The sequence below is a fragment of the Rousettus aegyptiacus genome, unplaced genomic scaffold (assembly GCF_014176215.1).
Source record: "Rousettus aegyptiacus isolate mRouAeg1 unplaced genomic scaffold, mRouAeg1.p scaffold_m13_p_7, whole genome shotgun sequence".
Taxonomy (NCBI): Eukaryota; Metazoa; Chordata; class Mammalia; order Chiroptera; family Pteropodidae; genus Rousettus; species Rousettus aegyptiacus.
The window spans coordinates 89,467,515-89,524,565 of NW_023416310.1; the positions used below are offsets into that span (position 1 = coordinate 89,467,515).

The following is a 57,051-nucleotide window of genomic DNA, read 5'->3' on the forward strand; positions in this document are numbered from 1 at the left end:
TGAATGAGACTCAGCGCAGAAGAAAGGAGTAAGCTCTTCCTTCCCTGTGGAGAATCCATAGAGACTAAGTGGAAACAGATGAGATAGAATGGGAGGCAGGCAGATGTGGGCTGGGAATCTGGCGATTTCCTCAGGGTTGTGGGCACTGGAATCCCCCACCTTAGGCAAAGGAGGAAATAGAGACCCTTGGGAGAAGCTGGGGGTGGGGCAGGGTGGGCAGGCCAGGTTGCCTCTGCCCCTGTGCCAATTCCCAGACCAGCTACAGGATCAGCGGGCTTCCAGTTCTTCCCCAGAGCCTTTCTCTTTCCCTGGAATTCACAGCAAGCGACATCCAGTCTGGGAAGTGACAGGTGGGGACTGACAAAGAAGGGCCCTGTGTTCTGCCAGGGGGCGGGAAGGGGCCTCAGCTGGGCCTTGTGTGGCTGCCTAGCTCCTCCATCTCGGGGAATTCCCCTCCTGCCTAAAAGTCAGCCCAGCCCAGCCTCCTTCCTGCAGAAGGACAGTGAGCTGAGGAGCCTTCACAGGGCCGCCAGCCCCTGCCACACACACCGTCCGTCTTCTGCCCTTCCCCAGGTGAGTGACCCAGCCTGGGGGTGGTGAGCCAGGACAAGAGAAAGGGCTTGGGTGCTGGGGCCACCAGACCCTCCCAACTCTGGGCCAAAAGCCACCTGGCCTGAGCTTCCCTGCCGGCTGGGGTTGGCTGCTCCCGGCCCAGCTCCCTCTTCCCATCTCAGGGCTTGGGCTCTGGGCCTCTCGACCTCCTCGCCTGGCCTCGTTCTCCTCTTGCTTCTCTCTCTCCATTTATTTCCTCTTCCTGCCCCACTCTTCTTGCCCTGCCTCCTCAACCAGTCTTTTCTCTCTAGTCGCTACTGGTTTTTCCAAAGGGAAGGAAAAGAAAGGTCTGTTATTGCCTTATCCTTTCTCCAAGAAAAGGGAGTAGATTCATAAGTATGAACACAGATGTTTGTGTGTGTGTGTGAGACCGTGTACCTATGTTTGTCAGTGTGTGTCAGATCTACTGAGGGGTATGTGTGTATGTTCGTGTGAACGAAAGTGTGTGAGCATGTTTCTATGTTTGTGTGTGTGTCCGGGTCTGGGTCATTACGTGAGCGTGTGTGTATTGTGTGTATTGATGTGTGAGGGAGAGTATGAGTGTGTCTGTCAGTGTCTGGGTCATCGTATGAGTGAGTGTATGTGTGAGGGGGAGTGTGTGCGTATGTGTTGGGCACCTTAGCAATCGAAACCTAGACAGGAAGCGACCAGATGGGAGTCCCTCACCACCTTCCTTGGGGACGGAAGGCTGGGACCCTCCTTAACACTAGAGCAGGTGGATCTCTGGAGTGTTCCCCACCTGTTTACTTCTGAGGCAGCTGGACCTTTCTGTGGTTGAACCTTTAACAGGGAGCCCGAGGCACTAGGAGTGGGTGAAAGGCTGACAGACAGTGGTGATGCGGCCTCCTCTTTGATCACAAACAGTCCAGGTTTTCCAAAGCAGGTCAGAGGCCCAGCCCAGGGAAGTCCCTGGCAAGCAGCGGCAAGGAGCGAAGGCCAAGTCACGGTCACAGTGGCGCCTGGGCTAGAGAAGAATGGAGGGAGAAGCAGGAGGGGTCCTGGAAGAGGAAGCAGAAGACCTGGGGCGAGGCTAGAGGAAGATTGCTCTCAGGCCCTGTGAGGGCTTTCCAGGGTTAGGAGACATTCTGGTTCCCGTGGGCCTGCCTCCCTCAGGGCCTGGGCTGGACTGGGCTGGGCCCAGCTGACCTCTTCCTACTTCCAGGAGGATGACAAGGGGCAAGCTTGGACCCAAACCCAGATGGGGCTTGATACCCTGACCTGGAGACAAGAAGCCAGAGGGAGAGGAGCTGGAGGAGCGGAGGCCTGGGGCTCCTAGGAACTGTGGGAGGGGCCTGGTTAGGCCACGTAGGCTACAAGGCCGGGAATTTCCCCCAGTGTCACTTTGTCCTTCTCTCTCCTCCAGTGATGCCCTAGAAACCCTCGAGTAACAGGTCCAGCGATGCAAGGGAAACAGTTGGGATGGAGAAAGAGGAAAACAGGACAGACCCTGGAGAAAAAAATCAGGAGAAATGCCTTCTAGGCCTGGCACTTCTGAGAACACACCTTGTGAGGTCTAGGGCAAGTTTCTCCACGGCTCTAGGCCCTGGAGTCCTCACTGGAAAAAGGAGAGACATCCCTGCCCACCCTCTAGGGCTGATGGTCATAATTATCCTTGCTGCCTTTCACTGATGGTACTTCATTCACTTCACCCGTGCATTGGGCACTGTTCTAACCTCATGGATAAGGGGACAGGCAGAAAGCAATCACGAGGGGTAAGTGGCAGGGCTGTGATCAGCCCAGCTCTGCCTGACTTCAGAGTCCACACCCTAACCCTTGCAGGTTTTGTCACTTGGAGGAGAGGCAATGGTAGATATGATATGGTTTAGTTCACCTTAGGGTACTGAACGAATGCAAGGTTAGGGCTATCTTACCGGGGGTCCTATCTATGTCCTCAGGCAGAGAATTAAAAATGCCTTCTAGGGCTGAGGGTGGGAAGCAGGGATTCACTTATTTATGTCTTACCAAAAAAAAAAAAAAAAAAAAAAAAATGCAATTCCCCAGCACAACTTTAGTCAATATCATGTGCTTGACATGCATTTCTCATTTAACTATCACTGAAATCTCTCTCATATACACACACACCCAGTACCAAAAAGCACCTAGAATCCACAGCGGGGCTTTACGGTCCCGAGACCGCCTCGGGCTATGAAGACAGAGACTGGGACCCAGATCCAGAATTGCTCTCTTCCTTGTTCATCAGCTGCTCCCCCTGTTTCACTGACACCTCCCCAGCCAAGGGCCCAACTCACTAATTCATATACTGGAGTGACACATGTACTTGTTTGCTTTAGAAGCTCGTCTTTCTGTTGGTGGGACAGGTGGGGCTAGCACTGCTCTGGAAGCAGGAGACTCGGGTTGTAGTCCCAAGTGCTAACGGTAACCTCTCTGTAAGACCTCCAGGGTACCCCTGTCCCTCTCTGGCCCTCCCTTCCTATAGGAAAATGGCTGCATTTGATCCTTAACAACCCTTGCTAGCTGGCAAGACTACATAGTACGATGTTTAAGAGCATTGAGAGTTTAGGAGCCTGGATCTTCCTGCTCCTGTTACCTGTTGTTGTATAAGACCTTTGCAAGTTAGAGAACACCTCCAAGCCCTAGTTTCATCTGTGAAATGGGGATGATAATGGTCTTGACCTCAGAGGGTGGTTGGGAGATATATTATGTAAAAATGTAGGCCTAGCACACAGCTAATACTCCACAAATGTTACCTTTTAATAGTTTTTAATATGCAGCCTCCACTTCTCTTTAGGCTCTTGATTTAGAGCTCAGTTTTAGGTGGGTTTGGGGGTATGTTTTTTATTTCCCTAAAATATGGATTTAGGTCTGACTTCGGAGAGAATGGCAGAAAGGAGAGTGGGAAGCTGCATGCGCTCAAACAAAACAGTAAAACAAAACACAGGCCTTTTGATTCTCCTCCCAGGTGGGGCTTTGTGCAGGTGGTTGTTGTCACTCTGGAAGAACAAGAGGTTCCCAGCTGCCTGAGTCACTCACCTCCCAGCATCGGGCCCAGTTTCCTGGCTTGGAAATCACCTTCCATATCTGGGGGGAATAGGGGGCGACAGGCTACAGGGCCTGTTGTTTCCCCACCCTGCCAGGCCCCCAGAGTCTAGGGTCCCATAGTGGATATGGATGGTGGTATGGAACCTGGGAGACTATTCCTGGGTTTAACCGTGAAGTTCTACCCAATGCATTGTTTCTCAAATGCCTTCTGTGTGCCAAGCTTTGGGCTTTATTCGCATTATCTCATTTGTCCTCATGATCACCTCAGGGGTAGGTACAATTACTATCTCCATTTTTCAGGGAAGTGCTGAGGCTTAGAGAGGCCACCCAGGTAGGAAGTGGTTGAGAAGGGGTTAGAACCCCATTAGTTAGATCCATAGCTTGTGCTCATAATGAGTACTGCTAAATTTCTGTAAGAAAGTAAGAAAAAGGGGGTGGCTCCATAGTGTGGTTAGCACATCTTCTTTACGTGCAGACGATCCTGGGTTTGCACCCCAGGTAAAGCCACAGACCATCCCCTAGGTGCGCCAGGCCCCCCAAGTGCAGCCCCAAGAGCATGTGGGAGGAGACACCCTGCCTTCAGAAATCCAGTTCTTGAGGGGAAACAGCAACATCTATAGTTCAGGGGTGGAATGGGGGTGGGGGGGGGGAGGGAGGCGAGGATTAAAGAGAGGGAAAAAAAAGAAAGCAAGAAAAATCGTGACGTTGTAAAAGACAATCCGGTGCAGTGGAAAGAGCACACAGGTCTGGGAGCCGAGGTCCTGGGTTCCACCCCTGGTTGCCTCACTCAATGTGTGTGGCCTTGAACAAGTCTTCTACAACACCGAAGCCTCAGTTTACCTACCTGTCAAATAACGGAGTGTTATCAATGGTCTCTAACATGGTGGATGTTCTGAAGTCAAATTAAGACTTAAAAGGATGAGAGGGGTGGATGTGGTTATAACTTTGAAGAGATGAATTGTAATTCTTAAGAAAAATTACCCAAAAAAAGAATATCAGGCAAAAAAATGACTGTGACCTTTTTAGGTCAAACTAGAGCACTGTCCAAAAAGCCCACACGGTTCATCTGGGAATGAAACTATTTGCGTAAGTCTCTGAGATTAGACATTTTATAAAAACAGCTGAAATAGACTGGAAACAAAATGCAAATAGTTGAGGACCCTTCTTTTTTTTTTTTTAAAGTAAATGTCAGTGTTCACGAGAAGATTTGAGTTGGGATTAGGAATAAAGCAATCCAGGAAGAGGCAATCTGGGAGGTACCAAGAGCAGGAAGAAAACCGGTTTGGGGAGCAGAGGCAGTAGATAGCAGTGATGCTTGGGATTGCTGACACAAAGATTCTTATCCCCCTGTACCCTCATCTGTTGGCGACACTCAATGGAGTTTTGGTGTTCACATCCCTCGCTCCTTCTCTCTCTTCAAAATCAGGGTACATATATACTTATTTTCATAATTAAAATGAACTAGAATTAATATTGCTTTGAGAATTTGGAAACACCTTTGAAGCACCTGAAAGCATCCCAGGATGTCACGAAGCCTGAAAGAATTCTTGTATTAAGCATATACTCGGGTAGGGTATGTGTGCGTGTACGTGCCTGTGCTTGTGTGTTCATACACAGTTGATTGACAGATCTTTTTGTAAAATGAGGGCCTGTGTGAAATAGCTCCCTAAATCCTTTGAGAATGAAGACTTGTCAATGACTGTTTTCAACAGTGTCAGTGAAATGAGTTTTTTTGTGATAGGTTTTTCACAAAGACATATTTACCCGACTTAAAGAGCTGTCCTTTTTTCCAAGATTAGGCCCTTATACTTTTTGAAATTAAAACTTACCCTCTTGTAAATAAAACGATCTTAAAAATAAGTGTTCCCAGCTTAAACTAAATTACTGTTCCATATGGATCTGGGAAATCCCACAGCCTATTTGAATGATCTGACCCACATACGGTATACTAGGTAGGCAGGGCAGGAGGCCGGCTCTGGATTTGCCCACCTGGCTTTGAATCTTGGTTAGTCGCTTACTGAATTATCTAACCTCTCTGGGCTTCATATATTTATTTACGGTAAAAAAAAAAAAAAAAAAGCGGGGGATAAAACCCATCTCAGGAGGGTGGCTGTGTAAATTAAAGCATGCAAAGTGTTTACAGTGTCTGGAGCAGTAAATGTTAGCGATAACAATAAGATTCCTGAGGGGTCCATGCAGCTCGCAATTTCTACGAGCTCTGCTAAGAAGTCCGGGAGGGCCCGGACCGAACTCTGGGGCCCTGAGCTCTATCTAGCTCTGCGTTAGCTCCAAAGGCCTACGTGCCTTCTGGCAAGTTCCTTCCCTGCTCTGGCCTGGGTTCCCCTCCGCACCAAGAAGGAGTGGGCTCTGTGGCTTGTCTTCGCCCTGAAGTTCCGGTTTTCACGGTGGCCGCAGCCTCATTCCGGTACCCGGGGCTTCCGGGGCATGGAGTGCCGCGAGGAGCGGCTTAGACCCAGGACGGGATACCCGCGTCCACTAGGCCAGCTCTCCAGCTGTTTACCTCGTTCGTCCCACCCCGGCGGCCACGGGCACGCCCAGAGAACGCGGCGCGATTGAACCAGCGGCCTGTCAATCGTCCGGGACTTTCCCAGGGGTTGGGCGGCCCGGCCCCCAGCACTTCCTCGTCCCGACCCAGTGCCGGGAGCCGGTGGAGTGCTGCGGAGCCAGAGCCTGGCCTGGGCCGCTAGCTAGCTCGTCCCCGGACCCAAGGCTGGACGCAGAGAGTGGGGAACCGTGCCCCCAGGGCCTCACCCTCGGGTAAGCCGGCCAGGCTGAAGCGAGGATGGAGCGGGAGGAAGGGAATCCTGGACCGGGCCGTTCAGAGCTTCGGCAGTGACTGGGCGTGGGGTGGGAGGTCAGGACCGGCCAGGTGGCCTGGGCTCCAGGGCTCTTGGGCTCCCGCGTGCGAGGTCGCAGGGCGCGGGGCGCCTGCCGGGGCGGCTGGGGTCGGACTGCGTGGGGAATCCCTGCCGGGAGCGGAGGGTGGGTGCGCGTGCGCATTGCGCGGGTGAGAGCGTCTGGAACCCGTGCTGGCGGCTGGGTGCGGGGCGTGTGGGCGGTGTGTACCAGCCAGGTGGGGGAGTGTGCGGGCGTGTGGGTCTGTTTACAGTGTGGGAGACCAGTTTTGGAAGCAGTGTGCACTTGTAATGAAGAGTTAAGTAATTTATTGGGAGCTTTCCAAGCGCCGATCTTAACCCCCTCTACATATGTTAAACTCATTTAATATGTCACATCCATCCTCGAAATGAGTAGCATTATCTTTCTCATTTTGCAGTTTAGGAAACTGAGGCTGGGGTCACACAGTTAACGAATTGCAAAGTCAGGATTCGAAAGCTGGCATTTGGCTTCAGAGTTCTTGTTCCATTCTTTCTGTTGAATATATATATATATGCAGTGTTGGAGACATTTGTGTGCATATGCAGGGTAGCTGTAGTGAATTTCTGGGAGTGATTTTGGGTGTAGAGATTTTACGTATGGATGACTTTTCCACGGTAGAACATTTGTGTACGTGTGTGTGTGATGTGTATGGAAGCAATGGCATTATACACCCATTAATTGTGTGTATGGGAGTGGGTGAGAATTTTGAGCTACATACAGGGTGAGAGATTGCGTTTTGGTTGAGGGGCGGGACTTTCGTGGATGATGCAGAAGAATCAAAAACATCCATCTCCACCTCCTTGCAGAATGACAGTGCAGCGAAATCTGTGGATTCCTAATGCATCATTTTTATTTCACAGTATAGTCAAAATGGAATTTAAGCAGCACTTACTCACTTTCTAAACAGTGGGGTATTGTAGAGGGGAATTCGGCATCTGATGAGAGGTCAGGAAAGGGGACTCTCAAAATTTTTTTATTCCTGGTAATGGATATTGCATTAGGAGCCTGGAATATTTTTTAGTACAAACTCGTGGCAATCCATGATATTGTATTAATATCTCTATTTTATAGTAGAGAACAGAGAGCAGTGAAAAAACCAGTGATGGTAATAATAACAGCTTATATTTACAAGCACCCACTATGTGCCAGGCACAGTGCTTTACATTCAGTATCTCATTTAATCTTTTCAACAACCCAAGGAGATTGTCACTGTTAGTAGTCTTAATATTCAGTGAGGAAGCTGAGGCCCCAAAAGGTTAAGACTTACCCAAGACTAGTAATTCCTTTTTTTTTTCTTTTTTTTTTTTAGGTGAGGCAACCCTTGGTTGACCTCACAGATCGCAAGGACCTTGTCACCTTGTAATCCCTTATTTTTAAATTTCTTTTTTACACTTACAGCACCTGGTCTTCCATCCAAGTACTAACCAGGTCCGACCCCCCTTAGCTTCCAAGATCAGATGGGATCGGGCTTGTTGAGGGGTGGCATGGCCGTAGACAAGACTAGTAATTCTTGAACTCTAAGTCGTGTTCCCTTTTCACTGACCAAGGCTTCTGTCCTGGCTGTGCCCTGGGAAAATAATGTGATCAAGGACTGGCACTTCATGGAAGTACTTGATCATGTCCCTCTGGAAGCTGTAGTCGTGAGTGTCCTGTGTTCTACATACTTTTGTGACCCTGTTTTCCCCCACCCATAGCTGTCCCATGGATATCGCGTGGCATTCATGCTGAGGGTTGGTGCCTGCCCCTATGCCCACACCAGGTCCTTTGGGGCCCCAGGAAGCTGTGGGGTCTGACTCATACCCTTACCCCCAGTGCTCCTTGTGAGTTGGGCCCGGATGTCCTGGGTTGGGTCGGGCCAACCTGATTTGAGCACCTCAGAATTGTAAGAGGTCTTCTGTCTGCCTCCTTCTCTGGGTACTACTGGGTCCTACCTTACCCCATACACTCACTGCAGTTTAGCCATGGCAGCTACTTTTTTCCCCTCTGACATGCCAAGCTTGTGCTTACCTTGCGGCCTTTGTATGTGCCATTCCTTCTACCTAGAACACCTTTCCCCATCTCTTACCATGGCTGGTTCTTCCTTCTCTGTCAAGTCTCAGCTCAAATGTCACCCCCTTGGAGGGGCCTTCCCTGACCTTTCTATGCAAAGTAGCCCCTTTTTTCACTTTCTATCATAATACTGTTACATTTTTTTCATATGTTTATCAAGCTCTGAAATCTTATTTGTGAATGAGAAAGTATATGTGTAGAACTTAGTGTCTGGCATATGGTAATTTCAGTGTTTACTATGTTGTCTTTCTCCTTTCCTAGAATAGAAGGATGAGAGCAGGGACTTCCTTAGTTTCACGTGTGCATCCCTGACCCCTAGATCAGAGTGTCTGGGGTAAGGCTCTCTGGGCTTTGTTCATGGATGAATAGAATCGAAGAAACTAGAAAAATGATGCATTTCACAGATGAGGAAACTGAGGCACTTGCCCCAGAGTGGCACTGGCAGAATCATGATGAGAACCAGAACTTGCTCCCCTAGGCATTTTTTTTCCCCTTTCTGATAGTATGTAAACATTTCTTATGCTCCCTGGGTGCAGAGTGGCTTGATGCTCTGGGGCATAAGGAAGTGGCTCTACAGTCTAGGAACTTGTAGTGGGATGGGGAGAAGTTTGCTGTGAGCGCTGTCTGGAAGGCATCGTGTGCCAGCAAGTGCCGGCAGTAAATCTCACTGGAGTGCGGGGCAGTTTGGGGGTGCTAGGTGGGCAGGGAGCTTCTGGAGGGAGACGACTTTAATGCCAAGCCCTAGAAAGATGACGAGGTGCAGAGCAGGGCCTAGGTCCCTTCTGGAACTTAGTAGACTGGTTAGACTGGGCAGCGGATTTGGGGTAAGGCTCTGCTGGGTTGGAGGAGCTGACCAGCTGGGCTAGGAAAAACCCTAAGATCTTGACTACTAGGTAGAGAAGTGTCAGTTTTTCCACACTGGCAGCATTAGGAAGTGGTTAGAGTAGTTGGTTGGCAAACTTAGCATGCATCAGAATCACCTGGGTGGCTTACTAGAGCTCTGGACCATGCCCCCAGAGTCTGATCCAGTAGGTGCTGGTGATGTTGCTGCAGCTGGTCCAGGCCACTCTCTGAGAACCCCTGGTGCGGGTTGCACCTGCGCGGGTACTGCCTCTGCTTCCTCATCTGTAAGATTCTGCATGTCAGTGCTACCTTCTAGACAGGTGCCAACTAATGAGGCAGTGCGTGTTAAGCACTCAGTGCAGGGCTAATGCCAAGTAAAGCCAATGCTAAATGCCCGCTGCTGACCTTGTTAACCGTGATAACCATGAGGATGGACCTTTTTTTCCATGCTTAGGGAAAACTTGCCTTTGACTCTCTGACACCTATGAACCATGCTGTGTCCTCTCTGGCTAAGTCATCCTTGCTTTGTTTCAGAAGTCTTTTCATCCATTTGAAATAGTGGAAGCTTTGTGCAAGAGGCACAGAGGACATCCGGCCCAAATTCCCTCAGTTGCATTCAGCACCCCAGCAGGTGATCATCCAACCTCAGCTTGACCCCCACGCCCAGAGTGAGGGAGCCTCTGCAGCCCCTCCCAGTGTTGTTACAGATGCTTGCTTTTGCATGCTCCCCTCCGTGCTCACCTGCCCACTTGGAAGGAGGGAGGAAAGAAGAGAGGGAGGGCAGTAGCATGGTGTAAAGAGGGCACAGCTGGCCACAAGACCAACGTTCTGCTTTCCTGTGTCACTATTCTCCCATGCAGCCTCGGGGCAGGTCTCTTCCCCTTGCTGGCTTTGGTGTCCCGGCTGCATAATGAAGGGATTACACTGGCTGGTGTCTTAGCCTATCCTCTTCCAGCTCTAAAAACTCCGTAGCCCAGAGATTGGGTCACCCTCTGGCTTCCTTGGTTTCTGAGCTCTTCCTTCTGGGCCAGGCCTTGCTGTGCCTGCTTCTCGCTGCTGCCGCCCGTGTGCCTGCCCCTCCATTCTCTGTTCCTCTAAGAAGGGAAGGTATGTGGGGCTGTCTGCAGGGAAGCAGGGAGAAGCTCCCCAGCTCCTAGAGACAGACCTGGGCAGCCACCACGTTCAGTTGCAGGAAGTTCTTGATGTTTTTCCCCATGACTGGCCCAGGACAGTCACTCGTCCTATAGGAACTCATGACTGGCCTGAGGAGCAGCCGGTTCTTTGTCTGAGGCCTCTCCTCCTCCTTGGAAAGAGAAGAGTTTCCTTCTCTTCCCAAAGACTTCACCCCGAGGCTGTTCCCTGTGTCCTTCAGCACCTATGGCGTGGACAAACTGGGTGGCCCAGGCAGATGTGTGTGTGTGTAGGGGGGGGGGAAATGTAGGGGGAGGAGTGCTGTGGGAGTCGTGTCATCAAGGAGTCATACTCAGAGGCCAGAGCTGGTATTTTTAGGTTGGATGTTGGGGGTGTCCCATGAGTCAGGGGTTTGGTCTCCACCCACACTAGAGAGCACTCGCTCCACTCTGCTAGCCAGCAGACTGTTGTCCTTTGCCTTCGTCATGGCCAGTTTCATCAGAGATCTGCGGAACTGTGGTCCCTCCACGGCCTCACTTCTGCCTCTACAAATGCTGCCACCCCCCACACATGCCAGCCCCTGACTTTTAGAAAGTACAGAGGAATCATTCAGACATAGAGGGTAGCATGCAGATACCTGGGACCCACCCATCTGGCTTAAGAAAGACTATAACACATATTCTGTGCACCTGAAATGTCTCCCTGATCATCCTCTTCCCCTCCCCTCGAGAAGTTACAAGGCTTCTGAATTTAGAGTTTATTCTCTTGCATTTCTCTATAATTTTATTATAAATATATGTCTCCCCAAACAGTATCTAGTATTGTTTTGTGTGTTTTTAAATGTTACCTAAATGCTGTCAGACTTGACTCTTGCAAACTGCTTGTTTTGCTTAATATATTTGTGAGATTCATACATGTTTATATGTCTAGCTCTGGGTCACTAAAGTTTCATTCATTTTTTCATGGCTGTGTAGTATTCCCTGGTAGGAAACTACCCCAGTATATTTACTCATTTTCTTCATTAGGTAATTTCCAGCTTTTGCTGTTAAAACAAGACACTTTGGCTTTTAGCTGAGTAATATTAGCCCCGTATAACTGTCCCTTTCCTAGCCATTATGGCCATTATGGCACTTTAAAATCTACAGAGAGCTCTATGGTTTCTAGTTGGTCCTCACATCATTTCATAGGGAGAGACAAGGCAAGTGAGGTCTGCTCAGGGTTACCCTGTAAGGGAGCAGAACCTGTTGAACCCTCTTTCCATCATATTTAATATGAGAGAATTCTCAAAAGTTGTCGTCTTCCCTCTTGAAGGGGGAGTTACAGGCCTGGAGAATCACCGTTGTGGGATAAACCAGCTTTGGACATATTGGGGCCTGGGAGGCAGAGGACAGTCAAGTCCCCCATCTCTTTTGTCCCAAGGTTGGGCCTAGTTCCCTTTGTCCCTGTAGCTAATAGTTGTGCTCCTCCTGGGCTAGGCAAGGTCCCCGCTTGCCAGGAGGGAAGCCGGGCTTCTAGTCATGGAGTGTGCGCACCGTGGATCCCATGGATCCCGGGAGCTGAGAGGAGGCGTGGCTGGCAGGAGAAGGAAAGGGGCTGGAGCGCTCGGGCTGCCTTCCCAGCCCTCCTTACATGGCTGTTGGCCTGGGGAGTGCAGGGCGGGGACCAGGGCTGTGATGATCGGGTGTAGGTTCTGCTTTGTCCCTTGGGAACTGTGTGGCCCTGAGCCGAGCTCTGCACCTGTCTGGACCCGGCTTCCTCTCTAGCAGAGCAGGTGCGAGGCCCGGTGTGAGGACCCACGGTCATGGGGGGAGCTTCTTCGCTCTTGTTCCCAGCCGAGCAGAGTTATTGAAAGTCTGGTGCTTCTCTTAGCACCATTGTCACCTCAGGGCCAGCCCTGACCTTCCAGAAGCCAGATCCTTCCTGGCAGGTTCCACGTGGAGACTGCCTGTAGTTGCCAGCTCTCCATCCACCAAATTCCTTGACTAGAAAATTTGTCCGTGGACTTTCGCTCCTTATCTGTGATCGCATCACTATAGCCTTGTCTGTCCACGTGAAGCAGGTACACAGTGAGGAGGCTCGCACCCCTGCCAACAGCCCTCCAGCCTCATTTGGAGCCAGAACAATAGGCCTTTCTTATTGTTCTCACCTTGTCAAGCCCCTTAAATTAAAAAAAAAAAAAATTATTAAAAAATCTCCCTTTAAAATGTTACAAAATGACATGTGCTCACTGGAGGGGGAAAAAAAAAAACTCCAAAACTCAAGCAACAAACACAAAAGGTATAAAGTGAAGGTAAAAAAAGTGAAGGCTTTCTCCTCCTTCCTCTCCTCTGCTCGTCTCTGCCATAATTTAAAATTAAAGCTTTAAAAATAGACCAAGCCCATATTTCCCTTGTAAAGAGCTAGAAAATTATACCGAAGTTTTTTTTGTTCTGCCACTAACCTCATGCACATTTGAGATTTATGCGCGCGTGCGCGCGCACGCACACACACACACACACAGAGTTGTGTTTTTTTAAAAAATAGTTTCCTGTTATAGATATAAATCCATATTTTGTTTTTTCTCTTAATAATATTTTATGGGCATCTTTCCATGTCTTTGCAAAGCAATCTGCCCCATTCTTTTTGATGGCTGCATTGTATTCCATTGAATGAGTAATTAAAGCAGTGCCCTCTTGATGGACATTCAGAACATTTTTGCTATTACAAAGCATGTAGCAGTGCACATCTTTGTCCAGCTCCTGTGTACAGTAATACAAATATTTCTAGATTCTTAGGAGATTACTCAATCAGTTACCTCTGGCCCGTTAGGTAATTGAAACCTCCTCAAGCATACTTTTCTACAAGAGAACTTTGTTCTCAGCCTGTCAGACATATAAGCAGGTTGCTGACATCACTGAAAAAGGGCATGCTTTACTGTGGGTGACCCAGCTATAAGAAAAACAAATGTACCTAAGGCGACATCAGTAGAAACATAATATGTAAAAGGGCGGAGGTGAAAGTTTCTGTTTGGTCAGGCAAACCACACCTGGAGTGCTGTGTTCAGTTTCAGGACCAGCTCCGGATAGGGTAGAGGTGGAGGGTTAAGGAGGGTGGCTGGGGAGGGGTGCGGAAGCCAATCCCTGTGAGGAGCAGTGGAGGGAACCAGGGCCGGTCAGCTTCAGCAGAACGCTGCAAGGTCCAGTTCTCTTCAGGGCTGAAATGGAGAAGAGGGGCATCTTGTTCCTTATTCCAGGGGACCTCAGGGGCAGAGCAAGGGCCGGTGGAAGCAGAACTGGGAGTAGCGTAACTCCAGCCAGTGCTGGCTGCCTGGGGCGGGGCTCTTTGGGGAAGTCTGGACACTGCAGGTGATCAACCACAGTGCTTCGGCTCCCCTGGGGACTGGATAAGCAAGGACCGGATTTCTTCTGAGCTTCCTTCCAATCTGAGAGTCTAAGCCCTGGTGACTCTAGGTGATCTAGGTGACTGCATACAAAGTTAGAGACACGTAGAGACAGGGGCTGGGAACTTGGGGGCACATTCCAGAAGGCCAACAGCAGGACTTGTTTCCTCCACCTGAATCTCGGCTTACTACCTCTCAGGTATTGCAATCCAGTGCAAAGGGCACCACTGTTGGAGTCTGACAGGTTGAGGCTGGAGTCTTTGTTCTGCCACTAACCAACTATGTGCCCCAAGGCAAGTGGTTTAACCTCTCTGAGTCTGCTTCTGTGGCGAGAGGAAAATGAGGCAGTGTGCATCATGACACAGCCCATGACACAGCCCATGGCATATGATAGCACTTAACCACTCTCAGGCCATCTCCTGGCTTTAGTTAGATGCTCTTGGTCTTCTTTTAAAGTGGTTCCAGCTGGCCGATGGCCCTGGTTCCCCCTCCAGGCTGGTGCTATGGAGCTTGGGTCTTGGAGGCTGAGTGGAGGCAGTGGGGCCTCCTCCGAGGGTGAGCCAGAGTAGAGGAGCAGAGGGAGGAGGACACAGGGGAGACGGCTGTCGTGTTTGAGGGACACAGTCCTCAGGCTTGGCTGGAGCAGGGAGGAGAGGACAACCAGTGAAGGGCTGCAGACACCGTCCAGGAGTTTCTGCATGGTTTGTTGGAGGAGACATCACCCCTCATAACGTTTGTGGGAGGACCGATGGGTCAGGAAGACCCACTTGGGATTTAGGAGGGTTTGGAGCTGGGGAGAGTAGCCTTCTCAAGATCAGAAGGTTGTAGAAAGGGGTGATAATAAATTGCAAGCTCTGGAATGTTAGAACTAGAAGGAGCCTAAAAGATTTTCTAGTCTCCCTACTATGTTATATTATTGCTATTTTTGCAAACCCCTCCTTTTAGGAAACGGAGGCCCAATGAGGGGAAGGTGTTTGCCCTGGTGTGCCTGGGCTAGATCCCACGATTTCTGAACCCCAGTTCTTCATATTCTACCAGTGGCCTGCAACCTCTTTATTATTGAGTTGGTTGCGGAGACTTGTTAAGTCCTTGGCTCCTCATTGGTGAGGATGCTATAGTGGACTCCCTGAGAACACAGTGTCCAAAGTAGTTGCTGTGTCTTTACTGATAGTCACCAAAAGGGCACAGCTTGCTCTTTGATGGATGGACCTAGGGCCACAGTTGCCCTCAACCATGAAATGCGTGGGGACAGATTTTTGCTTTAGTTTGCAAAACTGTCCTTTCATGATGCCTCACTTCCTCTCATCCCTGGGGGAGGGAGGAATTGCAGGATATTACCAATTCTGATTGAGGAAAATGAGGCTCAGGTGATTCCCAGTCTTGCATGAGTTTGGTACAGTAGTCTACGGGCTTCTTGTAACTACATATTCACTGGCTACGGTGTTGTACCAGTGTCCTTGCTTAAAGGTTATTTCCACTTACCAGAAATTAAGTAGATACCATGACCTAGCTTACTGAGCCAGTGGAGGAGCCTAAAACTTGTTAAAAGGAGGAGTATATGGAGCAGGAAGATTGGGAGACTTGGCTTACATCAGCTGGGTACAGTTATGGGACTGCCTCCGCCTTTTACCAAGGACCTGCTGTGTACCAGGTACTTAGCTGGGTACTCTACACACATTATTACTATTTTGGAAATTTTATGATAAAATGAATATGTTCCTTGTTAAATAATAAATGATCAGGAAGTATAAAGTGAGAACTCCCTTCCAACTGCACACATATCGTTTCATTTAATTGCTTTAATCTGGTACAGGTAGATTCTATTGTTCCTATTTTGCAGATGAAGCAACTGAGGCCCAGAAAAGGTGAGCGACTGGTCCAGTATCATACAGCCCACAGGGGTGGACAGAGCTGGGACTAGAGTAAGGCAAGCACAGGTGAGGCCCCAGGTGCGACACGTGAGGAGGGCTCTTGCTCAGGGTTGTGTGCTTGCACTCGAGCACCCCCTTTCCATGTTGCACCCCGCGTGCCTTACCTGCTGCATTCTAAGATCCTGCCGTTTGAACCTTTTTTCCTGACTCTCCGGTGTGGTAGGTCCCCTCTCTTTCCTAGACTTGCTTTCACGGCTTGGGTCCCTGTCGCTCCTTAGGGCAGCGCTAAGACACCCCCTGGTGTCACTCCAGTGCAGGCTCCTCCCCGCGCACATGAGGCAATGGAGGTGCCTGAGCGGATGGGCTCGCTCGTGGCCATGAGAACAGCAGCAGAGTAGACGCCAGGATCCTCTGACTTTCTGTCCTCTGCGTCCTTTCCTAGAGACCCCTTCCCTTTACCCCTCTGTCACCCCCACCCACCAGTGTCCCTGGCAGTGCTTGCCTTCTGCCTAGGGAGGTCATTGTTGGCCCCTGTGACCTCCCGATTCACAATACCGGAAATCTGCTTGGACTTTTCCCTCTGGAGCAGGGAGAACGGAACTTCCGGCCGGGGTATAGGTGGTCCCAGGGTGCAGCCCGTGCCTGGCAGCATTGATTGAGCTGATTAAGTTCCCAAGTGGGCCTCAGTTTCCCTGTCTGTCAAGCAGACATCAGTCATGCCTTTCTCCCAAGGCTGTTGTAACAATCACATGGAAAAACAGTGCCTGGGAAACTACTAGGTATTTTGCAAATGTTACTGGCTATGCAAATTCATATCATTTGGGGGGCCAGGGAGCCCCGCTCCTGGAGTCAGCACATGACTAATCACAAGAGAGCCTCAGATAGGCTGAAGCATTTTAGTGCAGAAGCTAGGATGTAAGTCTAATTCCAGATCTTGCCTTTTTCAACCCTTTCCTTTTGGGTGGAGGCTTTGATCTGGGCCCACGCTCCCACCCCCTCACACTCCCTTTAGCTGCTGCCTGTCACCCTGTCACACTGCCACCGCCTCCTCCTCCTCTTTTGGGCTGGTGGCTTCTTCAGTTTCAACAGCATCACTTCAATCTTGATACTCTGTGGTTGCCGCCTGGCCTGTCTGTCTGGGGCCCTTTTTGCTCCCAAACCGGGCCTTTTTGGTTCCAGTGGGCACCCCTGGGCCCCTTGGGGCGGGCTGTGGGAACTCCCTTCCCCCGCCCCCCTCCACCCCCACCCTAGCTGAGGTCTTGTTTTGGAAGGTCTGTGCTGACTTTCTGTTTTGGGGAGGCGGGTTGGTGTCCCACTGCTGGAGGGTCCCCTGCTGATCTGTCGCTGCTGGAACCAGGCCCAGGATGTGGAGTCCAGGCCAGACCCTGAAAGAACATGGGGTGGGGCCTCTGCTTTGCAGTGGGATCCCAGTGCGGGGGCAGGAACAGAGGGCAGGGGCAGTGGGCAGGGGCCTGGTTCCAGCTCCGCTCTGATTTCGATGGCGTTGGTCCTCATGCTCTGGCTGCGGCAGACAGCCCTCACACCAGAGGCGTGGTCAGCTGGGCTTGTGCCCCAGGCCCCCAGTGTTCCAGCACTGCCCCAGGTGAGGGGCAAGGTCTGTGACAGAGGGGAACAAGCTGTCAGTCTTGGGGGCAGGAGAGTGATTCATCCCCTCATTCAGAGAGTTCCTGGATGCCTGGTAACAGGGCTTGGCCTGGTTCCCTTGGGGATCCCTGTCCAGCTCTGTCATCCTGGGAAGGATTCCTCTCTCCAGGAAAAGTTGTAAAAACCACACTGACTAGGAGAGTTCCTGCCTGCCCGGCAGTCATCCTGTAACTGCTGCCGACCATCTGGACGTGAGGTCAGCGAGATGTGGAAATTCCCCATTTCTCTCTTTGTCTTTCCTCCAGAAGGCCAGGCCCTCTCTCGGGTGGCTCCTCTGATCTCCAGAGAGGTTTTTCTCAAAAGTCGGCTGTTTTGTCTTTGTCCCCACTGCCTGGCAGCCTGTTCTCTCCCCTGGCCCCCAAGCTCTGCCTGCCAAGGCTGGAGCTGGGGAGAATAGCACTGCTGGCCCCCTCTTTCTCTTTCCCTGAACCCCTACCCCGTTGGTTGCCCCGCGCTGAGGGAGGACTTGAGTGTCGTATGGTTTGAAGGATGTGGAGATGGGTTTCAGTTCCTCTGTCCTGCATCCTGCTGTGTCTCCTGGCCTTACATCTGGGCATCTTTGAGGGAGCAAGTCTGTTCCAGCTCTGATTCCAGAAGAGTATGGTTATCCAGAGTGCCTCCGGTCAGTGGGTCACGGTCAAGCTGTCCAGAAGATAGATAGCCTCTCAGGAGGCAGGGTCAAGGTCAGGGGCTCTGGTACTTTCTCTTTCTGCTCTGTTGAGAGGTTTATCGAGGCTCTATTCTGGACCACTCTGAGGATACCCTCAGACAAAATGGACTCAGCTCCTGCTCTCATAGAGCTTCTAATTTACTGGGCAAGCCAGATGTGGAGCAAAAAGCTTACCCAAATTATCATGTAATGTCTACTGTAAGTTCTGTTTAGGGTGAGTATAGACTAATAAGCAGGAACCAGGACACCTGCTGCCACTTATCAACAAAGGTGACTATAAGCCCCTCCAGCTCTTGGTCTCCCTATTTGTGAACTCCATTCAGCTGTCAATCATGGCTCACCTTTCAAGTGCCAGACCTGTGTAAAGCAAGATCCTGCCTCCAGGAAGTTCTCAATCAAATGTACGAATGCTTAACACCAGTCAGATACATTCCATACTGGTCAGTAAGTTTTTTTGCTGGAGCGGCACATGAGGAGAAGGGTGAGCAGAGGCAAAGGACCAGGTCCCCACATCTACCAACATTTTTGAGCACCTTGGTCTAGGCCACTCACTCTACTAAGTGCTTTACACACACTGTGCTTTAATTTAGTGAACACTTCAGAGCTTTCTTGCTCTGCTGTGTAACATTGACCTTTCGAGTTAAAAACAAGTCCTCCCCCCGCTAAGCTGAGCGATGAAGTTTGTGTTGGGTGTGTAGGCAGCTGTCTTTTGCCTCCATGGGGCCCAGCAGGGCGTGGGTGCACCTTGAAGTTGTATTCATTGTCTGTCTGTCAGTCTTTGGGGGAGGGGTCCCGTTCACCAGAACTTTGTTTTGCTTTCTGGCACATGTCTTTCCCTGGTAATGCGGACCCTCAGGGCAAAACCCTTGTAATATATTACGCTATAAGGCAGGGGAAACAGCCCAGAGAGCTGTATAACACCTGTAAATAGCCAGGTGCACACGGCTGGAACTCTTGTCAGTGAGTCTTGGTTGAGGAGCTCTTAGAGAGTAACAGGGGGTTAACTCAGTTTTCTTAGGCAGAGCTAGATTTGCATGTAGGCTCTCACTTGTTGGCTCCGTAATCCTGGCTGAGTTACTTAACCTCACTGAGCCCCCGGTATGTATCTTAAGGTCGTTATGCTGCTTAACTGAGATAAATGCATCTCCCAAGAAGTGTTTAGTGCCCTTCTTGGCAAGTAGATGATTAATGAATGGTGGCTGTTATTATTAGTCCTTTTTCACCCTTTTCTCTCAGGGAGCACTGTGTGGGTGCTCAAAGGGCCCTTGGGGATTCCTGACTGAAACAGTTTTTGCCCTGGGGGTGGTGATCTTGGGAGGGAGGTTTTGGGGCCCCAAGTCCTTCAGAGGTTTCCAGTGGAGGCCTTTGGAGCTCTTTTGTGCTGGCGAGCTCTTTGTAGATAGAGCTGGAGGTTGGATTAATTTTTCGGCCCTGAGGTTTTTGCAGTTACTGTTTGTTCTCTCTGCCTGAAATATTCTTCCCCCAGATATCTGCATGGCTAGTTTCTTCACCTCCTTCGGATTTTTGCTAAAATAACTCTTTCTCTGGGAGGCCTTTCCTGATAGCTCCATTTAAAAATTAAAGTCCCTGCCTCATATTTCCCTGTTTAATTTTGTCTATAGACGTTCATATTCATTCTCTCTCTCTCTTTCTCTCTCTCTCTCTTCACCACTAGAATGTAAATACCATGAGGGATTTCTGACTGTTTTGTCTGCTGATAATTGCTCAGCACCCAGACTAATACCCAGCAGAGTAGATGCTCAGTAAATATTTGTCGAATGAATGAACAAATGCAAGAAAGAAATTTCTCTATTAAGTCCCAGAACTGGGATTCTGAAATCCCTTTGCAGAGTGGTTGCAAATGCAGTAGAGCAGATGAAATCGAACCGATTAATGCAAAACACCTGCTGCGCAAGTGGTGGTTTGGTGGAAAATTCATGTATTCGTTAGAACTGGAAGGGACAGGCCATACATGACATGAGACTTGAGGAGGAGGGTGGCAGTGTCAATTAGTATATTAAATATTAGTCAGGGTTTTTTCTTCTTTTAAAAAAAGATGATATACATATAAATGGAACTTTGAATTGGATTGACTTGCTTATATCCCTTAGGGCACAAGCATTTCACTGTAAAAAGATCACCGAATTTAGCGTAAAACTTTCATTTCCCCTGCTCAGAGAGGGGAAGGGACTGCCCATGATTTCACAGTGAGTTAATGGTTAGAATGTTTATTCATTTGGCGTTTATTGGGCATTCATTTCTTAACTAATACTGTGTTAGGCCCTGGGGATGCAGTGAGGCAGGGTCCCTGTTCCGGACCCCACCAACAGGACATGAACTCGTTTTTTAACTCCAAATCCGGTGCTCTTCCTTGTACTCGACATTGCTCATGACAGTTGATTGCTTTTCCAAATGAACCAGCAGTGCAGTGAGGCTGCTCAAAGAAACTGATGCAGTTCTTAGGTTGCATTAGTAGAGGCAGAGCATCCAGATCAAAGGAGGTGACTGTTCTGCTCTGCTGTGTTGTGGCCAGACCAGCCTGAAGTGCTGTGTTCTCTTAGGGGTTATGCGGACTGCCTTCTGGGGCACCTGAAGGGCTTGGCCAGCCCCCTGATTTCCTGCTGTTGTCCTTACAGCCAGGCGGGCACCACGGCAGGGGCTGAGCCACCCTCATGGAAGGGAGAGGACCGTACCGGATCTACGACCCTGGGGGCGGCGTGCCTCCGGGAGAGGCTTCCGCAGCTTTTGAGCGCCTAGTGGAGGAGAATTCCCGACTAAAGGAAAAAATGCAAGGGATAAAGATGTTAGGTAAAGCAGACCCTGCACCCTCCCCGCAAGCCTCCTCCCTGTGGCCTGCAGTGCCAGCTGGTGGTATGCCCCCACCCACATCATCCCTCTGTCCCTCCTGGTCCTGCATTGGCTTCTGCCCCACAGCTGTGTCTTCATGGACTTCCGTAGCATGGTGGCGGCATACCCAGCCCTGAGTCCCCAGCACTCCAGACTCTGATGGCAGGACTCAGAATACCGTGAGGGACCGAGAAAGGAGCATGAGGTTGGGGAGAGAGAGCTGGAAGGCTCAATTTGTGGATGTGGAAAAAGAATGGCCTCGTCTTCCAGCAGCCCCAGAAAGGGGGAGAGCTGACCTCACCGGGGCAACCAGAGCACGGTCCCCTAGTGCCGGAGCAGAGAGCCGAACTGGGCCTGAAGCAAGATAGGAATAGGTCCCTTGATTTCTCTTTTCCTGGCTTTTGCTCAGGCTGTCCACACTGCCTAGAGCAACCCCACCTACCCCCACATGCCCGAGTTGTCCCGTGCACAGCACTCAGCTCAGATGCCGCCTCCTCCTCCATGTGAGACATTCATCGATTTCTCTGTCCAGAGGGGTCTCTCTTTCCTCCAAACTCCTAAACCCTTCCTTTGCCTTGCTGCCACCTTCTATGTGCTTAGGCTTCGGGGGCAGGCCCAGCCCCCTCCCCCCCGTTTTCCACATGCTTTCTCCTTGCTTCGCAGACCTCTGCGGGATGGCAGACTGGGGAAGGAGGGGTGGAGCTTCCCTTCCCTCACTTGTGGGGGAAGGAAACCTGAGGCCCAGGGGTGGTTGGCATTGCCGAAGGTCTCATCCCTTCAGGCAGTTCCTGACTTTGGGGGCATAGGCTGTGAGTAGCCCCTGGGTGCCATGATGGTAGGCCTAAGAGAGCCCCTGGCTTTCTGTGGAGTCCCAGCCAGGCGTGGCAAGAGTGGGGCAGGAAGATGGGGTGGGGCGAGGTCCTCTTCCTTATGGGCTTGCCTCCGGCCGTGGGTCAGAATGACGTGTGACCTGCTCAGCCCACATGATGGTGAGAGTGAAGTCCAGGGCCTGGAGCTTCAAAAGCCAGGCTGAAGCAGGGCCTGGGGCGGGTGGAACTGGTGCACAGAGCCGAGTAACTCCTCTTGCTCCTGCTTTCTCCATTGTCCTCCCAGGGGAACTTCTGGAAGAGTCCCAGATGGAAGCATCTAGGCTGCGGCAGAAGGCAGAGGAGCTGGTCAAGGACAGCGAGCAGCTCCCACCACCATCACCCTCTTTGGCTTCTTTCGACCATCTGACTGAGCTCACAGGTCCAAAGGGAGCCCGGGTTGTCCTCTGCCTTCCTTGTGCTCGTGATCCCTAAATCCCCTTCTTGTCCAGAAGTCCACATCTCCTTCCTTTACCCTGGGGCCACACACCATCCTCCCAGTCACGTTTTGGCTACAGCGTCCCCCAGAAGGTCGGATTTGGATAGGACTAAAGAATAATCTTGTCCAAAAATGGCTGATGACTCAGCACTCCTGAGGCCCTGGCCAATATTAGTTATGGATCCCAATAATCCACTGCACCCCAGATGAGGCCTCAGGATCTTCGTCAGCGTATTCAGCAAATATTTAATGAGGAGCTAGTAGGTGGCAGGCAGAGCGCTCTGGGAGGCCTCTTCAAGTCACTCAGAGTTGGCATATGAGTCAAAAGCTCTCTGGTCCGGTTCCTTATCCTTCCATTGTACACAGGGAAAGCTGAGGTCCATGGAAGAATCTGGACCCGCCTATTAGCCTGCTGCAGTGTATGTCGGATGTAAAGTTACATATGTTAACTATTAAAAGAAAACATTGCCTGTGACTAAAGGGTAAAGTCCTGTGTGTGGTCACCATGCATTCTTCTGCTGTGTGTCTGAGTCTAGAGGGCAAGGTCTGGAACAAGGGAGGAAAAGGACTCCACACAGGGGCTCACCTGCAGTCCCTGTCCAGGCCAGTGCGCCAGCCTTCCATCTGACTGCCGGCTACACTGGCCGAATGGACAGACAGATGGAGGAAAGTGATGATATCAGAGTCATCACTGTGGGCGCTTCCAGTCTCCACTTGTCCATTCAGAAGTGTTTCTGAGTCCCAGATCGGTGCCAGAGCCACCCCCAGAGGGAACCATTCTCAAGGGGCCCCCTACAGCAAGAGCCCCAGGAGACCGGGGAGGGAGAGCCAAGTTTGAGTCTTGGTTTTGCAGTTGCTGGCTCTGCGACTGTGGGCCCGTTGGCGACCTTTCCAAGCCTCAGGTTCCTTACCTTTAAAATGGGAATACAGAGCTGTCATGAGAATTGACTGAGATAGAAATATAAAAGCACTTTGTTAGTTGTAAATTGTCATCCTGGTCATCACCGAGGCAGGTCCAGGGTACCAAGGAGCAGTGGCCACCTTGGGATTTTTCCAGCAAGTCCAGGGAAGGTGATCTCTCTGCCCAGGTTCTGTCCCTGTCATCCCAGGGCTGGTCATTTCCCCAGGCTACCTGGTCCTAGTGGGACTGCGTCCCATTTTCCCACAAATTCTGTCTGAGAACTCTTCTGGCCAGGGCTGTTCTCAAGGGGGTGGTGTCTGGGCTTTTCCCTTCTCCCTGCTGCTCATCCATGTTTCCTTAATTCTCCAGGAAAGGATACAAATGTCCCAGCACCGCCCGCTGACCCTGCACTCCACAGCGACAAGCCAGAGCCGGTCCAAAAACCTCCATCCAGTGTAAGTTGCATTTGGAGTTCTGGCTGAAAGTTGCCTGGACTTCAGGGTCTTGTCGGCAACACAAAGACGTGAAATGAGGGTTGAGGTCTAGAAGCCTAGGTTCTGACTTGATATGTGATGTTGGGCAGGCTGATCTCAATCTCTGTGGGGCCTCAGTTTCCTCATTTTCAAATGAAGATCATAGTTAAAATTCACTGGGAAGACCCTGGCATGCACAAGGAGTCCTTTCCTTATATCAAGTTGCATAATATGAAGTAGATATTGATTGTGCACGGTGCCAGGAAAACAAGGTGGATTTGGTGACATGGAACTCATACTCCCAAAGGGAGCTCAGAAACTCTTCTGTGGATTTGCCTCAAGAGGTTTCATTTGGTATCCTAGGACTGGAGGGAACCCAAGTGATCGTATCACTTGACATTATCCTATACATCAGGGCCAGGGAGAGAAGAGCATTTTCCAAGGTCACATAGACAGCGAGGGCAACATAGAGGTGAAAGAGGTTTTCTAGGGCAGGGCTGAGACCCAGAGCTGGACTGCTGGGGCCGCAAGGCTCTGTGTACAGAGCTCCTCCCACCTCTTGGCCCTTTCCTGGGACAAGGGAAGGCTGAAGTTATCTTTGTAGACCAGGCTTAATAGCAGTCCCACAGTCAGTTGCTAGTTCATTGGGATGCCGGAGCCTGCCGGCTAAAGCCAATCAGTACCTGAAAGAGGGGGGTGAAGCCTAAGAAAAAAGAAGAAGATAGGAAAGCGCTTCGGGAGGGCATACAGTCACTGCTGCAGCCCCGTCTTTATTTAGCACAGCCTTTATATATGTTTTTGGATACAATAGCAAAGCACAGGGTACAGTATAGTAAAGCACAGGGAACGATAGTAAGGTACAGAGTACAATGGCAAAGCACAATGTACATTACCATAGGAATGCTGACATTTACCTAAGTTCCTATTCTTTTCTGGGCTGTAAAACATTCCACTGTCTTAAGAAGATTCCTTTAGGAGGCAAACCTCCCCTCCAGGGTCAGTAATGTTTAACTCCACACCCTGCTTCCTAGAACCATTGTTTAAGCAGTCTCAGCAGCTGCTTCATGGCTATCAGCTACGTGACTTCTTCAGTGTCTCTTAATGGCTCCCGACAGAGGGACCATTGGCCTATCTTTTGGGAGTGGCCGAGAGATGTAGAAAAGACTGGGAATCCTTGGTCCACGTGGATTTGGGTGAATCCTAAAAAAAAAAAAAAAAAAAATCTCTCCAGATTTGTTGAGGCATCTTTGGTACCTAGCCCCGATCAGCCCACTCCTCTGAGATGGGGTTGGCAAGGCTGGTGTAGGACCACCTTGGCGGTGGCCACACTAACTGCTATCCGGAGTCTCTGGGCAATCAGTTAGGGACCCCTGGGCCCAGAGGCCGCTCTGGTGCCATGGCAGGAATGTTGGAGTTGTAGGCCTTGGGTTCAGTCCCTACTTTTACATTAACGAAATGCCCCTCAGTGTCCTCATTTGTACAAAGGAGATATAATCTGACTATAATGGAGTTCATGAAAACATTTGAAAAGTTCAAGTTAAAAATAAAATCCTAAAGTTCTAACAGTTCAAGATCAGCTAGGCCAATATCTGTGCTCTTACAGGTGAGGGAACTGGTCGCGGAGGGGATGTGACCTCAGACGACACACTGGGTTGTGGGCAGACTTCTTGGGAACCCTACTTTGCGCTCTCACATGAAACGATGCGTAACTGCCCAGCGAGCTCAGCCTCTGCACGGGGGGCACTGCCTTCCTGGGCGAACTGGACGCGACAAGGGATTTTGTCCTCCCATTCCCTCCCCTCCCCACCGCTCTCAGCTGTGGGTTCCCGGAGGAGGCCTGAGGTGGTTTTCTCTTAGGCCGCCCCTAACTCCCTTTCTGCACAGGGCACCTCCTCTGAATTTGAAGTAGTCTCCAACGAGGAGCGGAATTCTCCCCCGGAGAGCGGCGGCCACACCAGAAGTCCGATGGTGAGTGGATGGCAGGTCCCCGGGCACGTCCCACATCTCCTCTCTGTTTCAGTCACCTGGCTCCGGGTGAGAGGCACAAGACCTGCTCACAGGACCTTGGGTACCCTGCAGTCACTTGGGGATACATGGGGGGCTGGAGCAGAGTACTTCTCGCTCGCATATGCAAATCCCTTGCTGGTGACTTCCCCTACTTGGGTCACACAGGCACCCGATCATTGTGAAAGCTCGGGCACATTGCCAGACCTGCTGGTCTCCACTGAGCGCCAGGCACCTCCACCAATTATGACTTAGCCTTTGGACTGGCGGGCTCCTAGCCCCGGTAGAAAAGAAAGGGTCAGGAGGCCTAGAGCGGCTTATGGCAGGTAATTTACTCTTTTGTGCAGGCTGAGTATTAAAAAGGGTCTGTATTTGTCTCCTGGGACTTCTGTCTCCTCATCCTCTTTTGTCCTTGAGAGCTCTGAGAAATTGGCTGCGGTGACAAGAAATCCCTTCTTAGAAAGTATTTTACTCTCTGACCTTGGACCAGTAACTCCATCTCCTTAATGAGTTCCTCCTGAGTCTCCCCTTCCCCTCCCCACCCGCCCCCCTTCCCTCACCCCGCGGTGTGCGGTGTGCCCCGCGGTGGCGGTGTGCGTAGTCAGTGCTGAGCAGAGACAAGACAGCCTCTCTGCCCTCTGGGAGCTTGTCGGCTAGTGGGAGAGATGAGAGGGTGAAGCAGTTCATGGGCCTTAAATAGAAAGCAGCATTTGCCACCTCAGATCCTTTGTAAGGAGAGGCAGTGGGTGACGGAATGCAGGATTGAAGAAGCAGCGGTATCTCCTGTGGGAATGTGGTACTAACAATATCACACAGGCATTCACTGAAAGTCAGGAAGCTTAAGTTGCAGTCCTGGCTCTGCCACTGACCCACTGAGTGGCTTTGGGCGTGTTCCTTCTCCTCATACCCTGAACCCGGAGGCTCCCCGTAGCTCTGACCTCCTATGACTTCCATAAATGTTCAGAGGAGGCCTGCTACAGGAGCTGAAACGTGGGCAGAGGGGACAGTGGGAAAGGAGCCCGGGGTGGTGTGAGGGCTCAGGGAGGGGAAGGTGGGGCCTCAAACACTTGGCAGGGAGCTGGGCTTGAGGCAGTTAGCTGTACGGTGCCACCGTGGATCCTTGGGCGTGGTGTCGGCATAACTAAGGCACCGCCTTTGGAAGGAGTGTTCCAGGCACAGGAGGGATGGAGAGAGAGAGAGAGAGAGACTGATTTTGTATTGAGATTGGACTGCCTTGCCCCCGGTGTGCTTCCTTTCTCATACACACTACTAGACTGGGATTCTAGAGCTATGATTCTTAACCTGTTTTGAGTCTTGGGTGCCCTGAGAAGCTGAGGAATGCCCAGACCATCCATCACATAAAAGTCAGGAGTTCTTGTCTCTGTGTGGCTCCTTGTTTAAGACTCTCTGAGCCAAAGAAGCAGGACTGTACATAGAGTGAGACTCCTTGCCTGGACTCTCTGCCCTCATGTGTCAGTTCATCCTCATGAGACCCCTGTGACGTAGCAGGGAGGGGAGGGGTGTGTGTACATTTCGTAGACGAGGATTCTGCGGCCCAGCGGTTGAGTGATTTATCTGCGGGCATTCAGCGAGGCCCAGAGTGTGGGAGGAAAGTGGCTCCACTGCTCATAAGCCAGCCAGTGGCCTGGGAGACCTGGGTCCTGCCCTGTGAGTCAGCCCCAGACAGGGAACCTGCGTAACCAGAGAATTTCCCTAAGCTGAGCTGGGATCGGAGGGGGAAACTGAGTCATGAGGAATGGGGAAGCAGAGGGAAAACAGTTGGTGGTGCCTACACAGGCCCTGGTGAAGAGTGAGTGGCCCCTGTCCCCTTCCCCCCGCCAGGAGCTGGGCCCCCTGCCCCACGAGGACAGCAACCTGATGCTGCACCTGCAGCGCCTGGAGACCACCCTGAGCGTGTGCGCCGAGGAGCCGGACCACAGCCAGCTCTTCACCCACCTGGGCCGCATGGCCCTCGAGTTCAACCGCCTAGCCTCCAAGGTGCACAAGAATGAGCAGCGCACCTCTATCTTGCAGGTGAGGCCAGCCAGGGAGGGTCATCTGGGATGGGCAGGCGTACCTCCCCCTCCCCCTCCTCTAGCTCTCTTGGGGACCCAGGGTACCCTGGAGACTCCCAGAGGTGACAGTGTGGGCTGACTGCAGGCTTCTTGTTTTGGGGTGGTGAGTAGGGTAGGGAAGTTGTGGGAAGGGACGGGTAAGAGGAGGGAAATTGGGTAACATGGGGTGGGCAATGCAGTTTTGTGGTCGGGGTGCCCTGGGCCATGGATGTGGGCAGGACCCTGCCTGCCTTGTTCTTCACAGGCATTGGGAGAAAGGGAGGGAATAAAAGCAGGTAGGCCATAAAGATGGTGGGGACACAGCCCTCGAGAGGTGATTTTTTTGGGGGGGGAGTGGGGCGTAAGATATAGATGGTGCAGCTGGCATTTGATAATCCAAAGGCCATGCTCCTAACCACCACCCCAGCCTGCCTCCCTGATTGAGGTGGCTCCCTTCCATAACCCTTCCTGTGCCGTGGGAACGAAGTCAGAGTTCCTCCCTATGCGAGCCCAGGCCTTGGAGTCATATGGTCTTTAGTCCCAGTAGTGGCTCTTTATTGCTTTTTAACCTTGGAGAAGTCACGTACCCTCTGTATCCCTCACTGCCCCTACCCGTAACATGGCATTAGGTATGTCTTCCTCATGGGATTGCTACAGGTCTTACGTCAAGCACCTGGTACAGACTGGAGCATAGTAAATGCTAAAGAAGTGGCCACTGTTCAGGTTCGATGATGACTGGTCGTCCGTCCTAGGCAGGGGATCTTAGCCTCGCGGGCTTGGATGTAGGGAAAGATTCACAGATAGTAAAACTGAGGCTTCGCGAGGACCTGCTCAGGACCCGAGCACCTACCTGTTCTCTTAGTGACAAAGCTATAACTTGAATTCTCCTTCTTCTCTCCTAGACCCTCCCATGCCAGTCACTGGTCTGTGGTCTCATTTATGTTAGCAGACATTCAAGTGCCCAGTTCATGGGGGCCATGTGCGCTGTGTGTGACCTCGAGAAGGGCCTAGGTTGCCAAGAGCAAAGGAGACACGGTGTGGGGGAGCTATGGGGAGCAGCATATCCCAGGGAGAGCGCAGGACCCCCATCCCATCTTGTGTCAGGGCCAGGCTGGGGGGCGAGGCTGGAGGAGTGATCGGAGCCTAAGGGCCAGGGTGGGGGAGATGACTTTCAGCGACTTTCAGATGTCAGTGAGGCTTAGAGGTGGCAGAGCTGAGCTCTGAGGAGGTGAACTTGGCGATCACATGGGATGAGATCACGTTCAGTGTCAGCTTTTTGGCTTTGAAATCAGGACTGATCCTGGGCCTTATAAAAGGGGGTCCTGCCAGCCTCTGTTATACTAGGCCCCTATCTGTTTCCTTCTTAGCTCTTACCATAGTTTATAATAATTTTATTAGGCGTTTTATTTACTTTGTGTTTTTATTCGTGCACTTGCTGCTAGAACGTAAGCCTCACAAAAGGGGCAGGTACCTTGTCTGTCACATTCACCACTATGTCCCAGTGGCTGGCACTTGATAGATGCTTAATGCACATTTGGTGAATGAATGGACTAATGAACTCACAGGTGAGCTTTTAGCCCGTGATGGACTGTGATCACCTTTGTGACAACCTTTCTTCATCTGCTGCTTTGTGCCCAGGGCGTTTTCCCAGAAACTTGGAGGAAACAGCCCTCCAGCCTGGAAGGGCGGACAGCACATGAGGCCACGTCCTTGCTTTCCCTTGATGACCAGGAGCAGGACGTTCTCTTCCCTGGAGGCCCCGCCCAAGGCTGTTGCAGCCTGGTATTTGCCCAGCCTGTGGGCAGAGGCAGATGAATCCGGTTTCTCCTCATTCATTTATTGATTTGTTTCTTAATTCACTCAACAAACATTTTCAGGGCCAAATATGGCACAGGGCCTTTGCTAGGCATTGGAACTGGTCACAATAGCTTTCGGTTCTCTCCGCCTCAGATCCCTCATGTCTGACCACCCTCCAGGTCCAGGCTGTCTCCTCCATTAAGCCTTCCCAAGTCTCTCCTGCATTCGAAAGGGCTAGAGTTTGCTGTGGAAATAAACAACTCCAAAGTCTCCCAAGGGAGCATAAAAGTTTCCCCTCATTCTGTGGCAGGGACTTTTTTCCTCTCCGCAGTTACTTAGTAGCCCCACCAGCTCATGCCCTTTGGAACCTGAGGCAGCCACAGCTACAAGGGAAAAGAGACCAGACAGTCATGCATGGTCCAGCCCAGATGGGACACTTGTCACTTCCACTCGTCTTTCATTGGCCGGAACTAGTCACATGAGCACAGTGAGCCTGGGATGTGGAAATGGAAGGGAGCAGATGGAATGCCTGGTGCATACCATGGTCCCTGCTCCCAGCCCAGCTCACAACGCTGCCTCCCTTCTCTGCTCTTTCATCACAGGGAAGAGAGATACCAGGGTAGGGTCTGCCAGGTGGTTCTTAACAGCTGTGCAACCTCATGCAAATGATTTCACCTGCATTAGCCTACTTTTAAAATAGAGATGAATTACGTAGCTTTAGGAACGCTGTGAGGCTCCGAAGAGGCAGTGGGGGGAAGAGCACCCAACCACGTACCTGGTGCATGTTGTTTGTTGAAAGATTGAGTATTGAGACAGCACTTCACCGTTACTAGTCGGCACCTGAACTAGTTCCTGAGCTGGGGCCAGAGACCTGGTAGTGGACAAGAGAGTGGCAAGGGGGTCCCCGCTCACTGAGAGTGCAGGGGGATGGAGTTGGACGTTATGAAAATAAGGACACAAATGGTTCTTTAGCTCTAATGGTCACAGGTACCAGAAAGGGTGAGAGAAGGGGGCCGTGAGGATAATGGAGGTGACCTATCTCACCTGAAATGTGGGAGTCAGGGAGGACTTCTCTGAGGTGGTGATATTTCAGCTAAGTTCTAGAGTGTCCTAGGCTGTGGGAACAGCAGTGGAGGAGGAGGAGTGGAACTCTGCCTTGGAGAACCAGAGGGCCTCGTGGCGGATCCTTGGTCAGGCATCCTCATGGCCAGCTCCTGAGGGAGACGATGCATGGAGGGGCCTGGAGGGGCCTAGCGGCATGGCCGGAGCCCCTGCCCTGTCCGCTAATGTCATCACTGGGAACGTGCCACCTCCTTGCCTTCATCTACCTCTCTGCCCTGCAGACCCTGTGCGAGCAGCTTCGGAAGGAGAATGAGGCCCTGAAGGCCAAGCTGGACAAGGGCCTGGAACAGCGGGATCAGGCTGCCGAGAGGCTGCGGTAAGTCCATGCCCCATGGAGGAGGGGTGAGGGGTTGGACGGGCAGGAAGAAGGGGTGCAAGGCATTGATTTCCATGATGAAGGCTCTGAGGCCTGTGCCAAGAGCCATGCTTTAGATGTCAGATCTCATGACCTTTCTCCTTGGGAACCTTGAGGAGCATCTTTTTATAAAGTGCTTTGAGAACTTCAGAAGAAGGGCTGTACAAATTGCAGTCTTTCCTTGAGAACTTGCCCCTAAGCTTAGCCTGTTAACAGCCCTTGGCTGCCTGTTGGAGACGAGGCTCGGGACTTTGCTGCCCCCTGCTGGTCACCATTCGGTCCTGCTCTGTTTTCCTGAGAAGAGTCAGGGCTCTCTCATCTGGACTACGGGGTCTCAGACTTAATTGTGCATCAGGATCCCAGAGGGTCAGGCAAGGCACACAAGTTTGCACTCCCACCCCTCCTTCCTCTGCCAAGACTCTTGATTCCGTGGATCTGAGGCGAGACCTAGGCATCTTTATTTTCCAAAGGGCCTCTGTGGTTATGACATAGGGGGGCCTAAGAACACACTTGAGAAACACTAATCTTGACTGTCAGAGCCGGAAGGGCCCTTTGAGATCATGAGGGCCACACCCCTCATTGCGCAGAGGGAGACTGAGGCCCAGAGAGAGGCATGCGAGGCCCGACAGAGTAATGTGTAACTGTTGAGCCACTGTGTCGTTTTAATCGGCATATATTTATTTGCTTCTGCATATATTTATTTACTTCCAAGCAGTTGGAGTTTTACAGCCACAGTGACTCCATCCACAGATCCAAAAACCCAGGCTGGAGAAAAGATTCATAACTAGAAGGCAAGATTTAAGCCCCAGTGTTTGACCTCAGGAAAGCCATTTCTCGTTTTTTTTGTTTTGTTTCGTTTTGTTTTTGTTTTTATCGTTACATGGAAACCCAGTTGGCAAATAGAACATAAAGAAATATTTTTGTATTTCAGTCTGAATCTGTATCAGCACTTTTATTATGTCCTATATCACCTACCTTCTTTTTACCTAAGAATTTAATTTGAGTCATGTTTTTATTTAAAATCGTAAAGAAAGTTATCACTAGAGTAAATGGAAGATAGCATTACCTGTAATAAAGAGAAGATAACGCCAACAGTAAATTCAGCGAAAATGGAAGGATGTTCATAAATTCGGGTGAAGTACCATTGCTGATCGAAGGCTCAGAGCCTGGAGCCTGCTCTTTCTCTGTTAACAGGGGAGACTGGCAAGTATTAGAAAGGTGATCAAGACCTGTTAGTGCCAAACCGAGGCTTTTCCTGTGCCCTACACAAGAAGTTTGAAGATAATTGTAAAGAGTGTGCCTTTCTCACTGGAGTGCGATTCAGGGTTATTTAATGCAGGTCAGGATGTGTCCTGAAGATCTCATGTTTACAGACATCCCACAGCTGGGAACACCCTGCTGTTGGTCATCTGAGATTTCTAGAGAAACCCACAGATTGCCACACAGTGGCTTAAGGATGCCTTTTTTGGTTAGACCTGAGGGGAGGTGTCAGGGTCTTGCCTTAGTCCCTAGGATGCAACCGCAACTCAGATGAGTAGTATGTCCAAGGCCCCCAGCCTCCTTAACCCAGGGTCAGCAACATGACCTCTGTTTGCCTCTGACCTAGGGAGGAAAATATGGAGCTCAAGAAATTGTTGATGAGCAGCGGCAAAGAGGGTGCCTCTGGGCGGCCAGGCTCACCAAAGATGGAAGGCGCGGGCAAGAAGGGGCTGTCCAGACAGCCACAGGTATGTGGTCAGAAGCTCCTTCCACAGCATCCCCCGTTGCTGGTGCCCAGCCTTCATTGCCGGCTGTGGCGGCAGTGAGCTCACTACCTCCTGCTTCAGCCGGTTCCCCTGATAGAAGGTTCTAGTCGTTAAATGGCTTTTTCTTAACTCGGCCGGACTTTCTTCCTCCCTGGAGCATCCATTGCTTAACCCTCATTCTGCCACGTGGAGAGCATCTCATTCTCTGTGACACACACACAGGCTGATGGCCATGACCATGGCTCCACGGCCCTCGTAAGCCTTCTGTTCTCCAGGCTGAACAGCTCCAGCTCCTCTGGTCATTGCTCATGGAAGGTGGTGCCGAGTCTTTTGCTTACTTTGGCTACATTCCCTAAACACATCCCAGTTTATCAAGGTCTTGCCTATGGGATGGCTCCAAAAGTCACTTCAAGGTCTCAGATATTCTTGGCAGAATTAGGGTGTTAGCCCCCTGAAAGTTTCTCAGAGGACTCTGCTAAGCTGCTGTGATTGCACCCTGGAGCCTCTGACATGGAGAGAGGAAGGCATGGCCTGGTTACGCCACAGGGCTGGCCCACTTTCTCCCTTCCCACCGCCACTCCCAGCCCTGGCTCGCATCCAGTCCCCCAGCGGGAGCTGCCTCTCCTCCCTGCCCGCTCTGTGCCTTTCTCCTGGCTGCAGCGCTGAGTCCCACCTTTTTACTGACACATTTTTTTTTTAATGGGATTTAATGGCTGCACAGAAGGACTCAACATCTTTAACAAACCCCACACCCACCTATGTAATAGTAGTAATTATCCTAATAAGTTAATTAAGTATTGCTGTAGAGTTTACCCAAGACACAAATCCATTGTTTAATTTGGACCTCCTCTCTAAGGTAGGCAGGGCCGAGACTATTACTCCACAACCCAGCTATGGCAGGAGGCTTGGAGAGGTCATGTGACATCACGTAATCACGATTCCTGCTGTCAGGCAGGGACTGGTGCTGAGAAGTGGCCTCTGAATCCGAGCCCACCTAGCCCCTTCTCTGCTTCCTTTTACCCATCATGTCGGAGCCTGCCTTGTCTGCCCTCTTGCAGAAGTGACTTGTGGACTCTCCCGATCTCTCCTGCATTTTCGGAACTCTGGGGGCAGGCCTCTTCACTTTTCCAAAGCTCTTTAATATCAACTCATCTCACTCAACTCCGGGATAGCCAGATGTTCTTACCACCCTGCCACGGGGGACGGCCGCATAGGCCTGCAGTACAGGGCAGCAGTGAAGCCTGTGCCCCACACTGCATGTGGGTTGAATGCTGACTGCAATTCTTGCCAGCGCTACTACCTTGGACAGTTATATATATTCTCTGGCTTCACTTTCCTCCTCTGTAGAATGGAAATATTAACACTTACCTCAGTGAGTGGTTGGAGGATTCAGCGATGTGATACCTGTAAAGTGGGTTTAGTACCTGGCACGTGGCAAACAGTGAACGTTAGCTGTTGCTTTTAATGGCAGATTTGGTGTCAGCAGCCGGGCCGGCTGGCTCCTCTGTTCTTTGTGGAGGTTAAGGGTGTACCCTCTGGGAGCCTGGCACTCCCTTTTCCTCCTTCCCCAGTACTGCAGGGCACAGCTCGCCTCTAGGAGGCAGCAGGCTTCTAGGGACAGGCCCATCTCGCGCCTTCCTCAGAGGAGGTGATGGCAGTGAGGGCTCCCTTAGGTTGCTCTCCTTACTCCCTGGGTGTGCTTACCGACCTCAGCCTGCAGGGGGCGTGTGAGCCTCACAAGTTCTACCCTCAGGGCTCACCCACAGACTTAAGGTCTTACTTTATAATTATGGTTCAGTAATCAAAACTAGAAAGTCAACATTGTCATAATACTGTTAACTAAACTGTAGACTGTCTTCAGATTTCATCAGTTTTTCGCTCATGTTCCTCTGTACGAGGATCGACTCCAGACCCCACATTGCATTTAGTTGTCACCTCTCTTTAGTCTTCAGTCTGCGGCAGTTCCCAGTTGTTCCTTCTCTTTCATGAACTTGACACTTTTAGGTTCTACTGGCCAGTTATTTTGTAGCTTGTTCGTCAGTTTGGTTTTATCTAATGTTTTCTCATGATTGGATCAAGCTTATGGATTTGGGCAGGAACACCACACGAATGACAGACATAGTGTCTTGGTGCATCATGTCAAGGGGACATGATGTCACTGTCTTATTACTGTCAGCCTTGAACATGTGGCTACGGGGTGTCTGTTAGGTTTCTCCATATGAAGTGACCAATTTTCTCTTTGAAATGCATAAGTTCTTATTTTTGATGAGAAACTCTGAGACTGCAGAGTCCTGTTTCTCCTTACACTTTTGCTCACTAATTTCAGTGTCCATTGGTGGATCTCACAGCGATTTTCTGTTTCCCTCATTCATTCTACAGTCACTAATTGGAATTCTTCTGTAAGGGAGAATTGTTTCTTCTCCCCCCATTTAGTTAATTATTTAGCTATTTCTCTCTACCAGTAGATGGAAATTTATTCTTTGGGTTATAATCCAGTACTATCACAATTTATTTTCTAGTTCAAATTGTTCCAGTTTGGCCATAGGATACTTTCAAGTGTTCTCCTGTGCCCATTTGACATGCCATAATTGTTGAGTACTTCCATACTTTCTAGCACCATAAGATGCTCCAAACTCATCTTATATTTTCCCTGCCCCACCCCTGGAATGAACCACTTCTCTAAGGAGCACTGTTCCCTTTTTGTTGGAGAATGGCATTTAGAAACCAAGATCTGGGCCCCGGGTGTGCTCATTGCTCCTGGAGTGTCACTGCTTTAGGCCCTCTCAGAGGCTAGAGCTAGGAAATACATGTACATGTACTAATTGCACATGCACACACACGTCTTTATTTAGTTTTTTATCTTTCTAAAAACTTTTTAAGCATTTTATAAAATGGTAAGGAATATATAACACTTACCTTCCAGGCCAGAGGATGTTTGGCTGGTGTGTGTGTGTGTGTGTGTGTGTGTTGGTGGGGGTGGGGAGCAAGTTGGCAGTACCCTAGAGATAGAGCCTGAGCAGGGAAAGAAGTGGCTTCAGGGAGGGTTGGGGAGGGGAGAGGAGGAGGACCTAGGAGCCAGTGTGGGTCAGGGAGGGAGAATAATGGTCTCAGTGGACTTCCCAAAGGGGGCTTAGTCATGACTGGGTAGCAGTGTTCCGATGGGTATGAGGATAGAGAGGTGGGAGACAGAGGGCTAAGTGAGGGGCCTTAGAGGAGCTCTGAGTGGGGAGGAAATTATTGTTTGAGGCTCTGCTGAAGGCCCCTCTGTGTTTCTCCCCAGGCTAGTGCGACAGCAGGTAAGATGCCGGAGGTGGGTGCAGCTGAGAAGAAGGTGAAGATGCTGGAGCAGCAGCGCACTGAGGTAGGTGGCTGGCGAGGGTGGTGGTCAGGGAAGACCTGTCTCCCATCCTGAGACCAACAGGACAAAGGCCTTCCTTGGTGCTCTGGCTAGTCCCAGGTCACCATGGTGAGTTGCCATGGTGACCGCTGAACCATCTACCCATGGGAGAGACCTGCTGCCTTGTCCTGGGCTCTTGTCTCTTGACCAGTTTCCCTTCCCAAAGGGGTCACTCTGAGGAGGTGGCATTGGAGGCATGACATAAAATTGTTGACAGGTAGCTTAGGAACACTACCCTGGTGAACCCTGGGTGGTGGAAAGAGGTTATGATAAGATAGGCAAGTTTTGGCGTCAGGAATAAAGAGCCTGGGGTTCTTCCACCGGCTGGTTTAGGAAGGGAATGTCATACCAGGAGAGGATCCCACACCTTGTAGCACTGCTTCTAACCAGCCGAGAGCCTCCAGAAGTTGGGGTTACTCCCCCGTGTCTCATGCTTGTTCCTCCTCCATCTCCCACCCCCAGGCCAGTATTTCCAGACTGGAAGTGGAACCCAGGCCTCTGTGTTCTCTGAGCCCCTCCTCTCCACATAGCTCAGGGCCTTCTCCACCTCCCTGGGCCTTCTGCCTCTGGTCCTCCAGCACATCTGGAAGTTAGGCTCCTTAGTCTTTTGTTCAATGTGCATATTACTTTTAGTTTTCTTTTCGTTTGTGCTGTAAAGTAATTTTTCTGATTACAAAAGTAACATAACACTCATTATATAAAGATTGAGACTCTCACCTCCTGGAGATTACCACAGTTGATAACAGTTCATTGCATATTCCTCAGTTTTTTCTATGTACTTACTAATGTATGACCTGTTTTAAAAATTATATATACTGTATTGCAGATTACTTCTTTCTTTAAAATTATCTATGAGGACATTTATTTGTATATATAAATATACCGTTTTAGGTTAATTTTGAGTACTTTCCATCCTGCGTTTATGAAATCGGGATACCCTTTCCCATTATTTTATTTATTTAATGATGTAGAGTTGTTTTTCTTCCCTGAGGAATTGTTATATCGAATATGGCAAATAATTTGTGTCATTTAGAACTGAGGCAGTGTATTAAATGCCTGATTTTCTGAATAGCTTCAGAGTGCTCCATTTTCCGTTTATAGTCTAATTTCCTTAACCCATCTATGATTAGGTCGGCCTCTAGATTTTTTTTTCTAATACAGACATTATTGAGATGATCAATCATACACATGTGTTTTAACACACTCATGCTAGTGTTTCTTTTGGTTACCTTTTTCACAGTGGAATTATTGGAGTAAAGAGAATGAGAACTTGGAGTTTTAATACATAGTCCCAAACTGCTGTCTGTAAAGGTGTCTGATCTATCATTGTACACCAAACTCATATACCGTTTCTGTGTCTTGGTGTTAGTCTTGCCGCCCTGGCAAGGATAAAACGTGGCAGTCCATCCAGGTGAATCTCTGAGGAATGTCATTTTTGAGCAGCAAGGGATTGAGGCAGTGTCTGTAGGCACCCTTTGTTCACACACACGGCGCGTTCCTCAGGAAGCCGGTGTGTGCGGAGTTGGCTCTCTTTGGTCCTCCTCTGCTTGTCTCCCACTAACCCCAGTTTCTCCGTACAGCTGCTCGAAGTGAACAAGCAGTGGGACCAGCATTTCCGGTTGATGAAGCAGCAGTACGAGCAGAAGGTAGCGTGGGAGACGTGGGAGGTCACGGCCGAGCTCGGGTCCTCGGCCGTGCTCAGCACACCCCCAGCCTCCCGCTTGCTGCTTCCTTCTCGGCAGCTTTGAGCCTTGGATGTTCACCCTCACGTACTCTTTCTCTCTGCCTGTGAGCCCAGATCACTGAGCTGCGCCAGAAGCTGGCGGATCTGCAGAAACAGGTGACTGACCTGGAGGCTGAGCGGGAACAGAAGCAGCGTGACTTTGACCGCAAGCTCCTCCTGGCCAAGTCCAAGATTGAAATGGAGGAGGCAAGTGTGACCGCTGAGCCCTGCAGGTTCAGCTCCCGGGGGCCTGTTCCCCAGGGCCCCTTAACCAGGAGCTCAGTGCAGTAAATAAGCCGGGGAGTGGGGGTCAGAAGACCTGGGGTGTCCAGCTCTGGCTCTGGTGCTAACAGGCCGTGTGGCAGGAGGCAAAAGCACTTTCCTTTCCCATGCCTCAGTTTTCCATCTAAAAAGGTTGAATTAGCTGTTGCTTTTCATATCATCTTGTTTTTATACAGAAGAACCTTTGTTCAATTAAAATCTTATGGTCTAGGGAAGCACAGAATATAAAAGAGATGCAAGCAGGCCTGCTCTAGTGCACTTGATGGGGGTGCGCTGCTGCTCAATGTTTAGAATTATGATGGCTATTCGTGGGGGAGGGGCTACACTATTAGACAGAGCTTCTTTGTCTATCTGGTCATTGTTCAACAGAGCATGCCCTTGGCACTGTGCTGGGCGCAGAGCCTCAGGGGCGAATATTCCAATCCCAACCTTGAGGAGGAAGAGACACTAAACTGCTAATTATAGAAGCAAATAAGTGTGTGTGTTGAGTACTACACAGGAGAAGTTAGAGGATTGAGAGGGCAGAAAGGGGGACCAGATCCCGTCTTGGGGGGCCAGGAATATGTGCCTTGAAGAAATAGCATCTGATCTGTCATGCGTGTGACTGACACCAGCCAGGGCCCTTCAGGATCCTGTTACAGCTTAAAGAGGAAAGGCCATTGACTCCCATGTGCGTAGGGGTTTTATTTATGTTGCAATGTGTTCCTTTTCATGGAAACTGGGTTCGGGCTGCTTTTGCCTCGCTTCAAAATGGACATTATCAGCACAGGTTGCGTTTCAGAGTTCATTCTCATCAGCATCTTATCTGAGTGGTCAGCTTGCCTCAGTGACCCCCCCTTACTTTGAAGACAAGTGGTAGAGAGGACACTGCCTATCTTTTCTCTTGAGTGCAGTCACATCTCGTGACTGTCAGCCAGACCCCTGGCTCTTTGGTCCTTTCCCCTGGCTCACACCAGTAGATAGATGGATAAGGCCTGAAATCTGACAGCATCTCCCTTTCAGTTGGGGGAGGTGGGCTGTTTCAAGACAAAGCATGGCCCTGTAGATAAGGACACATGGTGATAGAGGCCATGCTAATCCTGGAGCCTCTGTCATGGGAGCCCAGAGTAGTTTACCTCCCCCATTTTAAATACTTCCTTTGACTTGCAAGGGGAGAGAGAACACCAGAATTAGGAGACCCGGGCTCTAGCCGCAGCTAACTGTGTGGCCTGGGATAAGTCACCTCCTCTTTCTACACATTCATTTCTTATCATATAAAGGGGTTAGAACGTGGCCCTCTCTAAAGGCCAGTCCATCTGTGGCCCTCTGCAAGGAAGACACCCTGACTATTCCATAGTGGGTGTTGGAACAGGCTTCCACCTTGAAGCCTTCCTTGGTTTCTTCTCAGCTCTAGTACTCTTTTAACCTCACAGTACTGTTTCTCTGGGAACACTTTTTTGTCTCATGCTATGTATTTTTTTGAATGTCTTCTCTCCTCTAGGTTCAGAGACTGTAAAAGCAGAAAGGTCCTTTAGAGATTCTTGGTGGTTTATCACTTTCTGTGTGTCATGGAAGATTTTTGTGGAAACTATGGCTTTGCTCTCTAGAAAGTTGCACAGAATTTTGCATTTAGTTTTGGGGATCACAGACCTCCTGACGACCATCTGTGACTCAGGCTAAAAACCCCTTACCCGTGGCAGATAGGTAAGCTTAGACCCGAGAGGGCTGTGATGGTGCCTCAGGTACCCGCTCCTGGTGGAGGAGCTGGTGTCAGAACCCAGGGCCTTTGGCTCAACCAAAAGAGCGTCTTCTTTGAGGACAGGGCATTAGCACTTTGACCCCAGGTGCCTTGCACAGTGCATTGTGTGTGAGCATTGTGGGAGCTGCTGAGGGAGAGCGGAAGAGGGGAGGCATGCCTGAGGGAGGGGTGGGCCAGGCCGCACAGGTTGTCCAAGCCTCCTGCAGACGCTCCCTGCTTACCAACCCTGCGCTCCCTACAGACGGACAAGGAGCGGCTGGCAGAAGAGACCAAGGAGCTGCGCCAGAAGGTCAAGTACCTGCAGGATCAGCTGAGCCCACTGACCCGGCAGCGGGATTACCAGGAAAAGGAGATCCAGCGGCTCAACAAGGTGGGTGCCTTTGGCCCGGGTCCTTGAGCAGGCAGAACTTCCCTGAGCCCACCTGCAGTGACCACTCCATCACCAGTGCCCCCACCCTCAACTCAGGAGGGGCAGCTCCTGGGTCAGGGTGCTGGTGCTGGGGTCCTCTGTGCAGACTCACCGTTCCCCCACCTCTGCCTTTCCCTCCCTGCACGCAGAGTGGCCAGCTCTGGGAGGAGCCTGTGCTCGCTCCCCCAACCCCTGCCCCCACACACACACCCTTGGATGTGCTGTTGCCACCTGCTTTGTCCAGGTTCAGCACGGCCTTCCCCAAGTCTCGTTCAGGTCACCCTGTTCTATGTACCTAGAATATCAGCAACTTCTTTCACCCCCCTTCCCGCGCTGTCTTGTGATTACTGGCATAACATTCTGTCTTCCGCTGCAGCAGTGCGGGCAAGGGAGGGTGCCTCTTCCCCAGGCTATGTACCCCCCCTGTACTCCCCCCCCGTGCCTGGCACAGCGCCTGGCACCAGGCACATGTTCAGGAAATAGTCGCCGAAGGGAGTGGGTGGTGAGCACAGGCCCGAGGGCTCCCGCCTGCCCTTGAGAAGTGGCATCCAGGAAGACAGGGCACCCAGGGCGGAAGCTGGGTAAGACAGGAACCCTCTCCTCTGAGCCAAGGCGGGTGGCAGTGGGCCCGGCCAGGTTCTGGGGACTGGTTCTAGTCCCAGCTTAGACGCAGGACCCCCTCTGGGCCTCTGTTGCATCTGAGCCCTGGTCGCAGTCACTGCAGCCCGTCTTCCAGGACAGGCCGGAAGAGCGTGAGGAGGGAGCTCAGAGAGGAAACGTTCTCCGCAGGCTTGGAGGGGCTGTTGAGTCTGCATCTCAGTTTCCCTTCCAATGGTTCTGGTGTTTAAAAAGCTTCGATTATGCCAAGTCTGGGGCCTTGGGACCTGTCCTTCCAGAAAAGAATGATTTGTCTTGAGCTGGGAAATTTGGAGTTGAAATCCGGGCAGAATGTTGTACATGGCGCTGGGCGGAGAGACGACCCAGGCAGGATCACTGCCCTCCAGGTTTGCTTGGCTTAGGTGGGGACAGAGACGCTGACATGGACGACTAATGCAAGGCGCTTCCTGTCCCTGGACCTCAGTCTCCTCAACCAAAAAATGGGTCAGATGGAATAGGAGGGCGAAGGGAGCCATAGACTCCCCCATCCTAAATGGACTCTTGGCCCAGCAATTTCCTTGAGTTTGGGGAGGAGTTGAGGAGACCAAGTGGGGGCACAAGTCCAAGTTGGGGAAGGTTTCCTTTATCACCCCTTGGGAGGTGCTGTGGGCAGTGCCAACACATGGTGAGCAGTGGCCCTGCTGTCCAGGTGAGAACGAGGGTGGCCAGTCTTGAGAGGTGGTCCATCGTTTTCCAATGTTAAGGGGGCTGACGGAGAAAACCAGTTAGCCTTTTGAGATGATGTGAGCACACTGTGTACATAAAAGTATTTGAGAGCATGTTATAATAGAGTGTTTTTTTTTTTCTTTTCAAATGTTATTTGGTGATGTTTCAGCCCGTTCTCAGGGTTAGAAAAGGTAAAATATTAAATGTCAAAATTAAAATGCAGTCTAATCTAATTTCAGAAGAGGTGAGGGTGGAAGGGTTGGCTTGGTGGGAATGGGCTGTGGAAGCTGCAGAATCTCAGGGCCAGGCAGAATGACATTCCTTCCTCCGAAGGACTTAATATTCCTTCCAGGTCAAGGTCCTGGAATTGAGCCACACCTGCTCAGGGAAGGGGAGAGTCTCCCTTCTACAGGAACACCCCAGTTTAGGCTGCTGGTTAAGAGCACACGCTGGGTTTGAATCTCCGCTTTGCTACTTACTACCTGTGTGACATTGGACAAATCACTTTAGGTGCCTGAACCTCAGTTTTCACTTCTGTAAAATGGGGATGATGATCATAGTGTTTTTTTTCCTAGGACTTTGGAGAGGATTCAATGAAATAGTGTGTGTACAGTGTCAATAAATAGGGTTGCATGTATTAAATAGTACTGGTGGTGATGATTCTTGTCATTATCATTATTATAAGAGGGGGGGTCCCCGAGGATGACCCCTCCAGGGAGGCCTGACTTCCAGGGCTTCTCCTGATGGGCCCGTCACCTCTCTTCTTGATCCTAGGCCCTGGAAGAAGCACTGAGCATCCAGGCCTCTCCATCATCTCCACCAACAGCCTTTGGGAACCCAGAAGGAGCTGGGGGCCTCCTAAGGAAACAGGAGCTGGTCACGCAGAACGAATTGCTGAAGCAGCAGGTGAGCCCGAGGGGAGGAGGTGCTCAGTGGGAGCTGGAGCATTCCTGTTCCCTAGAGAGAGCGATGAGCTGGGAAGCGTGGGGGAAGCTGTAATTAGTAGTTCGTTTTCTGGCCATTGGCCAGAACCCCTGTCTGTTTATAAGATTATTCTTTCCAGCAGTGTGTCCCTACCTAGGTCATTATTCTGCCACTTTGATGATTTAGCCATCTCTGTACCCCAACTGTGCTATTATTTACCTAGTATTTTAAAAATAAATTTTAAGTAAATTACTTTCAATAAATCTAATTAAAAGGGAGATTTATATCACTATTATAAATGGAAAAATCTGTTTATTATTTGCTATAAGTAGAAAGTAACTATAAGCAAGAAATACAGTAAAAGCAAAACAGCATTGTTAAACTCGAGCTGGATACTGTCATGTGACTCTGAACCTGAGTCCTCTTTCCCTTCATTTAGGGAAATTAACACATACAAGAAAGGCATTAAAGACATAGTAGCATAAAACGGAGACTTCCTCTGTAAGGGACACAGAAGGTGCGAAAGGACTTTGAAAAGGTCATGGCTCTCCCATGTGCTTCTATATGATGCCATGCTTTAGATCTGTCATCTCAAGCCAGTCAGCGCCCCCCGACCCAGAGTAAGGATGTGAAAGTGCAAGGCCCCGTCCCTGCCCCATCCCTGCCAGGCACCCCCAGAGCCTTGGGAGAGTTTCATAGGCCCTCAGCTCTCAGAGCCAGTCTTCTACCCACGCTCTGGTCCCTTGGCCTCTGGAGCTGAAGCAGAATGAAAGGATTACACTGGCTGGGGGCTGTTGACCTTTTTAAAAAAAATAATCCAAGGCCCCCTAGTTTAAATAAAGCCTATGTTGACGCCCAGAATATAACATAAAGGGACCCAGAGCTACTGTCTCTGAAGTTGGAGGTGGGGCTGGAGGTGTACCCATTCCCTTCCCCGCAGGGGGTGTTGAGGCGGGGTGACACCAGCTCTGACATCTCTGACTCCCAGAAGCAGGCCCTGGATTCTGGGTTTGAGTCGATTTGAACCTCCACTCAGAACTGCCCTTCCTTCCTTATCCCATGCCCTCTCCCTGCCCTTCCAGGTAAAGATCTTTGAAGAGGACTTCCAGAGGGAGCGCAGTGATCGCGAGCGCATGAACGAGGAGAAAGAAGAGCTGAAGAAGCAGGTGGAGAAACTGCAGGCCCAGGTCACCCTGTCGAACGCCCAGGTGAGAAGAGCTGGACCAGGGAAGGGGCCATCGGCTTGTGCTCATGGGGAGGGGGCACGGGTTGGAGGGTCCTGGTGAGCCTGGCTGTCAGGACATTCTCTGGCTCTCCTTCCAGCTCTGCCACCCCATTTCTGTGTGTTTCAGCAAGACCCTTCCCCTCTCTGACCTCCAGCTCTGACTTTTCACAATCGGTTTTAATGCCTTTACAGAGCAAATTTGCTAATTGACCCCAAGACATCCCCTCTCACAAAATGCAGCTAGAAAATGATAATCTGGAAGCACAGAAGCAAGGAGGCTCGCAGTAACCCTTCTGACTTGTGTTCCAACCTCCCCGGATGAGCAGGCCTCACCTATAGCCACAGTCTGGGCTGTGCTCTGCCCCACAGAGCCCTTCCCCGTGGCTGGCCAGGCAGACAGCCCAGACTGAGAGCCCTGCACATCAGCCGGTCAGCCCTGGGGCTGCTTAGGCCCTGGGTCCAGGCTTGGCCAAGAAGCACCTGGGCCAACAATCTTCTCTCCCTCCTTCCTTCCTCAGCTAAAAGCATTCAAAGATGAAGAAAAGGCAAAAGAAGTCCTCAAACAGCAGAAGAGGAAAGCAAAGGTGAGGGGGCTTGCGAGAGGAAGCAGCGCTTACCTTGCCGTGCCTTCCTTAGGAAGCTGTAGCCTGATGGGAGAGGCAGTGTTTGTTCAACTTCCAGCTAACTAACGAAGTAACGCAGGTGGAGCACTGAGAACAGTACTTGGTACAGAGTGCTCACGGCACACTAGCCGTCATCATTGTTGACATTCTGTGGCCATGTGCCAGCCTTCCGAGAACTAAAATTTTAAATAGAGGATGGGAGATGAGATGGGCATCACTGGGGATGACCTGGGCTGCCTGTCACAGACCCAAGTCAGACGTCAGCCTTTCTTACAGGCCTCGGCAGAGCGCTACCACATGGAGCCCCACCCAGAGCACCTCTTCGGGGCCTACCCCTATGCCTACCCGCCCATGCCAGCCATGGTGCCACACCACGGCTTTGAGGACTGGTCCCAGATCCGCTACCCTCCGCCCCCCATGGCCATGGAGCACCCGCCCCCACTCCCCAACTCACGCCTCTTCCATCTGGTGAGTCTGTGACCTTCCTTCAGGACATATACACAGGCCATCTCAGACACTTTCCAGAGAGCAAGGTCAAGTGAGAGGATCAGAGTCTGCATCCTTGGCTCCTTCATGAACAGCACTGTGTGTGGGCAGGTGTTTGGGGCTCAGCTCTGGTCTGCTGTCCCGGGAGCTGGACTCTACTGCCCAGAGCTGTTCAGGGTCACTGAGGTGGGACAGAACAGGCTGAGTAGGAGAGCAGGGCAGCAAGGAGGGCTCCGTCCAGCCAGCCAGGCCAGGGGAATCAGAGTGTGGGTTTGACATTTTCTCATAACTTCCACATGTAACCGGGTACACCACAGAGCCTCACCAGGCATTCTCTCTCTCTCCTTCTTCTTTTCCTCTTCCTTTTCTTTTCTTTTTTGTTTCCTTTCCCTTCTCTTCTTTTTTTGTTTTCTTTTCTTTTCCTTGCTTCGTTCTTTCTCCAAGGAGCTGCTGTCGCCTGTTGCCTCCTCTCAGCCCCTCTGCCGCAGCCCCCTCAGGTCCCCCCACTCACCTGGACAATGACAGCAGCCTCCTCTCCGGCCTGTCCAGCTTCCCCCTCGATGATCATCCTTTACACGCGCCTTCGTTAAACACTGGAGTGTAGTGCGGAGCTTACAAGATTGATTCTGGGGCTGTAGAGAGCTGGATTCTAATAGGAGTTTGGCCACTGTCCTTGGTGGATGACTTTCAGAAACTTACTTAACCCCTCTGAGCCTCAGTTCCCTTACCTGTAAAATGGAGATGGCAACCTGGGTCATTGTAAGGATTCGATTATGGTTGGCCTTCGGTACCCACGGGTTCCACATCTGTGGACTCAATCAGCCGTGGATTGAAAATATTTGGGAACAACAAGTTTCGTTGTTGCCAACGTGTACTGTGCAGTTAGGCCTAAGATGGTTTCATCTGTGCTGAACATGTACAGACTTTTTCTTGTCATTCACTAAACAAGACAGTATGACATCTATTCACAGAGCATTTACATTGTATTAGGCATTATAAGTAATCTAGAGATGATTTTAAGTATACCAGAGGACATGTGCATAGGCTATAAGCAAATACTATACTGTCTCATGAGGGACTTGAACATCCATGAATTTTGGTATCTTTAGGGGGTCCTGGAACCAATCCTCCAAGGATACCAAGGGACAACTATATATTCGATTACTGTGTATTTAGTACTGTTTTGGCACTGTAGCTGCTATTGTCATTTTCAAATGTGGTTATCGATTATTAAGTACCAAGTTTTGTTGCAGCCGGACTACAACTGGCGGCCACCCTGTGCAGGGATGCGCAATCAGACCTCGCAAGCGATGGACTCGCCCACGGCCAGGCCCGCAGAACCAGGTAAGTGAGATCCCCTAGTACAGGGAGTTTTGTAAGAGGAGCGGCTCTGCCAGGAGGCGGCGCACCTCTTCTCGGCAGTGAGAGCAGAGGCTGCCGGCGACTGGAAAGGAGTGTGGTGGGAGGAGTTAGTGTTTGGAAGGAAGGACTGGGCTGCTCAGTCATTTCCTCTCGTCCCCCGCAGAGCCTTGGAGGTTCTGTGCAGCCCCTCGGAGGCTGCCTTGATGAGGGGCAGAGGGTGGTCAAAGGGACAGGGCCGTCTCCTCCTCTAGAACTGTGCCACTTCAGGGATCTGAAGCCAGACTGACTAGGCTCCAACACTTCCGAGATCGGGGACCTTGGGCAAGCTTTTTAAAGCATCTCTGTGCCCCAGTTCCCTCTTCCATAAAGGAGTAATAATCCTCCTGCTTTATAGAGCTGGGCAAGGCTTGAATGACAAATGTACCTAAGGCACTTAGCTCAGGGCCTGGCACTCGGTAACATTCAATAACTCTAGCTGTTACTTTCACTGTTACTCTATTGGTTTCCACAGGACTTTGAAATCTACTGTACCACATCATCCTTAAGTCCTCAAAATTTTTGTTTATTTAGACTCTGCAAAAAATGACCGCGAGGGGACTCAGTGAGACCAGCAGATTACATGACTTCGCTCCACTTTCGTCTTGCAGAGCCTGCTGACCTCAGATTATTAAAAAACTAGAGGCCATGGTGCTCTGAGTGGCCTGAGCCTCAGTCAGACAGGAAGCTGAGATGGGTGACCGTCTTGAGCCCTGGCCCCAACCCGAACTGTTTACAGATTGGAGAGGCCCTACCCAGAAAGCTTCCATCTGGGCCAACTTTGGCACAACATGGAAAAACTCCCTGTCCTGCCACCTAACGGAGAGAGGCCTCGTCTGGCTTTGACCTGCCGTCCTTCGTGGAATTTGCCGGGGGACAGCAATCTCAAGAGTGGGGTGCAGCTTAGACCCCTTTCTTTCAGAACTTCCCCAGAAGTGGTTCCAGCCCCTCTGGGGAACCACGTTCAATTTACGTTTGTTTAATTTTGCTTCAAGCTCTTTAGTAGCAGGACCTGCTCCCAGCCCTCCCTGGATGTGAGGAGCTGTGGGAAGAATGGGTTTGCCTCTGGGAGCAGAAGAGAATGACAGGACATTCTGCTGTGGGGCCCTCCAGCTCCACCCACGGCAGCCTCGCTAGTGCCACCGCAGCCTGGGATGAAGGCCACATCAGCCACATCTGCTGAGGGGCCCCACCCCAAAGCTGCTAGGCCCGAGGCCCTGCCGCTGGAGGCTTGTTGTGCTGGAGGCCCAGTTCGGGATGGCTCCCCATCCCTGGGAAGCTCTTTGCATGAATCTTGGACATAAATCCAAGGGGAAGATTCTGTGACTGATGTTCTTTTATGTCCTGGCTGATGCTCCCCTCCTACTCAGAGTGCTGCTGTCCTGGTCCCTGACCTCCGTGCCCCATTCCCCCCAGGCTCCTGAGACCGTCACTATTACGCTTGGGCGATATATCCTACCCCCACTCCACCCCCAGCTGGGGCAGGCCCTTTGAGGAAACACCACAGTAGGCTCAGCTGCTGCAGAAAGGCCTTTACTGGGCAGGCAGGGGTGAGTCTCATGCCAGTAGGCCAGGGTGAGGGGTGAGGGCACATCCTCCGAAGTAGCAGGGGTGGCATCGCTGCCTGGGGGCCTCAGCCTGAATGCACTAAGGCTGGCCCTTCAGACAGTCTCAGGGGAGGTCCGCCCACAAGGGCTTTGGGCCCCTCCCTCATGGAGACGCCACCCCAGACGGGAAGTGGCCCTTGCTCTCACATCTGCCTTGGCTGCTCAGGGGGAGGAGGGAGCACTGTGGGGTGGGGTAGGAGGCTAGGGAGGGCCCTTCAGGAAGGAAAGTGGCTGTACTGTACTATGGAAAGGGGAGTTCAGGCAGTGTGGTAGACCCAGAAACTTCTGGGCACTTCAGGGGTGGTTTTTGGAGGCATTGGGGGATTGTGGCCCCAAAGCTGAGGTCTGGGTGGAGAAGAACAATTGGATCTAGAGCTGGTTTGTTTTTCCTTTGGGCTCAGCTGAAAGTGAATTGTTATCGGGGCAGAGAGCTGGAGGGCAAGGGGCGTTGTGGTCTAGCGCTCTCCACAACACACAGCTGTGGGCACACAGTGCCGCACACTCCCGGGTATTCATGCTGGCGGACACACGTAGCGGTACACTCTGCATTCACACACATGGTCACACACACCTGTGGGCATGTGTGCAAACACCCACATGCACAACAGTACAGACATACAACGGTATGCACACGTTCGTATCAGACTGGGGCCTTGTGTAATAGGAAGGGGTCTGGCGGGAGTGTGGTGTGGCAAGAAAAATGGATTCCTTCCTGAACGGAGATCCTCCCCAGCCCGCTGTGGTGGACATGGACCGGGGCAGGTCTCATTTACTTCCCCCTGACCCCCTGGGCTGCCTGCCGCCTCATGTAGGCCAGGATGTCCATCTTGACATTGCTGACCGTGGTCCGGTGGTGCCAGCGCATGATGGGTATGCCGTTTGGTCCCACCAGGAACTTCTCAAAGTTCCAGCGGATATCATGGTTCTTCATGGGTTCCCAGAAGAGGCTGTTAGGTGAGCCCAGGAGCTCCGAGGTGGGGAGACAGGAGTTCTAGGGCAAGGGTGAGAGCAGTGTTAACCCTGCTTAGAGCCCCTCCCACTCCCCTTCTCCCAGGGCCTTCCTGGGGGTAGGAGACCAGGCTGGCATTGAAAAAAGAACACCGCTTCGGGAGCTCAGAGACTGAATCCCAGACCGTCTTTGGCTCTATCAGACTATAAGACCCTTAGCTTGTCCCTTCTGGGGCCCTCCCTGCCTGGGTCTTATTTGTAAAATTAGCTGATGAGATCGGAGGGTCTGCAAAGCCCTCTAGAAATTCCCTGGGGGCAGGGCAGGGTGGCACAGGCCTTGTCTCCGCAGGGGCTGGAGCCCTGTGCAGAGCCAGCGGCAGCCGGGCAGAGAGGCTCCTGCACAGGCGGCTGCCCACTCACCTTCAGGAACGTGTAGAACTTCTGCTCTTTCTCCCCGTTCACATCTCCTTTCTCAAAGAGTTGGAAATTGGGGACAAAGCCCCCACCTGGTCTCACATACCTGGAGGAATGTTCACATGTGGGTCCCAAGGGGGTAGATGGGCACACAGCTCAGAAATGAGAGGATGGGACAGAGCAGGGCGGGAGAGGGGATGGTTGGGAGTCTGGACTTTGCTCCACAGAGGGCAGTGGGAGCCAATGACTTGAATGGGCACAGGCATAATGTGGGTCTCCAGTTTGGGTCCCTCTCAGTAACCCCTCCCCGCCACTAGAGGTCCCCACCCCTATCATGCGCTCACAAGCAGTCATCCCCGTCCCCTTTCCCTCATTTCACTGCACAGGAGGTTTTGGAACGGAGGAGTAGTCTTAGCTAATAAATATCCATCACAACTAGGGGCCAGTGCAGGCGATGCCTGGACTGGGCCCAGGGCGGGCTATGCTGGAGGAGCTTAGGACCCTGAGTGAACACTCACTTGAGGGCAGGTAGGATCTCTGAGTTGTCTCCTGGCTCCTGTTTTCCAAATTGGTTGCAGGGGAAGCCCAGAATGACCAGACCAAATGGTGCAAGCTCTTCTTGTAGTGCATTCAGTTCTGGGCCAGGGAGAGAGCAGAGACGGGGGTAGCCCAGTGAGCCTCACCTCATCCGTTCCACTCTGTCTGCTCACCCATTGAACAGCTGAAATCACTGAGGCCTGACAGTGGGGTCTTGCTCTAGATCACCCAGCAAATGTGCTGATGCTGGGATCCAAGTTCCATCCTCCTGACTCTAAGCTGGATGGGCTCGAGGGTTTTCGGGAAAAGAAGTCAGTTATCAGTCACCCGCCCACTGCCAAGGTCCGCCACCTGGGCCAGGCTCCTTCAGGACTCTCAGGGTTGAGTTTCTTGGAGCAAGAACCATTTATCGCGGGGAGATGACAGAGGGCTTCCTGGGGTGGGGTGTGGTGGGGTGGGGCCCTCACAATCCTCCTATACTCTGGAAATTCAGGGACCCACGAGAGGCCCTGGCCCAACGTCCTCAGTGCCTCCTGCTTCCTGTGCAAGGCCAGCATCCAGCCCATCTCTCGCACAAATACACTGGGCTCTATTCCAAGGGCTTGACAGAAGCATTCTAAACACCCCCCGCCCGCTGGGCCTTCCAGCCTGCTGTCATTCCACTTCCGGGAATTCACTTGTGATTTCTTAGGCTGAACATTCAGGGTTAGACTGACCTCGCCTCCTTCAGCTCCCTGCAGCAGGCTGTGCTCAGCCCCAGGGCATTTTCCTGTGGGTGCCGTCGGCTGCCTTTGCCCCACCTTGTCTCTCTTTACTGTACCCCAGCTAAGACGAAAGGAGTGAAGATACTAGGGATGGTGAAACCTGGGCTTTCCAGATAGGGGCCAGGAGAAGCGCTAAGGCAGATGGGGCTCAGGGCAGATGAGATGTTCTCAGCAAAAAAAAAGCTACCTTCTCCTACTCCAGTGAAAGACACTTCAGGCGCAAACCCAATCTCGGCTTTGGGGGCAGCTAAGATGCCCAAGGATGAAGAAGAAAGACTGAGAATCTAGAAATGTCCAAAGGTGATCAAACCTCAGACTCAGATAATCATCCTCACAAAACCTTGGAACACTATAGTGTTGGGATACACAGTTTGGAATCTCATGCTCACTGTCACCCCTTTCCCCTTGCACCAGGAAAGGGTCTGTGATTAAAATATGCCCGACTGGCAGAAACGGCCCCAAATCTAGCAGGGGAGGAGAGGTGGGCTCTTACCAATGTACTGGCCCGTCAGGCCTCAGTAGGTGGCCACGTTGACAAAGAGGACGTATTTGCCAGCATACTGCTTGAAGGGGATGTATTCCTGCCCGTCGATGGTGAGGGCTCCGTAGTCGTAGATGGTGCCACTCATGCCAGCATGGCAGTCCACCTGGAACAGAAAACCAGCATCACGGAGCAGTGAGAGCTGGAAGGGAACTTGGAGACCTCTATTTTCAAGGTAGAGATTTGCCCAGGTCTATCCAAGCATCAGAACTGAACTAGAACCAAGGTCTCCTAATTCCTTGCGCAAGATGATGATTATGAAAGCACTTAATATGCTGGCGAATGCTATGGAAACCTGGAGAAATACTGCAATCATTACTTCACATCATATGTCAACTTATAAACGTTTTCTAGGCTCTGAGGGAGACCACCCTGATACTGGTGGGTTGCTTTACTGGATGAGTTAATGGAGACTTTTTGGGTGGCTGTTGCAATAATCCAGGCGAGTGATGAGGAGGGCCTGAACTAGACCATCGTGAAGGAGAAAGAAGGAAGGGCAGTATGGAGAGTAGTGATTCAGAGGTTCCAAACCTGGAGGATGGGAAAACTAGGCTGTTGCTATAAGATTGAGATATAGGAGCAGGAGCCAAGAATGGCAAAAGGCCTGCCATAGGATGAAATATGGGAAGGGTGAAGCAACAGTACCTCGCATATCTTAGACGTTCTCTAACGTGAGCACTTGTGACAATCGCCATTATGCCTTCCTCTTTGCCCAACTGCTGCCCCACAGTCAACCTCCAGAACAAGTAGGGACTGTGTACAATGGATTGCGAGTCGGGGGACCTGGATTCTACATCCAGTTCTGCCACTAACTCCCTGTGTGGTTCTGGATAGGCCCTTTCTCTTCTATGAGCCTCAGTTTCCTTTTCTATAAAATGAGAACCTTAACCTGGATCAGCTATTCTCAACCACAGTGGCTTGATAGCATCATACCAATGGGAGAGGAAGGATGGGATTACTGCTAGCAAGCAGGAGACTGCACCGGACTCCACTCTGCCCCTCCCTCATCTCTGGCCCAAACTACAAAAATCCAAGTCTACTCTGCAAAGGGTGTAATGGTATCAATAACACAATCAGTAGGTGGGCCAGTCATGATGGGAAAGGAAAGGGCTTGCCACCATCGTATCAGGTTATCTCTAAGGTGCTTTCTGCCCCTGACGTAATATGAGAGGTGGAAAGACAATAAACTGACTGCAAACTAGCATTGTAGACCAGGAGAGACAGGTGATTGGAGTTACAGATGCAAATCCACCCCCTGTCTTCCCATCAATCCTAGAAAACTTGCTGTTGAGGTGAGGTGCTTCAGCCCAAATGGGTGAAGGGTACTGGGCTGGCAGGGCGTGGCCCCAGGAGGGTGTAGAAAAGCCACCTCTGTCTTGAAGACATCACAGGCCTGCCGAACCAGGTGAGTCTGGGGCCCTCTATTCCTTGACAGCTGCAAGCTCTCTGGGCGTCGGTGCAAATTCCCTGCTTTATGTGAATCTAATATTTCATTCCCTGTGACTCTTGGTGGGTGCTGGAGGCAGCCCTTAGACCTAAGCTCAACATTCCTCCAGCCCCTGGGCCTCCCTGGCCCCAGCTGGGGTCATTTCTACCTCAAAATACAAACAACTAGGACACAGCAAATAGCCCAGCTGGCCACAGAGGTCTAGCAGCCAGAAAGCGAGGCCTTCCTCCCTGCATGCCTCTCTGCTTCTCCACCTCCTCCACTTCGCCCTAATTCAAAAACAAACTCTGGGAAATGGAGAGGAAAAAAAGCCAAGAGATTGTCCAAATAATGAAAGCTCATAAACAACAGAAGGATCAACTTCTGGGCATAGTTTCAGGATGGAGGCGGGGCAAGGGGAACCTCTTCTCATTAGGCTTTAGTCTTTGCTGGCTCTGTTGTCCTGGGTAAGTTACTTTTACTCTCTGAGCCTCTATCTACTGACTGGTGATGGTAACACCACCTGCCTCCCAAAATGGCTGGGTGAATCTAATGGCAGATCAAACCAATGTGAAAGACTCTTGGAAAGAAATCCTCACGTCAAGGGATAGTGGTTTTTCTGCCTACGGCTCAGGTAAAGGGTTCTGTTGTTCCCACATTATTGTGAAGAGGCCTTTGATGTTCCCCAGCCAAGCATGAAGATGATGCACTGGCAAGGTGTCTATAGGAGGAAGGATGAGTGACAAAAGCTTCCACAATTTCTACTGAGGCCAGCAAGGTCGGTGTTGTGGGTTCAGAACAATAGGGATCAGAGGGAGGCCCATGGTAGGAGAAGCATGGCCTGCACTCACCACTGGGCACTGCAGCCCAGTTCTTATGTGAGCCTCCTTCCCTCCTCTGGGTCCAGGGAATCCCAGAGACCGGCACCTTAAAGGTGAGGGATGGCAGGGGGAAGGCAGAGGAGATAGAGGGGAGGGGCAGTGAGAGTGTCTCCATCTTCCCGCAGCTGGACAAGACAGGAGAATTCTGATGGCTCGAGAGTGGAGTTGGGGTGGGGACTCAGCCAGGACCTTTGGAATCTTGGGCTGCTGGTCTTTGTCTCTCTCTTCTCCCATCTTACCACACTCATCAGTGTAATGCTGCAGAAGGACTGGACTTGGGGCAGGAGATGTGAGTTCTGAGCCTTGTGTGCCTCTGACTCTGTGACCATTCCTTTCCCGGCTCCTCCTTTGTAAGACAGGGTCAGATTCAGTGCTGTCTCAAGGGCCCTTCAGCTCTGTCAGCCTGTGTTTCCATGATTCTCTCTGCCTGGTTTAGTCACCTAGAAACCACTGGTTACTAGGATCCAATACATGTCAGCAGCTGTTATTCTCCCCAGCTTCTGCAAAGTCCTTTTATAGAGCAAGGACGGGAGCCTGGGCAGCCTTAAGCTGGACTGGAGAGGGGACCCAGCGAGGAAAGGATTCCCTTTGTTCTCTAGCCTGTCCCTTTGAATCGGGAGGAGGCAAACATCCCTCTGGGGCCGTCACCTTTTATCCATCCCATTCTCCACATGCCCCCTTCTCCACCCCTTGGCCCTGGAGTCAGGGTAAGGTACGTGGCTGCGTCCTAGAACCCAGGGCTAGGCATCTCAACTCTCTAAAGACCTGGATGGAGAGGTGGGCATGCCCAGACTGTCATTAGCCAGCAAGTCCTAGCTGGTCGCATCTGATAAGATCACACCTCACCCTAAGACTTTTCTAGTTCATACCCATCCTGTTCTCTGTGAATCCCTCTTTTCCTCCCGAGAGTGCTGAAGAGAACACACAGCTGTGAAGCGTTGTTGATGGGGTCCATGCTCTTACCGCGAGCCTTTTTGTGGCAGGGCCCAACCTTCCCTTCTCTTGCTCTCCTGAAACCGAGGGCACAGGACTGACTCCATGGTGCTGGTCTGCCCATGGTCTGCTCCCACCTCCACCTCACACCCTCAGTCTTGAAATCGGTCCCATCCTTGCCCTGGAAAAATGTCTTTTGAGTTGGGGCTGATGAAAAGGGAGAAGGCTTGGAGGAAGTGGCTTGATAGCCATCTGGTCTCTAGGCTGATGAGTCCAAGGAGGGCACGTTGAATGGGCTTTGGGCTGAGGACAGGACAGGGGATGAAAACAGACAGAAGGAACCCTGCACTTGGCAGCAGATAGAATTTTGGAAACAGAATCATGGACTCTTAATATCTTAGAATAAAGACCCAGAAGATTTTAGAAGCAGTTCGAAGCAGCTTCTTGAGCTTACGCAAGCGTGGTGTGTGTGTGTGTGTGTGTGTGTGTGTGTGTGTGTGTGTGTGTGTGTGTTTGGAGGTTGTAGACAGAAATCTCTCTCTTTGGGTCTATCACTATGCCTGGCTTTGTCTCCCTACCCTGGAGAAGAGGAGATGTCTTCAGGGCCCACCTTGGCACATACGATCCAAGGAAGTAGGCACGTTGGGTCACCCCTGGCCTCTATATCCCCACACCCTGCTGGGGATAGACCGAGGCTCAGGAAAACTTTTCCCATTGAGCTGGTAGTCCCAAGCTTGCTCCAACTGCCAGGTGCGCTCAGACCAATATGGGCGGTGGGTGGTGGGTTGGGAGGCTGCCCCCGCAGCAGGAAACCCTTCAGAGAACAGTGTGGGGATTTTACAGCTTCTCTAAGCATCCCCTCTGAAATCATCAGCTTCATTTTGCCACTGCAGCTGCCCACTACCCCAAACCCCATTTCTGCAGATGGAGAATCAGGCCCAGAAAGGAAAAGAGATCCAGTCAGGGCCCTGGGTGGCAGCCCAGAGCTTTCTGTCACAGATCTCTGCCTCTTCTACCAATGCCCCAAATCCGAGTGCATTTCTTCCTTGTTTATTAAGAGTCCCCAAGGCAATGCTTCAAAATGGGTACCACCCAAGCTGCGATCTCCTTCCCTTCCTCCTTGCCTGTCAGTCTCCCTATGAACCTCTCCACAGCCAACCAACCAGATGCCAAGTCTGTAGGCCTTTTTCCGTGGCTGCACCCCCTTCAGGCCAGCCTGGAGGGGAGTAGCTGGCATTCAGAGGTGGCATGGATGTAGCAAGGCGACTCTGAGGGAGCAGTGGGGGAGAAATCGTGAACTCGGGGAGAGGGCCCTTCCTCCCCTGTTTACTCTGCCCACCCAGGTCACCCAGGTCTCCAACAGGTGGAAGGAACTGCGAGGAGACGGACGCTCTGGGTGTGGGGGTCCAGGAACATGGGGGAGGCAACAGGAGTTAAGGGTGCCCCTCTCACCAAGGTGTAGCTCTTCTGAAGGGAAGCCTGGGAAGATGGGTGCTACGCCACTGAGAGATGGACACCTGGGGGCTACGATGTTCCTTCCCCTGCCCCCCACGCTGTAGGCTCACTCACCTTCGACTTCTGCCCCCGGCTTAGCGGGACGAAGCCGGCCAGGAGGAGAGAGAGAAGGCAGGATGCGCGGAGCAGCCACGCCATGGCGGGCTGGGGACGCGTCTCGAGCTCGCCTGAGACGCTGTCTGATCCCGGGCCACCGTCTTTCTGAGGTGTCCGGTGCTCTCAGTCACCTTTCAAGCCCTCAGCGATGACCAATCAGTGGCTGGCCCAGAGTCCTTGTAGCCAATGGGAGGGAGGCTAGCATTTCGGGGGCGGGCACGACTTACCCTCCACTTCTCCCCCTCCCCAGGCCCGGAGCGACAGTGACATAAGCAAGTCTAGGCAGAGAGGTGAGAAACAGGTCCTAGTGAACAAGAGAGGCGGCCCCCTCTTCTTTTGGCTCTAAAGGGCAGGAGCAGACAGGCACAACGTCCTCCATCACAGCCAGGGAACGGGTTTCAGCACAGAAGCACAGATGGGAGGCTCAATCCGGGGAAGCACTCCTAAACGGTCAAACACCCCAAGGTGTTCCCTCTTCCCTCCTGCCTCCAGGTTGAACAGATAGATGTTGAGGATTAAAAATGTCAGCATGATCTGAAGATAGAATTCCTGGAACATTTCCTCTGTGTAGGGTTAGTGCTTAAGAAGCAAAGAGTGGGTGACCGAGGATTTAAAATGCAGCCCCCCTCCTGGGAAGAACATTGGGGTACCTCAGCGGGTTTGGGAGCAGGAAATATATTTGCTCCTTGTGTAGTCTCGAACATGCTGCTTTGCCTCTCTGGGCCTTGGTTTCCCCAACTATATGATGGGATTGGTTGATGATATCTCAAAGGCCCCGCTGGTTCTGGCTAGATGACTTGCTTCTAAAGTAAGTGACAAACTAGGAATCCCTTGAGAGTAGGGATCATAATCACCACTTGGTACAGGACCTAGAACACAACAGGTGTTTAATGTTTGCTGCTTTAATTGATGAATTTATTTCTCTGCTTGGAGATTCCGATGATCAAGTCAGGCTGTCGAGGTAAGATTCTGTCCACGGGTAGTGAAATGCACTGAGATCAGCACCTCCCAAATCTGTCTGACCCCCTGGGAAGCTTTCCATACAGATTCCCAGGCCCCACTACGGAATCGCTGCATTAGAATCTCAGGGGAAGAGGCTGAGAATCTACCTTCAGACGTGTTCCAAAGGTGATTCTAAGG

At 51.3% G+C, this 57,051-nt stretch overlaps 2 protein-coding genes across 8 annotated transcripts; one reads left to right on the forward strand and one right to left on the reverse strand.

Annotated features, from left to right (window-relative positions):
* The first annotated feature begins 498 nt into the window (after positions 1-498).
* TNIP1 (TNFAIP3 interacting protein 1) lies at positions 499-47,575 on the forward strand. 7 transcript variants are annotated; one of them, XM_016118697.2, is made up of 19 exons: positions 549-573; positions 15,753-15,849; positions 20,755-20,926; positions 22,079-22,213; positions 23,541-23,626; positions 25,529-25,612; positions 27,491-27,682; positions 30,843-30,937; positions 32,583-32,703; positions 36,002-36,082; positions 37,699-37,764; positions 37,917-38,048; positions 40,103-40,231; positions 42,368-42,499; positions 43,600-43,725; positions 44,261-44,326; positions 44,642-44,833; positions 46,105-46,195; positions 46,784-47,575. In XM_016118697.2, exons 3-19 carry the CDS (start codon positions 20,791-20,793, stop codon positions 46,816-46,818), a joined length of 1,899 nt encoding a protein of 632 aa, XP_015974183.2. In that variant the 5' UTR covers positions 549-573; positions 15,753-15,849; positions 20,755-20,790; the 3' UTR covers positions 46,819-47,575. The 7 variants fall into 7 exon arrangements, with proteins under 7 accessions (XP_015974184.2, XP_015974183.2, XP_015974185.2 ...); XM_016118699.2 differs by lacking the exon at positions 549-573 and adding an exon at positions 6,051-6,390 and having other exon boundaries at positions 46,725-47,575; XM_016118695.2 differs by lacking the exon at positions 549-573 and adding an exon at positions 6,052-6,390.
* Positions 47,576-47,766: 191 nt separating this feature from the next.
* GPX3 (glutathione peroxidase 3) lies at positions 47,767-56,026 on the reverse strand. Its single transcript, XM_016118704.2, has 5 exons — positions 55,870-56,026; positions 51,013-51,166; positions 49,737-49,854; positions 49,225-49,324; positions 47,767-48,847 (listed from the first exon to the last, which is right to left on the reverse strand). The coding sequence occupies exons 1-5, from the start codon at positions 55,951-55,953 to the stop codon at positions 48,626-48,628; spliced, it is 678 nt and encodes a 225-aa protein (XP_015974190.2). The 5' UTR covers positions 55,954-56,026; the 3' UTR covers positions 47,767-48,625.
* Positions 56,027-57,051: the final 1,025 nt, after the last annotated feature.

Bases quoted from the DNA above. Each gene is read 5' to 3' on its own strand.
- TNIP1 (XM_016118698.2), top strand. From the start codon at position 20,791: ATGGAAGGGAGAGGACCGTACCGGATCTACGACCCTGGGGGCGGCGTG. The intron at 22,214-23,540 runs GTCCAAAGGGAG...TTAATTCTCCAG, and splicing joins CCATCTGACTGAGCTCACAG to GAAAGGATACAAATGTCCCA. The intron at 37,765-37,916 runs GTAGCGTGGGAG...CTGTGAGCCCAG, and splicing joins AGCAGCAGTACGAGCAGAAG to ATCACTGAGCTGCGCCAGAA.